The sequence below is a fragment of the Dendrobates tinctorius genome, unplaced genomic scaffold, assembly GCF_039654945.1.
Source record: "Dendrobates tinctorius isolate UK_male_01 unplaced genomic scaffold, ASM3965494v1 ptg000064l, whole genome shotgun sequence".
NCBI lineage: Eukaryota > Metazoa > Chordata > Amphibia > Anura > Dendrobatidae > Dendrobates > Dendrobates tinctorius.
The window spans coordinates 28,747,144-28,819,232 of record NW_027361732.1 but is presented as its reverse complement, the minus strand read 5'-3'; positions in this window follow the sequence as shown (position 1 = coordinate 28,819,232).

The following is a 72,089-nucleotide window of genomic DNA, read 5'->3' as shown; positions in this document are numbered from 1 at the left end:
GAGCCCTGCCATGTACCCAAACAGTGGTTTATGACCACATATGAGGTATCGGTGTGCTCAGGAGAAATTGCCCAACAAATTTTAGGATCCATTTTATCCTGTTGCCCATGTGAAAATGAAAAAATTGATGCTAAACGAAAATTTTTGTTGGAAATTTTTGTTTTCTTTCCACATTGCTTTAGTTCCTGTGAAACACCTGAAGGGTTAATAATCTTCTTGAATGTAGTTTTGAGTTGCTTGATGGTTGCAGTTTTTAGAATGGTTTCACGTTTGGGTATTTTCTGCCATATAGACCCCTCAAAGTGACTTCAAATGTGAGGTGGTCCCTAAAAAAAATGATTTTGTAAATTTTGTTGTAAAAATTAGAAATCACTGGTCAACTTTTAACCCTTATAACTTCCTAACAAAAAAAAAATTTGTTTCCAAAATTGTGCTGATGTAAAGTAGACATGTGGGAAATGTTATTTAGTAACCACTTTGTGTCACATAACTCTCTGGTTTAACAGAATAAAAATTCAAAATTTGAAAATTGCGAAATTTTCTAAATTTTTGCCAAATTTCTGATTTTTTTCACAAATAAACGCAAAAATTATCGTCCTAAATTTACCACTAAGATGAAGCCCAATATGTCACGAAAAAACAGTCTCAGAATCGCTAGGATCTGTTGAATCGTTCCTGAGTTATTACCTCATAAAGGGACACTGGTCAGAATTGCAAAAAATGGCCTGGTCATTAAGGTCAAAATAGGCTTGGTCATGAAGGGGTTAAAATGTGCTAGGGCATGGCTGCCAAAGAAATATACTGTCGAAGCACTGAACACTTGTAAAGTTTTCAATTTGGCGGCCAAAACTGAATCTTTGTCTCAGGTGAAGAAAATCCATATGACTGTCTAACGGGAGCTTCGTAGCTCTTTTATCTGTCTTTTTCTGAGCTCCTGTCAGCTGATTTATGACAACAGACCACATAAAGTTAAAGCAAAAAGCCTGCTAAAGTGTGAATTTTTTTTAATTAAACCCAATTGCAAAAATGATTTTTAGCCCAAAATAAAGAAATTTAAGTTAAAAAAGTCCTCTAAGATGGACAACCCCTTTACGTCTGAACATATAATTGAAATTCTGTCAGTGAATTATCTTTCTCAAACCTTATTTTCCATGGTTGCATTTACTATGTGCTTTTAAACTTTTTTATTTACAACACCCATCCATTTTCAAGATGTTATTATGACATATATCGGTAGTAACAATGGCAATGTGGAATTGCTCACCATGGATTTCATATATGCAATGTGTATTTTGACTATACGATAGCATTATAATGGACTGCACCTGGGAAACAGCATATGGATCATTAACCATCTACAAAAGGATTTGCAGAAAATTTTCTGCATAGCAATATTAGCTCTAAAATAAAATGTAGGAAAATACCAGTTTAATTCACACATTACCACACATCCTATACTGGTAATGGACATGTAAAAACTATAGATGGCACCTTTTTTTTAATTGAGCAGTTGTATGGTTATTATATTCTGTATTATATTGCTTTGTGTAGAAGTCTGAAATTGAAGAAATTAAGTTCTAAAATATAATGGCGTAATTATAGTGCCTGCAAGCTAATTCTGGTGTTACACATATTAAATTGTTTTGCCTTTTTATGGCTATCTCTCCATAATAGCACTCACTTTTTATCAAGGGATTCATTTGAGAATTAAAAAGAAGTGGATATGTTAGCCTAAAGTTAAAGCTAGTCAAATTATGTTATAAATTGGAACATCACTTTATTTCCATATAGCCAATGTATACCAAAGAAGGATTTCCACATGATTATCCATAGTATTCAAGTAAAAATAATTGCTTATGTTCATGGCTGTTTTTGGCTTGTTTGCCAGTCTGGCTTCACATTGTATAAAGTTCATCAGGCAGAATAATATCAAATTATAACTATGGTTTTTATGTTAAATCATTCATCCAGTGGCCCGTAAACAGCGCTCACTAAAAGTTTTGTGTTATAATGGAGCTGGCAGGAGTCTGGCGCCTGACATCTCAGCCTATGAGGATTTTCTGTAAAACTGTTTTACATATGAAGATGAGGTGTAGAGATCGGAAGCCACATGATGGCACAAGCACAGGAATCATAAAAATGCACAGCTTGTTGTTTGTTCTTTGAACACTGCCGCACTTCACATGCATATGAAGATTGGAGCTGGGCAAAATTTAAGGCAGCCATCCAGTTGATTCCACAGTAAACAAAAAATAAATTGCACATTACTGTATCAATGGCCTTTGTGGTCTGTCAGAAGAATATCGCCATGTACAGTAGATGGCAATTGCACCCTACTGGGCAGTCAGATCTTTATCCTTCCAAATCTTTGGAATGAGCAACTTCAAAACAAAATCTGAACATATGGCATTCCAGGCAGATACATTTATCCAAAAATACATAAAAGCCTTTTCAATACACTCACATACATCTATTTCAATAAATGCTCAGAAAACACTAAAAACAAGGCACTCCCAACCTACCTTGGTTGTCCCCTGAAGGCGTCTTCCTGGCTCAATTTTGTAACATTTATTGAAATAAATTTATGTAAATGTAATAAAAAGTCTTTTCTAGCATATCTGGGATGTAGTAAAAGAAGCATAGAGTCTAGATCACGTGATCTAGATCTAGTATAGCCCCCAACTCCTCCTTGGTCAGACCTTATCTGCAATATTGTGTCCAGTTCTGGAGACCACATTTCAAAAAAGACAGAAGAACTAGAGCAAGTTCAGCCGACTGCAAACTATGTCCTACGAGGAACGGTTAAAGGATCTGGGAATGTTTAGCTTACAAAAAAGACTAAGAGAAGGCTTAATAGCTGTCTACAAATATCTGAACAGATGTCACAGTGTAGAGGGATCATTATTTTCTTGTACACATAGAAATACGAGTAGCAATGGAATTAAACTGAAAGGGAGAAGATACAGATTAGATATTAGAAAAACTTTTTGACAGTGAGGGTGATCAATGTGTGAAACAGGCTGCCACGAGAGGTGGTGAGTTCTCCATCAATGGAAGCCTTCAAACAGAGGCTGGACAGACACCTGTCTGAGATGGTTTAGTTAATCCTGAACTGCATTGAACATGGGTTGGACATGATGACTCTGAAGGTTCCTTCCAACTCTAACATTCTATGATTCTGAAATAATTTTGGAGATGGGAAACGAAGATATCAAAACTAACATAATGTGGTTGAATAAGTGTGAATTTCACTTTATTTTTCAAATATGCTATACCGATTATGGGTGACATTAAGGGCTTGTGCACACAATGCAGATTTGTCGCTTTGTCTGGCACACCTCTCCCAGCCCTGATAATTGTTATGATTTTCCTTAATATTACTTCACCTTAATTCTTATCACTTTTTTTGTTATTTGAAGTAATACATATTCAGAACCATCATGCTCTATAGGGTATCTGGCCACTTTCTATCTACCACTGTTAATGCTACCTATATGGATCACCTATTGTCCACGAATGCTTCAAGTATTAATTATCTTTTTACCTTGCACATTCTGTGAAGATATATATATATATATATATATATATATATATATATATATATATATATATTCTCACAATTTATCAATTGCTGTGATTGTTGCCTTTTTATTTTTTGGTCCGTTTGTATTCATATATATTTTTTTAAAATTATCAAATAAAGATTTATATGTAACATGGCATTACATAAGGGGCAGTTGGCCGGTCCCGTGTGCACTACCGGGGTGGACAAAAAATGACTGGGGCTGATGGAGTCAGCGGACTTGGGGATAACCCAGAATGAATGTGTGGCAGAACAGAAGAGGAGTTGTGCTAAGGGTGTGTGCACACGTTGTGGATTCTGCTGCGGATCCGCAGCGGAATTGGCCCTACGGATCCGCAGCAGTTTCTGCTGCGTTGTACAGTACCCTTTTAGTCTATGGGAAATTAAATCCACAGTGCACGCGGTGCGGAATTTTCTGCACAGATTTGCTGCGGATTTAAATCCGCAGCATGTCAACTCTTTGTGCGGATTCCGCAGCGGTTTGGCACCTGCTCCATTTCAGGTGTCAAACCGCAAGGAAAACCCGCAGGCTAATCGGCAGAAAATCCGCAGATAAACCGCAGGTCTTTTGACCTGCGGATTTAGACAAATCCGCGCGGAAAATTCCGCAGCAGAATCCGCAGCGTGTGCACACACCCTAAAGAGAAGGAAGTGTGATTCGCTGGGCCCTATCACTCCCTGAACTCACCTGATCAATTTGGACTGTTTAGTAAAAGTTTGGCTGTTGCAAAGAACCTGGTGTCCCATGCATTGTGTGCAGAGGCTCCTGAGGACGCAAGCCTGGAGGCAGGGGAGACATGCATCCTTCTAGTGAGTGTGATATACCCCGCACCCTACAGCACACTGGGACTGGAACACCCCTTGTCTGTTCCCATGTGCAACTGGACAGCAGCTTGGTCGCAACCAACTACCGCTCTGCAGCACTTTACACATCTTCTGTAATAACCCCTTCATGACTAGGCCAATTTAATTTTTGCATTTTTGTTTTATCTTCCCCTTCTTCCTAGAGCCATAACTTTCTTGGTTTTCTGTTCAAATAGACATATGAAGGCTTGTTTTTTGTAGGACAATTTGTACCTTTTAATGTCACCATATGATGTACTGGAAAATTGGAAAAAAAAATCCAAGTTGGGAGGAATTGTGAAAAAAATGCAATTCTGACATAGTTTTTGGGAATTGTTTTTATAGTGTACATTTTGTGGTTGAAATGACCTTGTAGAATGATTCTGCTCATCGGTATGATTATGGTGATACCAAACATGTCCAGAAGTTTTAAAAATAAAATTTGGGGATTTGTGTAGCCATTGAATAACTCACCTCATGCCGGTGAGTGCTAAATGCCATTGTCAGAGGTAAACAGAGGCATTTAACAGGTTAACAATTGCGAGCGGAGCACCGCTCTGCTCCATCCACGATTGTCAGAAGGGAAGTCCTGGCTTTAACACAGAGCCAAGATTTGCCAGTTATGGGGCAAGTCTTGGTTGTATGGATTGCTGGGTATGGGGCAAATCTTGGCTGTATGGCTTGCTGGGTATGGGGGCATGTCACACCTGCTTCCAACTTGTGTCATAAATGTACGGCGGATGTCATGAAGGAGTTAATAAAACTTTTTTTGCAGTGTTGAACTTTTTATTTTTTTATCTCATATACTGGCAATGTCTGAGATCATGGGAAGGGAGGAGAATGCTATTTCTCTAATTGAGGAACTGTGGCTACTACAAGCCTCTCTGACTTCCACTTATTGTCATTATTATTATTCATTGTAATGAGCTAAACCTGCTGGGGATGAAATTTCAGACTCTATAAAGGAGCCCTCTGTCCTCTCAGAGACTAGAAATAGAAAAATAACAAATTAGTTATTTTCTACTAGTATCCTCACTGATGAATGCTCTCTTCACTGCACATTAGCCTGAACATAACAGCTAGCTCCAGTCCTTGGCTCTGATAGCTGATCCTCATATGCAGGGAATGCCATACTTAGGTATCTGAAGTAGCTTCATGAAGCTGCGATATAATCAATAAGTATAGGACATTCATTCACTAAGTACTATTAGTATCTCTGGAATTTGTTAAGAGCATGTCTGAGTTTCTTAGGCTGTTTATTCTTGATTATTGAGCTCGAAAAACCTTAGGAACTTATAAAAGGCATGTAAACGCTCAGTGAGTTCAATCTATTGTCCTACAAGATGAATCCACCATCCCAACATGCTGTGGCTGAAAGTCTCATTCATCGAACACTGGGAAATAAGCTATTCTTGACTGATCTTTTCTTCATTCATTATTTTTCTATCTCACCATATAAAGCACATTTGAGATAGATAATAAAAATCAAACAATTTGTACTTGTTCTCCTAATTAAATATTCTGATTTTTGCAATAAACTTTAAGCACTTTACTATGTGACCAAAAGTTTGGTGGCATCCCCTAATCGTGTTTCACCTATAAGCATTGCGAATAGATAAACATAGGTAGCATTAGCTGGACTTACATAAAGTATGCCACCACTGGAGTAATGGAAATGTGTTCTCTGGCATCATGGATCATGCTTTACTATGTGAGAGCTTGGCGGAGAAATGCAGGTTTTGCCGATGCCCACTGCTTATCAGAATTCCCAAAGCCCAGGGACATTGGGTCAGAAAAGATCAGATGCCTAAGCCTGGAGGCAAACATGTTGCTACCACCCCTGTACCTCCTCCAAAACAAGCAAAGAAACAGATAACTTCTGAATACAGACAATGTAGATACAACCTGCATTCCACTGTGTGTCTAAAGACGCTGTTGTACTGTGCAGTATTGGTTCATTTCTTCTATACAAGTTTCTATATGGAGCATCAAAGAAACGTAGGAAAAAAACTTGCTGTTCCATTTGCAAGTGTAGAATGAAAACCAAATATTAATCAAATAAGGGGGAAAATGCATAAAAAAAGTAGTAAAAACTCAATAATTAGAAAAGTTTGTTGTTGCGTCATGTGGCAAAGAAACGTGCAGAGAACAAGCAGTAGAAATAATTTTATATGAAGAAAATAATCATATTTTTATTTGTACTGTGATACAAGTACATAGAAATACACTGCTATATACAGATGTATCTAAATTTTTCAGTCTAATTTGCCTGTGAGTTCAGAGCCTACAAAGCAGCTTTAGGTATACAAAATTCTCCCATACTTATCAGTGCAAGTTACGGCTCACAGCTTTAGCTGCTGCTTGCAATGATACAGGTTGTCAGTTCAATTCCCATAGAGACCAGAGCCAAAGAAAAGAAGATAATTTTCTTTAATTAATTGTAAGTGAGAGCAGTCATGCTGGCTCACCCCTATCCCCAAGTCCATACCTCCCAACTTTTGAAGAAGGGAAAGAGGGACAAAGGCTGCAGTGCATGCAGTGCATTGAGAATGCCATGGAAAATTTTAGGCCACACCTGACCACACCCATTTTACAACTATTCACACCCATGTCTGCACCCCAGCCGCACCCATTTAGCACTGATGATCACGCTGTCTGGTACTGAGGGCACAGTGGCTGGCATTATGGGCACACTGACTGGTACTGAGGAAATTAAAGAAAGAACAGAGAGAGAGAAAAAAGAAAACACCAGAGAGAAAGAAAAAAAGAAAGGAGGGTGAAAAATAAGGAACAGAGAGAGAAAGAAAGAACAGACAGAGAGAAAAGAGAAAGAATTAACAAAGAGAAAAAAGAGCAAGGAGAGAAAGGAAGGACAGAGAGAGAAAGAAAGAGAATGAACAGAGAGAGAAAGAAAGAACGAACAGAGAGACAAAGAAAGAACAGAGAAAGAAAGAACAGAGATAGAGAAAGAAAGAGGGGAGGGGAAGGAAAGAAAGAAAGAAAGAACAGAGAAAGAAAGAAGGGAAAGAAAGCAAGAACAGTGAGACAGAAAGAAACAGAGAAAGAAAGAGGGGAAAGAAATAGAGAACAGAGAGATAGAAAGAAAGAATAGAGAGAGAAAGAAAGAGGGGAAAGAAAGAACAGAGAGAAAGAGAAAAGAGTGAGAAATAAAGAGGGGAAAGAAAGAACAGAGCAAGAGAAAGAAAGAACAGAGAGAAAGAAAGAAAGAACAGAGAGAAAGGAAGAACAAAGAGAGAAAGAAAGAGGGGAAAGAAAGAACAGAGAGAGAGAAAAAAGAGGGGAAAGAAAGAACAGAGAGAGAAAGAACAGAAATAAAGAACAGAGAGAAAAAGAGGGGACAGAAGAAAGAGGGGAAAGAAAGAACGAACAGAGAGAGAGAAAAATAAAGAAATAACAGAGAGTGTGAAAAAGACTTGGGTATACTAATAGATCACAGACTGAATATGAGTCAACAGTGTGATGCAGCAGCAAAAAAGGCAAATGCAATTCTAGGATGTATTAACAGAAGCATACAGTCTAGATCACGTGAAGTCATTATTTCCCTCTACTCCTCTTTGGTCAGACCTCATCTGGAATATTGTGTCCAGTTTTGGGCACCACATTTTAAAAAAGACATCAACAAACTGGAGCAAGTTCAGAAAAGAGCGACCAGAATGGTGACCGGTCTGCAAACCCTGTCTTATGAGGAAAGGTTGCAGGATTTGGGAATGTTTAGTTTGCAAAAGAGAAGACTGAGAGGAGACTTAATAGCTGTCTACAAATATCTAAAGGGCTGTCACATTGTAGAAGGATCAACTTTATTCTCATTTGCACAAGGAAAGACTAGAAGCAATGGGATGAAACTGAATGGGAGGAGACACAGATTAGATATTAGAAAAAACTTTTTGACAGTTAGTGATCAATGAGTGGAACAGGCTGCCACGAGAAGTGGTGAGTTCTCCTTCAATGGAAGTCTTCAAACAGAGGCTGGACAGACATCTGACTGGGATGATTTAGCGAATCCTGCTTTGAGCAGGGGGTTGGACCAGATGGCCCAGGAGGTCCCTTCCAACTCTACGATTCTATGATTCTATGAGTGAGAGAGAAAGAAAGAACAGCGAGGGATGGAGAGCAAGAAAGAACAGAGAGAGAAAGAAAGAGGAGAAAGAAAGAACAGAGCGAGAAAGAAAGAGGGTAAAGAACAGAGAGAGAGAAATAAAGAGAAAGAAAGAACAGAGAGGGAGAGAGAAAGAACAGAGAGAAAAAGAGCAGAGAGAGAATGAAAGCAGGCAAAGAAAGAAAGAACAGAGAGCGAATGAAAACAGAGAGAGAGAATGAAAGTGGGGAAGAGAACAGAGAGATAAAGAAAGAACAGAGAGAGAAAGAAAGAGGGGAAAGAAACAAAAGAGGGAGAGAGCAAGAAAGAAAGAACACAGAAAAAGAGAACAGAGAGAGAGAATGGAAGAACAGAGAAAAAGAAAGAGGGGAAAGAAAGAACAAAGAGAGAAAGAAAGAGAACAGAGAGAGAAAGAAAGGAGAAAGAACAGAGAGAAAAAAGAAAGAGGAAAGAAAGAACAGAGAAAAAAGAAAAAGAGAGGAAAGAAAGAACAGAGAGAGATAGAAAGAGGAGAAAGAAAGAACAGAGAGAGAGGGAAAGAAAGAGCAGAGAGAGAGAGAAAAAGAACAGAGAGGGAGCAAGAAAGAAAGGGGAAAGAAACAACAGAGAGAGGGAATGAAAGAAAGAAAAAAAAGAGGGGAAAGAAAAAAGAACAGAGAGATAGAGAGAAAAAAAGAGAGAAAGAACAGAGAGAAATAAAGAGGGGATAGAAATAGAATAGAGAGAGAAAGAAAGAAAAAGGGGGAAGAGAACAGAGAGAGAAAGAAAGAACAGAGAGAAAAAGGGGAAAGAAAGAACAGAGAGCGAAAAAGAAAGAACAGAGATAGAGAGAAAGAACAGAGAGAGAAAGAAAAAACAGAAAGAGAAAGAAAGAGATTAGAGAGGGAAAGAAAGAACAGAGAGAGAGAAAGAAACAGAGAGAGAAAGAAAGAAAAAATCTTTAAAGACACTATAGCAGCCTGGCTCCCATTGTAGTGTCCACTTGGGCCTCCCGGTGCAGGACAAAACATGATCCGCTCACATGACCGGCATCCCCGATTCCAAGGCGATCCCCTGTCCGCACTGTCGGAGGAGGACACGGTGATGGATCTGAAGCATTCCCTGAAGTGCCTCCATGGTTCCATCACAATCTCCTCCCAAAATTACCTCATTTCTGGTCTGCTTCCAGCACATCACTTCAGGTGTAACGTCACATGCGAGTTTTAAAGTGCTCCTCGGGGCTCCGCCGTGTATTCAGGAAAAGTAAGCTCCCGGCCGGGTTGTGCATCAGCACAACCCCCATCTGTGGATGTTGAGTCCTCAGACCATCCTCATGGAGACGGTTTCTAACCATTTGTGCAGACACATGCACATTTGTGGCCTGCTGGAGGTCATTTTGCAGGGCTCTAGCAGTGCTCCTCCTGTTCCTCCTTGCACAAAGGCTGAGGTTGCCCTCCTACAGCCCTCTCCACATCTCCTGGTGTACTGGCCTGTCTCCTGGGAGTGCCTCCAGCCTCTGGACACTACGCTGATAGACACAGCAAACCTTCTTGCCACAGCTCGCATTGATATGCCATCCTGGATGAGCTGCACTACCTGACCAACTTGTGTGGGTTGTAGATTCCGTCTCATGATACCACAAGTGTGAAAGCACAACCAACATTCAAAAGTGATCAAAACATCAGCCAGAAAGCTTTGGTACTGAGATGTGGTCTGTGGTCCCCACCTGCAGAACCACTCATTTATTGAGGGTGTCTTGATAATTGCCAATAATTTCCATCCATTGTCTATTCCATTTGCACAACAGCATGTGAAATTGATTGTCAATCAGTGTTGCTTCCTAAGTGGACAGTTTGATTTCACAGAAGTTTGATTTACTTGGAGTTATATTCTGTTGTTTAAGTGTTCCCTTTATTTTTTGAGCAGTGTATGTATTCTATGTGTATATATCTGTTCTATCTATTCTATTCTAACCTGGCACTCTGTGATTATACTGTGCGAGGTGGATCATTTGCCGGCTTTTCTTCTATCTATCTAGCAGAGGGAATCACCCCCCCTATATTTAGCTATACAAAAAAAACCTGACAAGCACTTTCCAAGTGTGAATAGGTGCAAGCTGCAGTGACTGCAAAACATATATAAAAAAAAGGCACAGCAGCACCCTGTGAATGCCAAGACATATGATGTCAATGGAAATAAAAACTTCCAAGCGCTCTGTCCCAAAGCAAGATGTACTTACAAAAGCGAAGGTTCTTAGCGCATGATTTGGCCAATTCATGTGTGCCCGTCAACCGCGGCAAGGTGACACTTCTTTGACGGGTCCTGTCTGAACCCTACCATATCCTACTATATATGCCACTTTCAGGTTAAAAAAAACCTACTATAAAGGACAAACATGTCTCTCCTGGGCTGCAAGCCTACAAGTGAATGGGCTAGTAGAACTGGTTGAGAACACCTGCAGGTTAACGGGAGGCGTGCAAGGGTCAAGCAGAGGGAGTCACACCCCTCTATATTTAGCTATACAAAAAAACCTGACCAGCACTTTCCAAGTGTGAATAGGTGCAAGCTGCAGTGACTGCAAAACATATATAAAAAAGCACAGCAGCACCCTGTGAATGCCAAGACATATGATGTCAATGGAAATAAAATCTTCCAAACGCTCTGTCCCTCAGCAAGATGTACTTACAAAAGCGAATGTTCTTAGCGCATGATTTGGCCAGTTCATGTGTGCCCGTCAACCGCGGCAAGGTGACACTTCTCTGACGGGTCCTGTCTGAACCCTACCATATCCTACTATATATGCCACTTTCAGGTTAAAAAAACCTACTATAAAGGACAAACATGTCTCTCCTGGGCTGCAAGCCTACAAGTGAATGGGCTAGTAGAACTGGTTGAGAACACCTGCAGATTAACGGGAGGAGTGCAAGGGTCAAGCAGAGGGAGTCACACCCCCCTATATTTAGCTATACAAAAAAAACCTGACCAGCACTTTCCAAGTGTGAATAGGTGCAAGCTGCAGTGCCTGCAAAACATATATAAAAAAAGCACAGCAGCACCCTGTGAATGCCAAGACATATGATGTCAATGGAAATAAAAAACTTCCAAACGCTCTGTCCCTCAGCAAGATGTACTTACAAAAGCGAAGGTTCTTAGCGCATGATTTGGCCATTTCATGTGTGCCCATCAACCGCGGCAAGGTGACACTTCTCTGACGGGTCCTGTCTGAACCCTACCATATCCTACTATATATGCCACTTTCAGGTTAAAAAAACCTACTATAAAGGACAAACATGTCTCTCCTGGGCTGCAAGCCTACAAGTGAATGGGCAAGTAGAACTGGTTGAGAACACCTGCAGGTTAATGGGAGGAGTGCTAAGGTCAAGCAGAGGGAGTCACACCCCCCTATATTTAGCTATACAAAAAACCTGACCAGCACTTTCCAAGTGTGAATAGGTGCAATACTATTTGGAAGCCTATGGGGAATGGATTATACTATATATATGCCTATGAGAAGTGCATTATACTATATGGAGGCCTATGGGGAGTGCACTATACAAAATGGAGGCTTATTGGAAGTGCATTATACTATATGGAGGTGTATGGTGAGTGCATTATACTATATATAGGCCTATGGGAGTGCATTATTTAACATCCCTGCTGGCATCACTGCATGACTCCCATCTTACTCACCACTCTGGGCCATTCTGTGAGTTCTTGCTGCATACTTCCTGGCTGTATGCTTAGGGCGGCAGTCCCGGCACTTCCTGAGTCTTATAGAGACAGTGTGGACACTCATAATTTGTCCCCAGCCTATTGCCAATAGGTATAGGGTCCTTAAGGCATCTCCACCCATTGGGCGATGCCTGAGCAACAAACTCTCTAAGTCTGCTTCCTGCTAATGAGTTGCCAGGTCCTGAACTGTTTTCTTTCACCCTGGGGGCTGTATTCCCAGGCCCATATCTGTATTCTTTGTGTCTCATTTCTGCCTTCCTGGGGGCTGCATACTTGGGCCCATACCTGTATTTTATGTGTCTTTCTTATGTCACCCTGGGGGCTGTATACCCAGGCCTGAATCCTTTGCCCTACTCTTGTTCCCTTGTCTGTCCTTGTCTGTGCCAAGTCTGTTTCCTATACCTGTTGTATCCTTGTCTGTTGCTTTCCCAACTCTGCTGTGTTTATCCTTGTTTGCTCATTCTCCACTCTGCACCCTGTGGCTCTGCTTTGCTTCCGCTCTGTGCCCTGTGGCTCTGCTCTGCTTCCACTCCGTACCCTGTGGCTTTGCTCTGCTCCTGCTCCACACCCTGTGGCTCTGCTCCCGCTCTGCACCCTGCGCCTCTGCTCTGCTTCTGCTCCGCTCTCTGCAGCTCTGCTCTTGCTTCACACCCTGCAGCTCTGCTCTGGCTTTGCATCCTGCGGTTCTGTTCTGCTTCCTCTCCTCACCCTGCGGTTCTTTGTCCCTATAGTCTGCACTGGTTGTTAGCGGTTCATTTATCCCTCTAGTCTGAACTGGTTCCTACTTGTTCCTATATCCCACTTGCATCTGCCCATGTTCCTGTCCTTCCCAAAACAGTTCCTATTCCTCCAGGCTGAACTAGTTTCTACCTGTTCCCATATCCTACTCATCCCTGCCTGTGTTCCTGCCCCACCTGAAGTGGACCTGGTTCCTCCAAGTCTGAGCCATGCCCGCCTGTCTGCCAGAGTGCCAGCCATGCCCGCCTGCGTTCCAGAGTGCCAGCCGTGCCCACCTGCCTGCCAGAGTGCCAGCTATGCCTGCCTGCCAGAGTGCCAGCCATGCCCGACAGAGGACCAATCATGCACATCAGAACAAGTCTCTACCTGTCATTAGTGTTCTGTCCCCCTGTGGGATCAGCTGCTACTGCCAGACACAGCCCTGGTGGTGCCTGGCAAATACCTGCCGCACAGGCCTGATCTCACCACTAGAGGCTCCAGTGAACATCAAGGTAGCTGCTTAGTCACGCCCCTCCAGGGTAGTCTGATTTGTGGCACAGTGTTCCATAATCCTCAATCGCGCCATCTAGTTTGGGCGCAAGCGTTACACATTATGCTATAAAGAGGCCTATGAGGAGTGCATTATACTATATGTAGGCCTATGCGGAGTGCATTACACAATATAGAGGCATATGGGGAGTGCAATATAATATATATAGGCCTATGGTGAGTGCATTATAGAATATGGAGGCTTATGGGGACTGCAGTATACTATATAGAGGCCTATGGGGCGTGCATAGTACATTATGGGGGACTATGGGGAATGCATTATACCATATATAGGCCTATGAGGAGTGCAATATTCTACATAGAGGTCTATGGGGGGTGCATTATACAGGGTGGGACATTTATATGGATACACCTAAATAAAATGTGAATGCTTGGTGATATCAACTTCCTGTTTGGTGGCACATTAGTATATGGGAGGTGAGAAACTTTTCAAGATGGGTGGTGACCATGGCAGCCATTTTGAAGTCAGTCATTTTGGATCCACTTTATTTTTTTCAATGGGAAGAGGGTCATGTGACACATCAAACTTAATGAGAATTTCATTATAAAAACAATGGTTGCTTTGTTTTAACGTAACTTTATTCTTTCATGAGTTATTTACAAGCTTATGACCACTTATAAAATGTGTTCAAAGTGCTTCCCAGTGTGTTGGATTGTCAATGCAACCCTCTTCTCCCACTCTTGACACACTGATAACAACACCACCACAACATCACTCCTATGGGGAGTGCATTATACTATATGGAGGCCTATAGGGAGTGCATTATACTATATATAGGGCTATGGGGAGTGCATTATACTATATTGAGGCTTATAGGGAGTGCATTATACTACATATAGGCCTTTTGGGAGTGCATTATACAGTACTATACATAGGCCTTTGAAGAGTGCATTATACTATATAGTGACCTATGGGGAGTACATTATACTGTATAGAGACCAATGGGAAGTACATTATACTGTATAGAAGCTTACGGGGAGTGCATTATACTACATTTAGGCCTATGTAGTGCATTATACTATATGGAGGCCTTTGGTGACAACATTATACTATCTAGAGGTCTATGGGGAATGCATTATATTATATAGAGTCTGTCTATGGGGAGTGCATTATACTCTACAGAGGCCTATGGAGGGTGCATTATACTATATGGAGGCCTATGGGTAGTGTATTATACAATATGGAGGCCTATGGGGAGTGCATTATACTATATATAGGCCTATTGGAAGTGCATTATACTATTTAAAAGCTTATGAGTGGATTATACTGTATCTAATATATAAAGCTCAAAGTGTGTATGTATGTGTAAAAAATTGTTCCTTCACTGTCTAAATCTATTGCTGCATTTGCGAGAAATCATCCTTTATACAAATCTAATATATAAAGCTCAAAGTGTGTACGTATGTGTGTATGTATGTGTGTATGTGTGTGTGTGTGTATGTCCGGGATAGGCATCCGCACCGTCGCAGCTACAGCCACAAAATTTGGCACAGTCACACGTCTGGACCCTGAGAGCGTCCTAAGCTATGTTGTGAGGCAAAATTTTAACCCTGCGCCTTCCAATTCACAAACAATTTTACCCCTATCTACGTACTGGGGGAAAAAGTGTGTGTGTGTCAAGCCCCTCCCCTCATTGTGATGTCATAATGCCCCTATTTGCATACTGGGGAAGCAGTGTGTGCGTATCAAGCCCCGCCCCTCATTATGATGTCACAACGGTTGCCATGGCGACGCTGATGTCATCATAAGTCGCAAGCCCCGCCGCCGCTCATTATGATGTCATAATGGTTGACTATGGGATGGAGGATGTGTGATGGGTATACTGTATGGGCACTGGACTATGGGATGGAGGATATGTTTGACGGGTACATGGGCACGGGACTATGGGATGGCGGATATGTATATGGGCACGGGACTATGGGATGGAGGATATGTATGATGGGTATATGGGCATGGGCCTATGGGATCGTGGATACGTATAATGGGTATATGGGCATGGGAGTATGGGATGGAGGATGTGTGATGGGTATATGGGCATTCGACTATGGGATGGAGGATATGTATGATGGGTATATGGGCACGGGACTATGGGATGGAGGATGTGATGGGCATATGGGCACTGGACTATGGGATGGCAAATATGTATGATGGGTATATGGGTATGGGATTATGGGATGGAGAATATGTATGATAGGTTTATGGGCACGGGACTATGGGATGGAGGATATGTATGATGGGTATATGGGCACGGGACTATGGGATGGAGGATGTGATGGGCATATGGGCACTGGACTATGGGATGGAGGATATGTATGATGGGTATATGGGCACAGGACTATGGGATGAAGGATGTGTATGATGGTTATATGGGCATGGGACTATGGGATGGAGGATATGTATGATGGGTATATGGGCACTCGACTATGGGATGGAGGATATGTATGATGGGTATGTGGGCACGGGACTATGGGATGGAGGATGTGATAGGCATATGGGCACTGGACTATGGGATGGAGGATATGTATGATGGGTATATGGGCACTGGACTATGGGATGGAGGATATGTATGACGGGTATATGGGCACGGGACTATGGGATGGCGGATATGTATGATGGGTATATAGGCACGGGACTATGGGATGGAGGATATGTATGATGGGTATATGGGAATGGGACTATGAGATGAAGGATGTATGATGGGTATATGGATACTCGACTATGGGATGGAGGATATGTATGATGGGTATATGGGAATGGTCCTATGAGATGGTGGATATGTATGATGGGTATATGGGCATGGGACTATGGGATGGAGGATGTGTAATGGGTATATGGGCACGAGACTATGGGATGGAGGATGTGTGATGGGTATATGGGCACTGGACTATGGGATGGAGGATATGTATGATGGGTATATGGGCATGGGACTATGGGATGGTGGATATGTATGATGGGTATATGGGCATGGGACTATGGGATGGAGGATGTGTGATGGGTATATGGGCACTCGACTATGGGATGGAGGATATGTATGATGGGTATATGGGCACTGGACTATGGGATGGAGGATATGTATGATGGGTATATGGGCATGGGCCTATGGGATGGTGGATATGTATGATGGGTATATGGGCATGGGACTATAGGATGGAGGATGTGTAATGGGTATATGGGCACGAGACTATGGGATGGAGGATGTGTGATGGGTATATGGGCACTGGACTATGGGATGGAGGATATGTATGATGGGTATATGGGCATGGGACTATGCGATCAAGGATGTGTGATGGGTATATGGGCATGGGACTATGGGATGGAGGATGTGTGATGGGTATATGGGCACTTGACTATGGGATGGAGGATATGTATGATGGGTATATGGGCACTGGACTATGGGATGGAAGATATGTATGATGGGTATATGGGCATGGGCCTATGGGATGGTGGATATGTATGATGGGTATATGGGCATGGGACTATGGGATGGAGGATGTGTAATGGGTATATGGGCACGAGACTATGGGATGGAGGATGTGTGATGGGTATATGGGCACTGGACTATGGGATGGAGGATATGTATGATGGGTGCATGGGACTATGCGATCAAGGATGTGTGATGGGTATATGGGCATGGGACTATGGGATGGAGGATGTGTAATGGGTATATGGGCACTCGACTATGGGATGGAGGATATGTATGATGGGTATATGGGCACTGGACTATGGGATGGAGGATATGTATGATGGGTATATGGGCATGGGACTATGGGATGGAGGATGTGTAATGGGTATATGGGCACGGGACTATGGGATGGAGGATATGTATTATGGGTATATGGGCACGGGACTATTGGATGGAGGATAATTATAATTTGTTATAACTAACCACAGTTAGTTACTATGCCCGGGCAGCGCCGGGCTCTTCAGCTAGTACTGTATAAAAGCCTATGGGGAGTGCATTACACTATATGCAGGCCTACGGAGAAGTGCATTATACTTTTTAGAGGCCTATGGGGAGTGCAATATACTATATAGAGACTTATGGGGAGTGCGTCCTACTATATGAGGCCTATTGGAGTGCATTATACTATATGGAGGCCTATGGAGAGTGCTTCATACTATATGAAGTACTGTAGGCTGTATTATAGTATATGGAGTTTTTATTATTTTTAGTAGCAGTGCGGTCATCTGCTCAGGTTCTCCTACATCCATTATTGGGGTGCACCTGGTTAGGGGCCCACTCAGAAGTTTAACGATCCCTGAATCAAAACCCTAGTTATGCTTCTGGTGACATTACTCAATTCACTTCCATGGGAGCAGTGGTGTAATGTTTAACCCTGCTCCATCCACTATATTACTACTCCCATAGAAGTGGACGAAGCAGGGTCACGCATTACACTACTGATCAAATAGAGCCTTTCCAGCCTGATAATACAAAGCCTCCATCTGTCTGCTTTACCTTGCCTGGTTATCAAAAATAGGGATGGGACCCCACATAGTTTTTCTCATTTATTTATTAGGGTAAACACCCTTTATTGCCACATGAAAGGCACTAAAGGATGCAAGTTTATTATATGTAGGGCGCTTGTGGAATTATATATCTACAGGATGTTTGTTCTATTTATCTATTCTATTAGACCCCTGCCCCCATAGAAGTGGACAGATCAGAGTTACACATTTCTAAGGGAGCATTGGTGTAATGTGTGACACCACTCTGTCCACTTGTATGAGAGCAGTGGTGTAATATGTGACTCTGTTCTGTCCATTTCTATGGGAGCAGTATGGTGGAATGAGGGTTACTGCAGGTTGTACACTTGTTGGAAGAGGTAGGTCTTCAGGTTCCTTTTGAAGGTTTGCACGGTAGGCGAGAGTCTGATATGTTGGGGTAGAGAGTTTCAGAGTAGGGGGATGCATGGGAGAAATCTTGTATGCGATTGATTGAAGAAGAGATAAGAGGGGAGTAGACAAAGAGATCTTGTAGGGCCATAGGAGCATTATATGGGGCCATTATACTGTTTGGCACTCTATGAGGCCATTATACTGTGGAGCAATATGGGGGCACATTATAGCTTGGTGCACTGTATGGGACCACTACACTGTGGTGCACTATATGGGACCATACTGCTGTATGACCAGCTCTCCGCTCACCTACTGTATCCTCATCCTTCCCTTGTAGACTGTGAGCCCTTGCGGGCAGGGTCCTCTCTCCTCTTGTACCACTCGGTGACTCGTTTTGTTCAAGATTACCATCCCTACGCTCTCACGCAGCACTGCGTCCTGATTAGTGTGTTCAGGGCATAGCAGTGTGGTGCTGTGCTCTAACATGATGGCAGTGAGCAATGATCATAGCCTGTACTGTAATACAGATGACAAACTGTGATCCCTGCTTGCTGCTGCAGATACTCAGGTCACCCGAGGCAACTCCTCCCCGCCACTTGCTCTCCCCCACAATTTAGCAGTGTGTGGGAAAACAGGGGGAAAATCGAGCTTGATCCATACACTGCGGCTACAATAAAATGTCCGTGATCTGTGATTTCTGTGATTTTGTCTGTCCACCCACTTTTTGAGAATTGACCACATGTTATCACTGGACTTTAGATTTGGAGAGTTTCCAGGCCATGGATCAAAAATGTCTTCACTAATCCACTTAGTTATTACATTTACTTTTTGACATAGTGCGCTATCATGCTTAAAAAAGCATTATTCACCACCAAAATGAGCCTGGATGGTTCATTCTTAGTTATAGAGCATGGGGACCATGCCATAGAGCAGGGAAGGCTGAGTAGATTGATCTATAGTTTTATAACAAAAAATCCAGGATAACCTGTGTTTTAATAATTGAAAACTATAAGCTTTTTTTTTTTAATTTTCGACCCAGTGTGCATTCTTATCAGGGTCTGACAGCTAGCTCTGTGTGCACTCATACAAAGAAAGCTGTCAGTTACTGATAGTACCACCCATCAGACCAAAATCCAAAAAAGAAGTTTAAATGATTAAAGCGCAAGTTATATCTTTTCTCGCAAAACTATATATCCATCTACCCAGCTCTCCCTGATCTGTAGCATTGTACTTGCAGATTGGACTGCATTTTTATGGTGACAGGTTCCCTTTAACCTCAGAGTGTAGTTACTGGATATCACAATGGAGCTTTTCAAAAGACTACTCTTTTGATGATTCTGGAAGAAATTTTGGTAACCATCAACATTGATTAATAGAGCAGATAGATTCATCAGGAGACTATCCGGTTTTTATAAGGCTGCTGAAATGCATATAAAATATAAAGTACTGTAATGTCATTAGCAGGACACCACTGAGCGGGGGTTCACTTTAAACTCATGACATTATCTAAAAGCACATTACACTTTGGGATGTATTACAAAAAATAAGTCCCTGATTGGTTGGTGTGTTAACTTTTTACCCCAGCTTTGATTAATTTCCTCAAATGATAAAAAAGGAACAGTTTTACATGTTGCACTTTAATGGGTCTCCATGACAGTTTTAATTTCATGTGCTATAGCCCTGAAGCACAATAAAAAAACCTTTATTTTGTCTATTTTTAGCATATTAACCAGCCAAAGAAATAAAATATGGCTACATTGCATAAAAACTGAGAGACTGGTATCTCTATAGCGGATACTTTATTCAACAAGCATTTGCAATGAAATTTATGTTTTTCAAAAAGAGCAGCTTTAAAAGTCTGCAAAAATCCAGCTGTTTCCCTGAGATAATCACTGCTCATAACTCATCCCGTTTATATTTGGAAATGAATGAGCAATCTGTTAATTTGTCTCTGAAAATATGATAAAATTACAGTACTTGCTCTTCCATATTCATATTCTTTCTTCTTCAAATATAGATATATCCTGACTTTAGGCCCGATTCTGTAAAATCTCTAAATTTGGAGCCTATTATAATACAACTTTGTACAGCCTTTCTTTTTATTTTTTTATCATATATGGTACAAAACTGCATATTTAGCTTTAAAGGTAATTTTAGTTTTATTAAATAAATGTATGCATGTGGTAGACAAATATTGTACTGAATGTGAAAACTGGAATAATTCATTATGTGGTCACATCAGCAATAAAATATTAAAAACAAAAACAATAAAATTAACAATGTTTTAGTAGAAATTCCTGAGCTATCCCCCTAAGGACTTAGGAATTTTCAATTTTATCCTCTTCCTGCCAGAGCCATAACTTTTTTATTTTTTGAATGACATATTGTAGCCATATGAGCGTTTATTTTTTTGTTGTAGTATGTTCAGTTGCATTAATTTTTGTGTTTTGACTTGTTTTGGACAAAACGATACTAAATTTGTTATTTTTAAATAATTTTGAGGGGGGTAAAAAAGTATGATTTAAACTTTTATATTTGATTTATTTTTTATCTTCATTTGAATGCTTATACTAAATATTTCAACACAACAGTATTGCAATATATGGTGAAATCACATTTCTCCTGTAAAGTTCAGTCAGTGGCTGAGCTTCAAAGGAAGACCAATGCAAAATTTTGAGCACCCTTGGAGATTTGTGTGCTCAGATAACTTTAACCTTAATTACCTTGTTAGGGATATGGCTTGCTCACTGTCATCGTTAGGAAAGGCCAAGTGATGCAAATTTCCCAGCTTTAAAACCTAGCCTCCTGCAACCTTGTGCCAAAAAAGCAGATATGGGTTCTTCTAAGCAGCTGACTAGCACTCTGAAGATGACATGGTGGAGGCCTACAAAGCAGGAGAAGGCTATAAGAAGATAGCAAAGTGTTTTCAAGTTGCCCTTTCCTCAGTTCAAAATGTAATTAAGACATGACAGTTAAAAGGAATGTTAGCATGGCTGGTCTGGAGCCGGAATCTCCAGGAGTAGACCCTCTGGGCTGTGGCACCAAGGGGCCCTGGGCGAGCTGCCAGGTGGAACCGACCCCTATACAGGGACCATTAGGAGCAGGCTCAGGGGTTCGAGTACCACGATAGCTGGTACCAAGAGGGGCGGCTCAGGATGGACTGGAGTAGGACTGTGGAATTGAAGTGTAGATGACAGAACAGAGCTGGAACACAGGAGACAGGAGTGGAGTAAGACTGTAGATTGGAACGTGGAGGGACTGAAGTGTAGATGACAGGACAGAGCTGGAACACAGGAGACAGGAATGGAGTAAGACAGTAGACTGGAACATGGAGGGATGGCTGGAGCAGGAACACAGGAGACAGGATTAGAAGAGGGCAGAAGGACTGGAGCAGGATAGAACAGGAACATCGGAGGCAGGACTGGAGTAGGACGGAAGGACTGGAGCAGGATGGAACAGGAACACCGGAGGCAGGACTGGAGTAGGACGGCAGGACTGGAGCAGGATGGAACAGGAACACCGGAGGCAGGACTGGAGTGGGATGGCAGGACTGGAGTACAGCAGGGGACACGGATAGCCGGACTGTGAGGCTGCTGCAGGGAGCACACGAGAACGGGACTGTGAGACTGCAGAGAGCACACGAAGAAGCGAGGCCCAGTGTGCTATGAAGCACAACGATCAGGCGCCTCCCTCAGGGGGAAGCAGCCTGATATGCCCCTGTCTGGTCTGCCCTTGGTCAGGGGGTGCTTCCGGGTCAGGGCATAGCCGGAGCACAAGAAGCAGAAGGGAGGCGCGGCCTATGGCTCACGCGCATTGCATGTAAAAACGCCGTCGGCCGCACGCCTGTCAGAGGTGACCGCCATGGCTGTCGGGTGGCGAGGGGCTGCGGTGTGGGAGCGATGGCCGGGTGATTATGCAGAGACGGCATGACAAGGAACAATGTAGGTCAAGATAAGGTCTGAAAGACCAAGCAAAATTTCAGCTAAAGCTGCTCGCAGGATTTCTATAGAGACAAATCAGAACCCCCACTTGACTACAAAAGACATTCAGAGAGATTTAGCAGACTCTGGAATTGTATTACATTGTTCAACTGTGCAGAGACACCTGCACAAATATGGCCTTCATGGAAGAGTCAACAAAAGAAAACTTCTCCTGCATCCTCACCATAAAATCCAGCATCGGAAGTATGCGAAAGGACATCTAAACAAGCCTGATGCATTTTGGAAACAAGTTCTGTGGACCAATGAGGTTAAAGTAGAGCTCTTTGGCCACAATGATCAAAGATTTGTGCGGAGAAAAAAGGGCACACAATTTCAGGGAAAGAACATCTCACCAACCATTAAGCATGAGGGTTGATCAATCATGCATTGGAGTTGTGTTGCACAGGGATCATTTCATGGATAGAGGGAAACTTAATATGCACATTGTCTCTTCAGAGAAGAAGAGGACTTGAACTCTATAGCATTACCTGTTGGAAGAAGCAATCTTGAAAGTTACTATTGACCCTTTGACAAGCCTTGAAATGTAACTCAGGATAAGGGATAAAGATACCAAATGTAAATTTTTGGTGAAGAATCAACAACAAGTGTGACCCAATTGTGGAATTGAATGAAATTTATTGGTTATTTTAAATTTTTGTTAAAATTCTAAAACTGAAAATTGGGGCATGCAATATTATTTGGCCCCTTTACTTTCAGTGCAGCAAACTCATTACAGAAGTTCATTTCAGCTTCTCTACATGTCTGAAAGCCATTCCATTCCAGTGTCAGTTGAATTCCAAACAGAGTACACCTCATTCTACTTAATGTGCTTCTGATTAGGTGATCACCTGAACCAAATCTTATTTAACGAAGGAAAGTATAAAAAACCCTGCTGTGGTGTTCACAATCCTCTTGCAATAGGACAAGCTGGATGGTAAAACAAGTGCTAGTAATATCCCAAAAGTAATAGGAATAAAAAAATAACTCTTAGCCAAGCCAAAGGAGTTGAAAAGAAAAGTCTTGAGTGAGGAAAGAAAGTGCTCAATTTTGGCTTTACTTGCAGGGGATACAATGAGCATCATGTTGCCTCCATTCTTAAAATTTCTAAGATATCAGTCCATTACAACAAGGTCAAGCAGCACACATTGGGGACAACAAAGCTACAGACAGGTAGAGGGCAAAAATGACTCTCCACTGACCGGGATGACCGTCTTCTTATTCGAATGTCACTCAGCAACAGCAGGATGACATCAAGTAACCTACAAAAAGAATAGCAAATGGCAGCTGGGGTGAAGTGCATGGCAAGAACAGTTTGTAACAGGCTTCTAGAAGCAGGGCTCAAGTCATGAAAAGCTAGAAAAAAGCCTATCAATGAGAAGCAATGGAGAGCCAGGCTGAAGTTTGCCAAAGACCATAAGGATTGGACCATAGAGGACTGGTGTAAGGTTATCTTCTCTGATGAGTCTAATTTTCAGCTTTGCTCAAAACCTGGTCATCTAATAGTTAAACGGAAACCTGGAGAGGTGTACAAGCCACAGTGTCTTGCACTTACTGTGAAATTTGGTGGAATATCGGTGATGATCTGGGGATGCTTCAGCAAGGCTGGAATTGGGAAGGTTAAACTTTGCAAAGGACGTGTGAATCAAGGCGCATACAAGGTTATCCCGGAAAAAAAGTTAATTCCTTCTGCTCAGGCAATTTTCCCCAACTCTGAGGACTGTTTTGTCCAGCAGGACAATGCATCATGCCACACAGCTAGGTCAATCAATGTGTGGATGAAGGACCACCACATCAATTCACTGTCATGGACAGCCCAATCTCCAGACCTGAACCCCATTGAAAACCTCTGAAATGTAATCAAGAGGAAGATGGATAGTCACAAGCCATCAAACAGAGAACTGCTTACATTTTTGTACCAGGAATGGCATAAAGTCACCCAAAAGCAGTGTGAAAGACTGGTGGAAAGCATGCCAAGACGCATGAAAGCTGTGATTAAAATTCATGGTTATTCCACAAAATATTGATTTCTGAACACTTCCCGAGTTAAAACATTAGTATTGTTGTTTCTAAAAGATTATGAACTTGTTTTCTTAGCATCATTTGGGGTCTGCAAGCACTGCATTTTTTGTTATTTTGATCATTTCACATTTTCTGAAAATAAATACAAAATTTAGTGCTTGGAAATTCGAAGACATATTGTCAGTATTTCATAGAATAAAAGAGCAATTTACATTTTACTCAATATACTTATATAATATATATATATATTTGCCTAAAATACAAACGAAAGGTGTCAGTCAGTGAGCTATAATGCCCTTGGCCATGTATACTCATCCTAGTGTCTGTGGTGAAATGCACCCTGGCAGACATAGATTTAGTCAAAGAAAGGGTGATGTTGTCTGCGTCATTATGGTGTAGCGCAGGCACAGCTTGCTTAGAAAAGTAATGGCGACTGGGCAGATGGTACTGGGGGACTGCGAAGGCCATCAGCTTTCAGAAACATTTGTATCTACCATGCAGAAAGGCTGCATTGCTGAGAGAGGGTGGAGTACGGTGAACTGGACAAACTGCTGTACCATGAGAGAGGTGCAGGCAGAGATGTTACAGTGGATTGAGAAACTAGTGGTTTGCTCATTCTCTGAGATCGATTATAAACAGCAGACATATCTGCTTCCATTACAGCTGAAGGCGGGCTCTCAGTCAGCGTGACTGGAAAGGGTAAAGAACCCGAAGTTCTGCGGTCAAAGACCTGCATCTCAATAGTTGGTACGGTAACAGAGGAGGAAGAAGCAGCTGATGCGATTCATGGGGTGGCTGATAGTTGTTGAGGTCCACTGGTCCACATTTTTATGCAATGGGATTCCCACAGTAAAGCATGTTGATTGCGCATGTGAAGGGTCATACATGTAGTAGTCAAATTGTTGCACTTTTTACCTCGACTCAGTTTTTGTTGCAAAGTTGGCAGATTATCTGAGTTGTCTCATCCTTTGCAGTATCATAAAAGCCCAGGCTAGGCAACCCTTGCCACCCCTGCGAGCTGCAGACCCATGGACACTGCTGGTCACAGCCACAGTTGTGGCTGAAGATGCATTGCTCGTCGTGATTGCATCAGTACGTGTCTGCGATGTACGTTGCAATGTAACCTTAGAATCGTAGAGTTGGAAGGGACCTCCTGGGCCATCTGGTCCAACCCCCTGCTCAAAGCAGGATTCGCTAAATCATCCCAGTCAGATGTCTGTCCAGCCTCTGTTTGAAGACTTCTATTGAAGGAGAACTCACCACTTCTCGTGGCAGCCTGTTCCACTCATTGATCACTCTAACTGTCAAAAAGTTTTTTCTAATATCTAATCTCTGTCTCCTCCCATTCAGTTTCATCCCATTGCTTCTAGTCTTTCCTTGTGCAAATGAGAATAAAGTTGATCCTTCTACAATGTGACAGCCCTTTAGATATTTGTAGACAGCTATTAAATCTCCTCTCAGTCTTCTCTTTTGCAAACTAAACATTCCCAAATCCTGCAACCTTTCCTCATAAGACAGGGTTTGCAGACCGGTCACCATTCTGGTCGCTCTTTTCTGAACTTGCTCCAGTTTGTTGATGTCTTTTTTAAAATGTGGTGCCCAAAACTGGACACAATATTCCAGATGAGGTCTGACCAAAGAGGAGTAGAGGGAAATAATAACTTCACGTAATCTAGACTGTATGCTTCTGTTAATACATCCTAGAATTGCATTTGCCTTTTTTGCTGCTGCATCACACTGTTGACTCATATTCAGTCTGTGATCTATTAGTATACCCAAGTCTTTTTCACATGTGCTGTCACTTAGCCCTATTCCTCCCATTCTGTATAAGCTTTTTTCATTTTTATTGCCCAGATGTAGTACTTTGCATTTCTCCCTGTTAAAAACCATTCTGTTAGTTGCTGCCCACTTCTCCAGTTTATTTATATCTTTTTGAATCCTCTCTCTCTCTCTTCTCTAGTATTAGCTATCCCTCCTAGCTTTGTGTCATCAGCAAATTTAATCAGTTTACCCTCAAATCCTTCATCTAAATCGTTGATAAAGATGTTGAACAATACAGGGCCCAGGACAGAGCCCTGTGGTACCCCACTTGAGACATTCTTCCAACTGGATGTGCAGCCATTTACGACCACTCTTTGGGTCCGATCACTAAGCCAGTTATGAATCCACCTAACAGTTGCCCCTGTTCTCCAAGAATTTTCAAAGATTATGGAGAGGGGTTCAAAAATTTCTTCTGCTATCTCCTTCAGATTTCTGAATCTCATCGGGATCACCTTCCCCCAGAGGTTAATGTCTGATGACAAGGGTCAGGATGCTGTTCGGACCCTACTTCAACCTGCCCCTGATCCAAGCTAAGAAAAACTTGGGGCGTCGGTGCAGATTTCCTTCTCTTGACTCTGTAAAGCTTTTGAGTACACTTCTGATGATCATGGCATAGAATGTTTTAACAGCTCTTCAGACTCACCCATCTGTGGTTCTGTACAGTCAGTTGTATGGTTGGAGAGGAAGTGGGGAGAAGCAAGGGGAATTTGGGTACCTCCTCTGTGGACTGTATTGGGAGTGATGTTGAGGTGGAGGAAGAGGAGGAGCGGCCACTTGAAGCTGTGCTTGCCATCCACTTGAGCACATGCTCTTTCTGGACCTCATCAACAAGATATACCACTGTGCATCTGCCACAGAAAGGCAGTGGAGTTAGCCCGTCCAGTAACAGAAGTTGTCAGTTGTCTTAGCATAGGACATGACGTTGGTTCACTAGTGCTTTCACAAACACCACCTACACTGCATACACATTGAACAGCAAGCCAACAATGGGTACGGAAACTATTCAGACCCATTTAAATTTTTCACTCTTTGTTTCAGTGCAGCCATTTGGTAAATTCAAAAAAGTTCATTTTTTCTCATTAATGTACTCTGCACCCAATCTTGACTGAAAAAAAGAAATGTAAAGAAATGTAGAAATTTTTGCAAATGTATTAAAAAAAGGAAAAACTGAAATATCACATGGTCATAAATATTCAGACCCTTTGCTCAGTATTGAGTAGAAGCACCCTTTTGAGCTAGTACAGCCATGAGTCGTCTTGGGAATGATGCAACAAGTTTTTCACACCTGGATTTGGGGATCTTCTGCCATTCTTCCTTGCAGATCCTCTCCAGTTCCATCAGATTGGATGCTGAACGTTGCTGGACAGCCATTTTCAGGTCTCTCCAGAGATGCTCAATTCGGTTGGTCAGCACTCTGACTGGGACAGTCAAGAATGGTCACAGAGTTGTTCTGAAGCCACTCCTTTGTTGTTTTATCTGTGTGCTTAGGGTCATTGTCTTGTTGGAAGGTGAACCTTTGGCCAAGTCTGAGGTCCAGAGCACTCTGGAAGAGGGTTTTTATCCAGGACATCTCTGTACTTGGCCGCATTCATGTTTCCTTCAATTGCAACCAGTCATCCTGTCCTTGCAGCTGAAAAAACACTCCCATAGCATGATGATGCTGTAGGCAGGTTGCAAGATGCAGTGATAGAGAGAAATCAGAGCAAGGGTTAACCAATTTAACAGTTTTAATTTAACAGGGGGTTAACGCCTCACAGGGAGATTTAGGGTTAAATGAGGCTAAACAGTTCAATGGCAAGCAATAAGCAAAGTTAATGAGCAATAAACAAGATAACGGCAGTTCTTTAAATCACTTATAGTGTTAGAGGCTTCCCAGTCCACAACTGAAGCTTTGAAGGCAGTGGTGCAAACAACTCCTGGCGCAGTGCTATTCCAGTGGGGTCCTGCAAGCAACGGTCTGTCTTCTGGCAGCAGCGGTAGGTCTCCGGCACCTTTCACTAAACCCCTAGTCCATAAGTTGGTGCGTCCAAAGCAAACAGGGTCGCAGCACTGACAGAGTCCAATGTGGACTGGCAAGTGTCAACTGGCAAGGTAGGCCTCAAATGTCTGTTCAGTACTCGGCTTTCTCTATGTGGCACATGCTCTGTACTCACAGTCATGGAGCGCACGTGTCTCTCTCTGAGCAGCTGCCGTCACTTGAATGGCTGCTATGAACGGCTCTGCTCGGTTTGCGCTGCTCTACGCATCCACCGAAACCAGTAAATCTCTCACACAGTAAGCCTCTCACACAGCTGTCCCAGATCTGTGCACTGTGGCCAGGAACTTTTCCCAACCAACTCTCGCTCGGAGTACTCTGACCTACACGGGTGCTGCTGCACCTCTATCAGTCTTGGGGAACACACCTCAGGATCCTGCACCCGGCCCCCGTTCCTCCGCGCGAGCACCATACTCTGTACAGTCGGGCACATGGCGCTCTGCACACACACTGTCTCACCGGAGTGCCCGCTGAAGTTCTGCTGGAGCATGGCTCCACGTGTCACACACCTGCCTCCGCTCTCACTGCTGGCGGGGAACTGACCCATGACTAAGCCGCACCCCCCCTTCCTGAGTGATGGGGCCTTTCCTGTCCCCTATTCTTTCCCCCAGGCAACATGGGATGCAGCCTCAGCTGTTCTGGACCCAGCATGACGCAGGCACCTGCAGCCTAGTCTTCCTCCTTACACTGCCACCACCATGTTTTACTGTTGGGATTGTATTGGGCAGGTGATGAGCAGTGCCTGGTTTTCTCCGCACATACCGCTTAGAATTATCACCAAAAAGTTCTATCATCATCTCATCAGGCCAGAGAATCTTATTTTTCATAGTCTGGTAGTCCTTCATGTGTATTTTTAGAAAACTCTATGTGGGCTTTCATATGTCTTGCAGTGAGTAGAGGCTTCCATCTGGCCACTCTGCCAAAAAGGCCCAACTAGTGGAGGGTTGCAGTGATAGTTGACTTTGTGGAACTTTCTCCCATCTCCCTACTGCATCTGAGGAGCTCAGCCATAGTCATCTTGGGGATCTTCTTTACCTCTCTCACCAAGGCTCTTCTTCCATGATTGCTCAGATTGGATGGATGGCCAGGTCTAGGAAGACTTCTTGTGGTCCCAAACTTCTTCCATTTAAGGATTATAGAGGCAACTGTGCTCTTAGAAACCTTGAGTACTGCAGATTTTTTTTGTAACCTTGGCCAGATCTGTGCCTTGCCACAATTCTGTCTCTGAGCTCCTTGGCCAGTTTCCTTGACCTCATGATTCCCATTTGGTCTAAGATGCACAGTGAGCTGTGAGGTCTTATACAGTCAGGTGTTAGCCTTTACAAATCAAGTCCTATCAGTTTAATTAAACACACCTGGACTCCAATGAAGGAGTAGAGCCAGGATCACTAGGAAATGAACAGCATGTGACTTAAATATGAGTGTCTGAGCAAAGGGTCTGCATACTTATGCCCATGTGATATTTCAGTTTTTCTTTTTTAATGAATTTGTAAAAATTTCTACATTTGTTTTTTTTCAGTCAAGATGGGGTGCAGAGTGTAAATCAATGAAAAAAATGAACATTTTTGAATTTACAAAATGGCTGCAGTGAAACAAAGAGTGAAAAACTTAAAGGGGTCTGAATACTTTCCGCACCCACTGTAATTCCCCTTCCACCATGGCCTCAATTTTTCCCAGTCATGTTGCTCTGATAGTGTGGTAGGAGCACAGTATTTGCAACAAAAAATTAGATTTTAAACTCCACTACCACCTCTACAAATAGCTAAATTTTAGCGACAGTAAATTCCAAGGTGAAATATGGTGTGCTGTATCGTGTTAGTCACAGAATAATGAATTATTTGAGTGTGGATGAGGCCTGTATGACAAAGAAGATATGCTACAAAGAATTTGAAAGTCAGATGTCCCCTACTGTATGACGTTAGTAACAGAAGAATTTTTTGTGGCCTCTGGATCAGGCCTCTATAACACACTAGATGCTACAAACTATTTTAAAGTCAGGTCCCCTACTGTATGACGTTAGGAACACAAGAATTTTTTGTGGCCTCTTTATCAGGCCACTACAGCTTAATTTCAACCCAACAAGATGACAAAGTGTGATACAGCGGGTTGTCTAACTTTTTGCAATTGAAAAAGTTAAATGTTTTTTAATGTACAAACACCAGCGAAAAACCGACAAAAAGTCCAAAATATCAGAATTGTAAAATTTATTATATTTATTAGTATACCAGGTTAAAAAAATGATATGAAGTCACAATAAATCCATCAAATAATACATATTAAAATTACAATGGATATTTGTATGCTACGAAAAAATGGAGTACACTTATCCAGTTTATAAAAATTAATGTGGATGTATTACAGTGTAAATAATACATATATATAGGAAAGTTTATTAAAACCAGTGCCACTAGTATATATGTGATATAGATAGTGTATAAAAAAATTGCATAGGAAACAAATAAAGTGCAATGAAGTGCAAAAAATACAAAAATTGTGCACAAAATATTAAATACCCTAAGTAATATAAAAAGTGTAATAATACAGTGTAAATACAAAAATACACCACCGGGTGTCAGTATATCAAGACCACGGAATACATTGGATGACTTTTATTAATGCTGAATAAAGTGATAGTGCATATATAGATTATACCACCGAGTGTCAGTATAATAATCCTGAATAAAGTGATAGGGTGCATATATAAATGACACCACCAGGTGTCAGTATAATAATCCTGAATAAAGTGAAAGAGTGCATATGCAAAGTTTCACCACCGGGTGTCAATATAACCACATCAGACGTTCCATGACCAGGAATATATCCAGGAACAGGTAGACCATATGAAATCTTAGTGATAAATAGGTAACTTAAAAATTAATGTGGTGTACTCCTGGTGTCCTGGAAAGGCACCCTCCCCAATGCGCATTTCGGCACACTGCCTTTGTCATGTTTTTAACCCCTTCCCGACCTTTGACAACACGTATGCATCATGAAAAGTCGTGCCAATTCGACCCATGATGCCTATGTGCCGTAATGAATTGATAGACCCCCTTGCTGGTCAGGTGACCGGGGTCACTGAAAGGTCACCCGACCCGCACACACAGGACCCTTTCTACTTCACCCCAGAGGGGGTGGCTTATCCCCAACGTGGCTACGATCACTCAGATTGGCTGTTAAATGTCAAACAGCCAATCAGAGCGATTGTAATATTTCACCAATGAAATTTGGTGAAATATTACAATCCAGCCATGGCCAATGCTGCAATAGCATCTGCCATGGCTGGAGACACCGATCAAACCCTCCCCCACCAATGACAGCACCGATTGGCTGCCGCCACCGACTGATGGTGCCAATTGTCCGCCGCCATCATAATCTGCTCCCCCTCCTCTTCCCTCCACTCCCCCCACCTTCTGATCACCCCCCTCACCCTCCTCGGTGCCTCCGATGTCCCTCTGGCTGTCCCAGTGTTCCACCGTTCAGGATCATGGGCGCCACCATCTTGGAAAATGGTAGGCGCATGCACAGTGCGCCCGCTGGAATCTGCCGGCTGCAGATTAAATAATTTATTTTGATCACTGTGATAAACTGTCACAGTGATCAAAATAAAAAAGTAAATAAACCCCACGTTTATCACCCCCATAGGTAGGGACAAATAATAAAATAAAGAAAATATTTTTATTTTTCCATTAGGGTTAGAATTAGGGTTATGGTTGGAATTAGGGTTAGGGATAGAAATAGGGTTCTGGTTGGATTAGGGTTAGGGTTGAAATTAGGGTTAGGTTTGGAATTAGGATTAGGGTTGGAATTAGGGTTATGATTAGGGTTAGGGGTGGGTTGGGATTAGTTTTAGGCTTGTGGTTAGGGTCAGAGTTGGGATTAGGGTTAGGGGTGTGTTGTGGTTAGGGTTATGATTAAGGTTGGGATTAGGGTTAGAATTTGGGGGGTTTCCACTGTTTAGGCACATCATGGGGTGTCCAAATGCGACATGGCGCCACCATTTATTGCAGCCAATTTTCCGTTCAAAAAGTCAAACAGTGCTCCCTCCATTCTGAGCCCCGACGTGTGCCCAAACAGTGGTTTACCCCCACATATGTGGTATCAATGTACTCAGGGAAAATTGCACAGCAACTTTTGGTGGTCTATTGTCTCCTGTTACCCTTATGAAAATAAATAATTGGGGGCTAAAAAAATTATTTTTGTGGAAAAAAATGATTTTTTATTTTCATGTCGCTGCGTTATAAACTTCTGTGAAGCACTTGGGGGTTCAAAGTGCTCACCACACTAATAAATTAATAAGTTCCTTGGGGGGTCTAGCTTCCAAAATGGGGTCACTTGTTGGGGGTTTCCACTGTTTAGGCACATGAGGGGCTCTGCAAACGTAACATGACGCCTGGAGACCATTCCATCAAGTCGGCATTTCAAAACATCACTACTTCCCTTCCAAGCCCTGACGTGTGCCCAAACAGTGGTCCCCCCACATATGGGGTACCAGCATACTCAGGACAAACTGGACAACAACTTTTGTGGTCCAATTTCTCCTGTTAGCCTTGTGAAAATAAAAAATAGCGGGCTAAAAAAAAAATCATTTTTGAGGAAAAAAATGATTTTTTATTTTCATTGCTCTGCGTTATAAACTTCTGTGAAGCACTTGTGGGTTCAAAGTGCTCACCACACATCTAGATAAGTTCTTTCGGGGGTCTAGTTTCCAAAATGGGGTCTTTTGTGGGGGTGCTCCAATGTTTAGGCTCACAGGGGCTCTCCAAACGTGACATGATGTCCGCTAACGATTGGAGCTAATTTTCCATTCAAAAAGTCAAATGGAGCTCCTTCCCTTCCGGGCCCTGCCGTGCGCCCAAACAATAGTTTATGACCACATAGGAGGTATTGGTGTACTCAGGAGAAATTGCCCAACAAATTTTAGGATCCATTTTATCCTGTTGCCCATGTGAAAATGAAAAAAACTGAGGCTAAAAAATTTTTTCGTGAAAAAAAGTACTTTTTTTACAGATCAATTTGTGAAGCACCTGGGGGTTCAAAGTGCTCGTTATGCATCTAGATAAGTTCCTTGGGAGGTCTAGTTTCCAAAATGGGGTCACTTGTGGGGGAGCTCCAATGCTTAGGGACACAGGGACTCTCCAAATGCGACATGGCAACCGCTAAATATTCCAGTATATTTTCCATTCAAAAAGTCAAATGTCGCTCCTTCCCTTCTGAGCCCTGCTGTGCGCACAAACAGAGGTTTATGACCATATATGAGGTATCGTTGTACTCAGGAGAAATTGCCCAACAAATTTTAGGATCCATTTTATCCTGTTACCCATGTGAAAATGAAAAAATTGATGCTAAAAGAAATTTTTAGTGGAGAAAATAAAATGTCCAATTTTTCCTTTCACGGTCCTTTGGTTCCTGTGAAACAGCTGAAGGGTTAATAATCTTCTTGAATGTAGTTTTGAGTAGCTTGACGGGTGCCGTTTTTAGAATGGTGTCACTTTTGGGTATTTTCTGACATATAGACCCCTCAAAGTGACTTCAAATGTGAGGTGGTCCCTAAAAAAATGGTTTTGTAAATTTTGTTGCAAAAATGAGAAATCGCTGGTCAACTTTTAACCCTTATAACTTCCTAACAAAAAAAAAATTTGTTTCCAAAATTGTGCTGATGTAAAGTAGATATGTGGGAAATGTTATTTATTAACTATTTTGTGTCAGATAACTCTCTGGTTTAACAGAATAAAAATTCAAAATTTGAAAATTGCAAAATTTTAAAAATTTTCTCCAAATTTCCATTTTTTTCACAAACGCAAAAATTATCGACCTAAATTTAGCACTATCATGAAGCCCAATATGTCATGAAAAAACAATCTCAGAATCGCTAGGATGCCTTGAAGTGTTCCTGAGTTATTACCTCATAAAGGGACACTGGTCAGAATTGAAAAAAATGGCCTGGTCGTTAAGGTCAAAATAGGCTGGGTCATGAAGGGGTTAATGTGCATGAGGTCTGCAGATAGTTTCATATCACCACAGCACTAAATGACAAGGTGAGATACAGCAGACTGTCTTACATTTATCTAGTGAAAAAATACTATTTAGAATGCTATACTTGTGCATGGAGCACAATAGAAGCAGTGCACAACACACTTGTAGGAAACGTGCCCTGCTGGCTTTGTCTGTGGACATCAGTAATGACCCCAAAAAATGCTGGAAGGTAAATTTAACAGCCACACTGGACACTAGCTAGCTACACTATCTGACTGATATATAACCACCTAGCTAACAGCTAAAATCTTGCTGCTAACAGTGCCAGTATCAGGAGCAGCCTCTCTGCACTGTTACAGTGTCAATATGGCACTAAAACAAGATTTCCGCTATTTATATGGAGAGGGACATGTGAATTCAGCAGCCAATGACACAAACTTATTGTCAGGACATTGTGGGTGTTTCCTGTGCCACAATATGCACACATAAAGATAGGAAAAGCAAAATTGCTATTTACAAGAACGCCACGCCTCTGAGCTCTGCAAACCCCCTCCCCTCATCAAACACATGTGAAACACTCATGATGCACCACCATTATCATTGCTAAAGTGCTAAAAATACTTTTGTGGCAATGCAAATATTTTCCCGCACTTTTTACTGAATGTTACCGATTTTTACCAATTTCATAAAATTTTGCTTGTTTTTCCGATCATGAAACCGAATGAGCCATATTCATGCCGAATTTATGTTTGGTGATCAGTTTCCGAACAAATTCGCTCATCACTAGTTATTAGCAGTATGAGACATGTGAATTAGGAGAGCAGACTGTCACTCATTACATGTCTCACACTGTGAACACCCTCTTTTATATAAAATAAGCTCTGGAGGCAGATTCTCAGTTGAAGAGCTAGGTCTGGCCAATAGATCTTAACCCCTTACTGCCATTGGACGCAATAGTACTGTACATCCAATGGCAGTACCCCCGCTTTGATGAGGGCTCCAGCAGTGAGCCCGCATCAAAGCCAGGACATGTCAGCTGTTTTCAACAGCTGACATGTGCCCACAATAGGCGCAAGTGGAATTGCGATCCACCTGCGCCTATTAACTAGTTAAATCCCGCTGTCAAACGCTGACAGTGGGCTTTAATTAGACCTTTCGGCCGCGCGGTCGGAAATACGCGCATCGCTGACCCTGTCACATGATTGGGGTCAGTGATGCGTTGCCATAACAACCTGAGGTGTCCTAGAGACCTCTATGGTTGTTGATGAGGCATTGCTGTGAGTGCCACCCCGTGGTTGGCGCTCATAGCAATGATGTAATTCTGCTACATATAGGCGATCTGCTCATCACCTATATGTAGCAGAGCCGATCAAGTAATGGATGTTTCTAGTCTCCCATGGAGGCTATCGAAGCATGCCAAAATTATTTAAAAAAGTTTTAAAAAATATGAAAAAAATAAAAAAAAGTTTAAATCACCCCGCTTTCGCTCCATTCAAAATAAAACAATAAAAAAAATCACAGATGTCCATATTGGGTATCGCCGCGTTCAGAATCGCCCGATCTATCAATAAAAAAGTATTAACCCCATCACAAAACAGCGTAGGGGGAAAAAAATCAAAACACTAGAATTACTTTTTTTGATTGCCGCGACATTGCAATAAAATGCAATAACGGGCGATCAAAACATCGTTTCTGCACAAAAATGGTATCCTTAAAAAGTCAGCTCAGCATGCAAAAAATAAGTCCTCACCCAACCCCAGATCACGAAAAATGGAGACACTATGGGTATCATAAAATGGCGCAAATGTTTTTTTTTAAAGCAAACATTGGATTTTTTTTTCACCAATTAGATAACAAAGGACCGAGACATATTTGGTGTCTATGAACTCATTATGAAATGGAGAATCATAATGGCAGGTCACTTTTAGCATTTAGTGAAACTAGCAAAAAAGCTAAACAAAAAAGTGTGGGATTGCACTTTTTTGCAATTCCACCGCACTTGGAATTTTTTCCCATTTTCGAGTACTCGACATGCTAAAACCAATAAAGTTGTTCAAAAGTACAACTCGTCCCGCAAAAAATAAGCCCATACATGGCCATATTGATGGAAAAATGAAAAAAGTTATGGCTCTTCGAAGAAGGGGAGCGAAAAATGAAAACGTAAAAACGAAAATACCTCCGGGGCTTAAGGGGTTAACAGCTCATTTACATATTAAAAAATGTGTATTACTGTGGAATAAAACATTGGATTGCAGCTATAAAGGTATCACTTGACTCAGCTTTCTATGACCCGCATGCCAATATAGACAGTTTAGGAGGGTTGACCCTACTGACAGAATTCCATAAAATGCCAATATTGCTATTGAAAGTGCCATTGAGGGGTTGAACTTTCTGAATTGAAACCAATCCCAAATAATTTCAGCAAGAGTAAGATATAGAAAATCTAGATGACAAATCATGAGCAATACTGGCTATTTGAAAACATATATAGCTAAGATATGACTTAGGATAATTGTTAAGAACTTGACAGAAAAGGACTGCTCTTTATGTTAGTGGTAAATGCTCTTGAACATTAAAAAAATGGTTATCATATTGCATGTGGAAAATACAGAAGGGAATAAATCTACAGGTAGAATGGAATTTTTATCATAACTTCAAGATTTCAATGCTTTATAAATATGCACTTCAGTCGTGAATAATACAAAGACTGCAATGTTATGTTTCATTGTGACTATTATAAGAAAATATGGATTCATTGAATGAATTTCCTTTTATCTCTCTAAAGAAGGTAGAAAGCTTTAATTTCATATATAATCCCTTTCCTCCTTAAATATATAAAATATTTAATTGAATTAATTTAGACTATATTCTGAGGATACAGTATGTGAATTAGGCTGATATGTACTAAAATCTGCAAAGTAAGAATGCTTTCTAAAATAAAAAAAACATTAATAGTTCTTTTTTATCAATTAACAAAAAAGAAATCTAAATCAAGTCAGTATTTGCTGTGACCACCCTTTGCTTTCAAATCAGCATCAAAGCATCAATTCTTCTAGGCACACTTTTTTGAAGTAACTCAGCAGGTAGGTTGTTCCAAACATCTTAGAGAACTAATCACATATCTTCTATGGATATAAGCATGCCCAATGCTTTCTGTTTCTGCATTCAGCCACACACAGACTCGTTGTTAAGATCAATTATCTGTGATCAGTGATCTGGGCCATATCATAACTTACAGGCCTCCTTGTTCTTCTTTATGACAAACATACTATGGGTACAGAAAGTATTCAGACCCCTTTACATTTTTCACTCTTTGTTTCATTGCAGCCATTTGGCAAATTCAAAAAAGTTCATTTTTTTCCATTAATGTACACTCTGCACCCCATCTTGACTGAAAAAAACAGAAATGTAGAAATTTTTGCAAAATTATTAGAAAAGAAAAACTGAAATATCACATAGTCATAAGTATTCTTTGCGCAGACACTCATATTTATGTCACATGCTGTTCATTTCCTTGTGATCCTCCTTGAGATGGTTCTACTCTTTCATTGGAGTCCAACTGTGTTTATTTAAACTGATAGGACTTGATTGGTAAAGGCGCACATCTGTCTGTATAAGACATCAAAGCTCACAGTGCATGTCAGACCAAATGAGAATCATGAGGTCAAAGGAACTGGCCAAGGAGCTCAGAGACAAAATTGTGGCAAGGCACAGATCTGGCCAAGGTTACAAAAGAATTTCTGCAGTACCCAAGGTTCCTAAGAGCACAGTGGCCTCCATAATCTTTAAATGGAAGAAGTTTGGGACCACCAGAAGTCTTCCTAGACCTGGCGGTCCAGCCAAACTGAGCAATTGTGGGATAAGTGCCTTGGTGAGAGAGGTAAAGAAGAACCCCAAGATCACCACTCCACAGATGCAGTAGGGATATGGGAGAAAGTTCCACAAAGTCAACTCTCACTGCAGCCCTCCACCTGTCGGGCCTTTATGGCAGAGTGGCCCAACGGAAGCCTCTCATCAGTGCAATACATATGAAATCCCACATAAAGTTTGCTAAAAAACACATGAAGGACTCCCAGACTATGAGAAATTAGAATCTCTGGTCTGATGAGACGATGATAGAACTTTTTGGTGATAATTCTAAGCGGTATGTGTGGAGAAAAGCAGGCACTGCTCATCACCTTCCCAATACAATCCCAACAATGAAACATGGTGGTGGCAGCATCATGCTATGGGGGTCTATTTCAGCTGCAGGGACAGGACGACTGGTTGCAAATGAAGGAAACATGAATGCGGCCAAGTACAGAGATATCCTGGATGAAAACCTCTTCCAGAATGGTCTGGACCTCAGACTTGGCCAAAGATTCACCTTCCAACAAGACAATGACCCTAAACACACTGCTAAAATAACAAAGGAGTGGCTTCAGAACTTTTCTGTGACCATTCTTGACTGGTCCAGCAAGAGTCCTGACCTAAACCCAATTGAGCATCTCTGGAGAGACCTGAAAATGGCTGTCAAGCAACGTTCACCATCCAACCTGACAGAACTGGGGAGGATCTGCAAGGAAGAATATCAGAAGATCCCCAAATTCAGGTGTGAAAAACTTGTTGCATCTTTCCCAAGAAGACTCATGGCTGTACTAGCTCAAAAGGGTGATTCTACTCAATACTGAGCAAAGAGTCTGAATATTGATGACCATGTGATATTTCAGTTTTTCTTTTTTAATAAATTTGTAAAAATGTCTCCATTTCTGTTTTTTTCATTCAAGATGAGGTGCAAAGTGTACAGTAATGAGTAAAAAATAAACTTTTTTTAATTCACTAACACTAGAACTACCGGAGGGGTCATTTTGACCCTTTTGCTATTTCTTTTTCTTATAATTTCTAAAATTTTAACAAATGAGTTCTGACTTTTTGTGACTTTTATTTATTCATGGTAGTGTATATTTTAGGACACAAAAATGAATTGTAACTTTTTCAGGGGCCTGGATTTTACAATTCATACCTATAAGTACTGAAGGGGTCAATTTGACCCCATACATAAAAGTAGTAGTAGGCAAGTCACCTAATATTACAGAGTACAGAAAATCACAGTGCTTCTCTCTAGTTGTAGAGTGTAATTGTATCTTTGCATATCAGGGATGATTCAGCATTATGTTTTGTCTAAACTTGTCTGAACATGTTTGATCCATGTCTCTTGTAGCGATTCCTGTCTGCACTTCAGTAGCAAACATTACAGTTGAAGCTACAACTCTGCATGTTTGTACAGTGTCGTTTTATTACTTCTGCGATCTTACAAGTCCCTTCTTGCATCGTATATTTGAAGCATGAGTAAGCAGAGGGGTCTGACAAGTGATGAAATTTTGAAATGTCTTCAGAATTTATCTGAAAATGAGTCAGAAGAAGTGGCCCATCATCTGCAATGTCTGAACCACAAACAAAAGGACAAGAAATCCGCAAGCGTCGAAAATGTGGAGTTGGAAGATGCAATGAAAACAAAACATCTAAAACTTGCGCAAGCTGTAACAAACCAGTTTGTGGAAAATGCACTGGGAAAGTGGAAGAAAGTACTATTTGTGTTAACTGTTGGACACCGCATGCTATGACCATGTAAAAGGAAAATGCCTGCTGTACTTGATCTTAAGGCCGGAGTCACACTGGTGAGGAATACGGACGAGTGAGAGGCATTAAAAGCACGCATTACACATGGACAAATTATTCTCTATGGGGCAGCTCCCAACAGCCGTATATTTCTCGTCCGTATTCTACGGTCCCTGCCAATCGCAGCATGCTGCGATTGTCAGCGTACTACGCCCGTAATACGCCAATGCAAGTCTATGGGTGCGCTAAAAATACGCATTACACACGGACCACACATGTGACTTGCGAGAAATACGCACCCGGTGTCTTTTAGAAAAGCCGGCAATTCAGTGCGCGATACAGTAAACTCACACTGACAGGTTTAATAAAGAAACGAAAGAATAGATATATACACATAGAATACATATATATATATATACTGTACATACATGTCATTGTGACAAACATATATATATTTATATTTCACAGAGTTCTTCATAGCAGAATAGCCGCTAATTAAATTGCCGGCTTCTATCAAATCATTCCCCAACCCGATATGAAATGACACATGGTTTACATTCAGTAAAGCATTTCATTTCATGTTTTTTAATATGTCCCTGATTAACCCCTTCATGACCCAGCCTATTTTGACCTTAATGACCTGGCCATTTTTTGCAATTCTGACCAATGTCCCTTTATGAGGTAATAACTCACGAACGCTTCAACGCATCCTAGCGATTCCGAGATTGTTTTTTCGTGACATATTGGGCTTCATGATAGTGGTATATTTAGGTCGATAATTTTTGCGTTTATTTGTGAAAAAAATGGAAATTTGGCGAAAATTTTGAAAATTTTGCAATTTTCAAATTTTGAATTTTTATTCTGTTAAACCAGAGAGTTATGTGACACAAAATAGTTAATAAATAACATTTCCCACATGTCTACTTTACATCAGCACAATTTTGGAAACAACATTTTTTTCGTTAGGAAGTTATAAGGGTTAAAAGTTGACCAGCAATTTCTCATTTTTACAACAAAATTTACAAAACCATTTTTTTTATGGACCACCTCACATTTGAAGTCACTTTAAGGGGTCTATATGGCAGAAAATACCCAAAAGTGTCACCATTCTAAAAACTGCACCCCTCAAGCTACTCAAAACTACATTCAAGAAGATTATTAACCCTTCAGGTGCTTCACAGGAACTAAAGCAACATGGAATGAAAAAATGGACATTTTAATTTTTCCAACCAAAATTTTATTTTAGCATCAGTTTTTTCATTTTCACATGGGTAACAGGATAAAATGTATCCTAAAATTTGTTGGGCAATTTCTCCTGAGTACACTGATACCTCATATGTGGTCATAAACCACTATTTGTGCGCACGGCAGGGCTCAGAAGGCAAGGAGCGCCATTTTACTTTTTGAATGTAAAATATGCTTGAATGTTTAGCGGTTGCCATGTCTTGTTTTAAGAGTACCTGTGTGCCTAAACATTGGAGCTCCCCCACAAGTGAGCCCATTTTGGAAACTAGACCCTCCAAGGAACTTATCTAGATGCATAGTATGCACTTTGAACCCCCAGGTGCTTCACAAATTGATCTTTAAAAAAAAGTACTTTTTTTTTCACAAAAATTTTATTTGGCCTCAGTTTTTGCATTTTCACATGGGCAACAGGATAAAATGGATCCTAAAATTTGTTGGGCAATTTCTCCTGAGTACATCAATATCTCATATGTGGTCATAAACCACTGTTTGGGCGCACCGCAAGGCCCGGAAGGGAAGGAGCGCCATGTGACTTTTTGATTGGAAAATTAGCTCCAATCGTTAGCGGACACCATGTCGCATTTGGAGAGCCCCTGTGTGCCTAAACATTGGAGCTCTCCCACAAGTGACCCCATTTTGGAAACTAGACCCCCGAAGGAACTTATCTAGATGTGTGGTGAGCACTTTGAACCCCCAAGTGCTTCACAGAAGTTTATAACGCAGAGCAGTGAAAATAAAAAAATATTTTTTTTTCCTCAAAAATGATTTTTTAGCCCGCTATTTTTTATTTTCCCAAGGGTAACAGGATAAATTGGACCCCAAAAGTTGTTGTCCACTTTGTCCTGAGTACACTGGTACCCCATATGTGGGGGAAAACCACTGTTTGAGCGCACGGCATGACTCAGAAGGGAAGGAGCGTCATATGACTTTTTGAATGGAAAATTAGCTCCAATCGTTAGCGAACACCATGTTGTGTTTGCAGAGCCCCTGTGTGCGTAAACTTTGGAGCTCCCCCACAAATGACCCCATTTTGGAAACTTGACCCCCTAAGGAACTTATCTAGATGCATAGTGAGCACTTTGAACCCCCAGGTGCTACACAGAAGTTTATAACGCAGAGCCGTTAAAATAAAAATATTTTTTTTCCCTCAAAAAATAAATTTTTAGCCTGCTATTTTTTATTTTCACAAAGGTAACAGGATAAATTGGACCCCAAAAGTTGTTGTCCAGCTTGTCCTGAGTACGCTGGTACCACATATGTGGGGGGGACCACTGTTTGGGCACACATTGGGGCTCAGAAGGGAAGTAGTGATGTTTTGAAATGCCGACTTGATGGAATGGTCTGTGGGCGTCATGTTATGTTTGCAGAGCCCCTGATGTACCTAAACAGTGGAAACCCCCCACAAATGACCCCATTTTGGAAACTAGATCACCCAAGAAACTAATATAGATGTGTGGTGAGCACTTTGAACCCCCAAGTGCTTCACAGAAGTTTATAACGCAGAGCAGTGAAAATAAAAAAATATTTTTTTTCCTCAAAAAATTATTTTTAGTCCACTATTTTTTATTTTCACAAGGGTAACAGGATAAATTGGACCCCAAAAGTTGTTGTCCAGTGTGTCCTGAGTACGCTGGTACCCCATAAGTGGGGGGGACCACTGTTTGGGCACACGTTGGGGCTCGGAAGGGAAGTAGTGACGCTTTGAAATGAAGACTTGATGGAATGGTCTGTGGGCGTCATGCTACATTTGCAGAGCCCCTGATGTACCTAAACAGTGGAAACCCCCCACAAGTGACCCCATTTTGGAAACTATATCACCTAAGGAACTAATCTAGATGTGAGGTCAGCACTTTGAACCCCCAAGTGCTTCACAGAAGTTTATAACGCAGAGCTGTGAAAATAAAAAAATATTTTTTTTTCCTCAAAAAGTGATTTTTAGCCCACTATTTTTTATTTTCACAAGGGTAACAGGATAAATTGGACCCCAAAAGTTGTTGTCCAGTTTGTCCTGAGTACGCTGGTACCCCATATATGGGGGGGACCACTGTTTGGGCACACGTTGGGGCTCGGAAGGGAAGTAGTGATGCTTTGAAATGCCGACTTGATGGAATGGTCTGTGGGCGTCATGTTACGTTTGCAGAGCCCCTGATGTACCTAAACAGTGGAAACCCCCCACAAGTGACCCCATTTTGGAAACTAGACCCCCCAAGGAACTTATCTAGATGTGTGGTGAGCACGTTGAACCCCCAAGTGCTTCACAGAAGTTTATAACGCAGAACCGTGAAAATAAAAAATCTTTTTTTTCCACAAAAATAATTATTTTAGCCCCCATTTTTTTATTTTCCCAAGGGTAACAGGAGAAATTAGACCCCAAAGTTGTTGTGCAATTTTTCCTGAGTACCCTGATACCCCATAAGTGGGGGTACACCACTGTTTGGGCACACGTCGGGGCTCGAAATGGAGGGAGCACCGTTTGACTTTTTGAACGCAAAATTGGCTGGAATAAATGGTGGCTCCATGTCGCGTTTGGAGAGCCCCTGATGTGCCTAAACAGTGGAAACCCCTCAATTCTATCTCCAACCCTAACGCCAACACACCCCTAACCCTAATCCCAACCCTAATCATAACCCTAACCACAACCCTAATCCCAACACAGCCCTAACGAAATCCCAACTCTAACCCTAACCACAAGCCTAACCGTAATCCCAACCCCAACCCTAATCCCAATTCCAACCCTAACCCTAAATTCAACCCTAACCCTAAATTCAACCCTAACCCTTAGTCCAACCCTAACCCCTAGTCCAACCCTAACCCCTAGTCCAACCCTAACCCCTAGTCCAACCCTAACCCCTAGTCCAACCCTAACCCTTTGTCCAACCCTAACCCTAACCCTAGCCCTAACCCTAGCCCTGGACCTAACCCTAATGGAAAAAAAAAAAAAAATTTTTATTATTTGTCCCTACCTATGGGGGTGATAAGGGGGGCGGTGATTTACTTTTTATTTATTTTGATCACTATGAAAGTTTATCATAGTGATCAAAATAAATGAATGAATCTGCAGCGTTGCAGATTCGATTCGGCGCACTGCGCATGCGCCCGCCATAGTACAAGATGGCGGCGCTCATGACGCTGGACGGCAGGACACTGGGACGGATAGCGGGAGATCGGAGGCACAAAGGAGGGTGAGGGGGTGATCGGAGGGTGAGAGGGGATGATCGGAGGGCTGGGGGGGCGGAGGGAAGGCGGGGGGGCAGATCATGACGGCGGCTGCCGATCGGTGCCGTCAGAAGGTGGCGGCAGCCGATCGGTGCCGTCAGTCGGTGTGGGGGGGGTCGGGTCTCGGTGTCCAGCCATGTCCGATGCTATTTCAGCATCGGCCATGGCTGGATTGTAATATTTCACCAATTTTCATTGGTGAAATATTACAATCGCTCTGATTGGCAGTTTCACTTTTAACAGCCAATCAGAGCGATCGTAGGCACGTGGGGGCTAAGCCACACCCCCAGGTGTTAACTCTGAAGGGTCCTTTGTGTGCGGGTCGGGTGACCTTTCAGTGACCCTGGTCACCCGACCCGCAGGGGGGCTATTTATAGCATGACGCCGACGTAGGCGTCATAGGTCGTTTGGGCACTGCTTTTCATGACGCCTACGTAGGCGTCATAGGTCGTGAAGGGGTTAATAATTAGATGAGGGTTCGTATGCAAAATTTGGGAGTTGTAGTTGTTATTTTAAGTGGTTAATTCGTTGTTAAAAAATGCGTGGGCTTCCCATTGCCCTATAGTGGTGGCGAGTGGGTTAATCTAACAAAGGGTTAATGTCACCATTCGATTGTAAGGTGAAATGAAATGTTTACTGAATGTAAACCATGTGTCATTTCATGTCGGGTTGGGGAATGATTTGATGGAAGCCGGCAATTGAATTAGCGGCTATTCTGCTATGAAGAACTCTGTGAAATATATATATATATGTTTGTCTCAATGACTTGTGTGTGTATATATATATATATATTCTATGTGTCTATATCTATTATTTCGTTTCTGTTAGAAACCCTGTCATAGGGCTCCATTATATGTCCATTTTGCAAGGCGGCGAGAAAATCTCGCCATACGGATTGCATACGGATTACATATGGATGCAGACATGCGCAAAATACGCAACCACAGCTTGCTTACGGATGACATACGGAGCACTATTTAGGGGTCATTCATCCGTATTACGCCTGTAAACTACGGACCGTATTTTGCGTCAATTAGTGTGACCCCGGCCTAACACTGTTCCTACTAAGTTAAAATAAATGTTCTTTAATTTGTTGGCAACAAAAAAGTTATTTTTACTCCAGAGTCAGTACTTTTGAATGGGGGTCAAAATGACCCCTAATGGTAGTTATAGGTATTATGAAACATGCGGTAGTTCTAGTGCTAAATGGCTGCAATAACGTGCTATCCATCCATGTGACCTGGGACCTAAGTCCCAAGGACGGAATAGTACGTCTAGCGTGATCAGCTGCGCTCACGGGGGGAGCGCAGCTGATCGCGGCCGGGTGTCAGCTGATTTTCACAGCTGACACCCGGCACTATGTGTCAGGGGCGGTCACGGACCGCCCCTGACACGTTAACCCCTGGCACACTGCGATCAAACACAATCGCAGTGAACTGGGGGTTTAGGAAAGCATCAGCAGGGAGGTGGCTCCCTCCGTGCTTCCCCACAGCAGCGCAATGTGCAGCACAATGTGCAGCGCTATTGTGAGGGCCTCCTTCCCTGCAGGTCCCCCGGATCCAATATGGTGGTGGGGACCTTCGGGGGCCTGCAGGGAGCCGGCTTCCTCATGCCTGCAAAGCGCCGGCATGAGGAAGCCTCCAGCACTGTCTGTAACAGATTGCTGATCTGTCACAGTGATCTGTGATGCGACAGATCAGCGATCTGTCACATGACAGTGATGTCCCCCCTGGGACAATGTAATAAAGTAAAAAAAAAGTGTAAAAATAATTTATAAAAAAATCGCTAAATAAATTTAAAAAAAAAAAAATATTCCCTAATAAATTCATTTTTTGAAAATAAAAAAAACAATAAAAGTACACATATTTGGTATCGCCGTGTCCATAATGACCCGCCCTATAAAACTGTCCCACTAGTTAACCCCTTTAGCGAACCCCTTAAAAAATAAAAATAATAAACGAAGCAAAAAATAAAAATAAATCTTTATCATCATACTGCTGAACAAAAGTGCAATAACGCGTGATCAAAAAGACGGATATAAATAATCAAGGTACCGCTGAAACCGACATCTTGTCCTGCAAAAAACAAGCTGCCTCACAGCATCATCAGCGAAAAAATAAAAAAGTTACAGCTCGCAGAATAAAGCGATGCAAAAATAATTATTTTTTATAAAAAATTGTTTTCATTGCATAAAAGCACCAAAACATAAAAAACCGACATAATCGAGGGATCGCTGTAACCATACTGACCCGAAAAATAAAACCGCTTTATCAATTTTACCACACGTGGAACGGTGCAAACGCACCCCCCAAAAGAAATTCTGCATCCCAAAAATCGGAATAAAAAGCGATCAAAAAATGTCATTTGCCCGATAATGGTACCAATAAAAACGTCAACTCATCCCGCAAAAAATAAGACCTCACATGACTCAGTGGGTCAAAATATGGAAAAATTATAACTCTGATGATATGATATGGTGATGCATAAACTATTTTTACAATAAATGGCTTCTTTTAGCGTGCGACAGCTGCCAAAAATAAAAACCAGCTATAAATAGTAAATCAAACACCCCTTTATCACCCCCTTAGTTAGGGAAAAATAATAAAATAAAAAAAATGTATTTACCGTATTTTCATTTTCCCATTAGGACTAGGGTTAGGGCTAGGGATAGGGCTAGGGTTAGAGCAAGGGTTAGGGGTGTGTTGGGGTTAGGGTTGGAGTTAGAATTGGGGGGTTTCTATTGTTTTTGGCACATCGGGGCTTTCCAAATGCGACATGGCGTCCGATCTCAATTCCAGCCAAAAAAGTCAAATGGCACTGCTTCCCTTCTGAGCTCTGCCATGCGCCCAAATAGTGGTTTACCCTCACATATGGGGTATCAGCGTACTCAGGACACATTCCACAATAACTTTTGGGGTCCTGTTACTCTTGGGAAAATAAAAATTAGGGGTGAAAAGATCATTTTTGTGGAAAAAATATGATTTTTTAATTGTACGGCTGTACGTTATAAACTTCTGTGAAGCCCTTGGGGGTTCAAAGTACTCACCACATATCTAGATAAGTTCCTTGGGGGGTCTAGTTTCCAAAATGGGGTCACTTGTGGGGAGTTTCCACTGTTTAGGCACATCAGGAGCTCTTCAAACTTGACATGGCATCCGATCTGAATTCCAGCCAATTTTGAAGTGAAAAAGTCAAACGGCGCTCCTTCCCTTCCGAGCTCTGCCATGCGCCCAAACAGTGGTTCCCCCCCACATATCAGGTATCGGCGTACTCAGGACAAATTGCACAATAACTTTTCCAGTCCAATTTCTCCTGTTACCCTTGGTAAAATAAAAAAAATTGAACCTTAAGTAATTTTTTTGTGAAAAAAGTTAAATGTTCATTTTTTTTTTAAACATTCAAAAAATTCCTGTGGAGCATCTAAAGGGTTAATAAACTTCTTGAATGTGGTTTTTAGCACCTTGAGGGGTGCAGTTTTTAGAATAGTGTCACTTTTGGGTATTTTCTATTATATAGACCCCACAAAGTGACTTCAAGTGTGATGTGGTCCCTAAAAATAAAATGGTTTTGTAAAAATGAGAAATCGCTGGTCAATTTTTAACCCTTATAACTGCCTAACAAAAAAAAATTTTGTTCCCAAATTGTGCTGATGTAAAGTAAACATGTGGTAAATGTTACTTATTAAGTTTTTTGAGTGCCATATCTCTGTGATTTAAGAGCATAAAAATTCAAAGTTGGAAAATTGCGAAATTTTCAAAATTTTCTCCAAATTTCCATTTTTTTCACAAATAAACACAAGTTATATGAATGAAATTTTACCACTACCATGAAGTACAATATGTCACGAGAAAACTTTGTCAGAATCACTGGGATCCATGGAAGCATTCCAGAGTTATTACCTCATAAAGGGACAGTGGTCAGAATTGTAAAATTGGCCCGGGCATTAATATGCAAACCACCCTTGGGAGTAAAGGGGTTAAAGGGGTTTGAATACTTTCCGTACCCACTGTAATTCTTAATGACATTGGATATATGTTTGGGGTTGTTTTTCTGATGGAGAATAAATTTGGAGCCAATCAGACACCTCCCTGATGGTATTGTGTAATGGATAAATATCTGCCTGTGTTTCTCAGCATTGAGGGCACCATTAATCTTGACTAAATCTCCAACTCCATTTGCTGAAATATAGTCTCAAATTCGCAAAGAATCTCCCCCATGGCTTCACAGTTTCCTACATACATTCAGTATTGTAATACTCTCTCCAGCCCTTCACAAACAGACTTCTGGTACAGTCAAATATTTCAAACTTTGACTTATCAGTCCAAAACACCAGCTGACATTTTTCTGCACTCCAGATTCTATGTTTTTGTGTGTTGAAGTTATTTTATTAGGGATGCAGTTCCTCCTTGAAGACCACTTTTGGCCAGACTTCTCTGTACAGTAAATAATTATTGTGTATAGCGTGGTCCCTTGGACTGGTTTCTGACAGTTCTGAGCAGATGGCATTGCTGGATATCTTCCAATTTCAAAGGGAAATAAGCATGGTATGTTTTTAGTTTGCAGGAGTAAGTTTTCTTGACCAACCACTGTGTCTATGATCATCAATGTTGCCATATTTTGATGTCACAATGCTGAGAAAAAAAACCCAGAAAAATACATCCAATGTCATAAATAAGGAAATAACCTTCTTCAGCTTAAAAAGCCCTGATCTCATCATCACCAACTCTGCCTTGGGAAAGGATAGAAAGATTTGTACAAGTCTACATCCACAAAAGATCTGCAGTTCTCCAAGATGTTTGGAACAACCTCCCTGCTGAGTTCCTTCAAAACTATGTACGTAGAAGAATTGATGCTTTGATGCTGTTCTGAAGGCAAAGGGAGGTCACATCCAAGGTGAGGTGGCATATTTTTCTCTTTTTGTTCCATTCACTTTGCATTTTGTTAGATGCTAAAAATAAGCAATTAAAAATAAACAATCTTACTTTGCAGCAATTTTTTCATACCTGCCTAAAACTTTACAGCACTGCATGTTAAAGGGATGTTTAAGTGGCAATTCTCCAACATAATAATGGTAGAATAGCTTCCATTTCCAGAGAAAGCATCAAATACATAATTTAGTCTGGAACGGTCAAAGATCCCACATGTGCTGTTCTCACCCTATTATCCACCAGTACACATCATAAAATAGACCTCTGTTTAAAGCAGCCTAAAGCTTGTACAGGAGAAGAAACTGTCAAAAAATAAGCAGCATCTTCCATTGGGATGACTTGAAGACCTCAGGGATGTTACAGTCCCCTGGCTGCCATGCTGTATAATTGGAACCCTTCCTAGCCTATAGACAGCGAGTCTGGTAATAGTAAAATAGTTAGGAATTTCTGTTAAACAATACCCTGGTGCATTCTTAAAGGTTCATGAATATTAATACCAATGAGAAATATTATTCAATGGCTCATCTTGATTTTCTTTAGTATAGAAGCAAAAATATTTAAGAAAATTCGAAGGAAAGTAGGAGCGGATTTAAAGAAAAACTTGAAGAAAGTGGATGAAGTATACAATAAAGTAAAGAAGCACAGTGGTTCTAGTCTGCAATTTTATTGATAGTGATGAAAGGATCAGCTGGAGGAAAGAATAAGTAATAAAGCAGAGAGGATGGTGGAGGCGTTAGTGAGTCCAGTGAAGTGTAACATAGGTTGTTGGATAGATACTGATGGATGGGTTATTGGGCTGATTTTGTTGTCTGCTTGCTGCTCTGCTGGGTAACTGCTGTTACTTCTGATGTTCTAAAGCTTCTTACACTGCAAGCATAGGAATGGATGCTTATGATGAATGCAAAGATTTATCTGTGATTGTAAGCCTTATTTATTTACCGAGCAGAGATAAGGAATAATAACCGGTAACACATTGATTTTTCTATCGTAGCATAAAAGGCATGTGCTAGTCTGCTGTAAATTGCTTTGTTGTGTGAGTGATGGAATAATCAACCTCTGCAACAGAATTAAATCTTGAACCTCACATAGTTTTATTAATGTTTAGCTTAAAGGGAACTTGTCAAGAGCTTTCGGATCTTCAAACTAATTAGATTGCTGGATAGAACAGAAAAATGCAAACTCAAAAATATTGTCTTGGATATTCCATCACTGAGCTTAGTCAACTTTGAATCTTTCTATTACTGAGGCTACAAAAGCATTGACAGAGAGTCGACTGCACTAGGCGGGAATCAGGGCACACTCGGTGCACTTGCTCTCTCATTTATATAAGGGTTCAAAGTTTATTTGCTCATTAAAGGAATATCAATTTGCAGTCGGGAAGGTATGATTGAGCTTGCCTCTTATTATCCTACCATATTATGGGCCATATTTGAGTGCTCTAACTGGTGGAGATACGCGAGGTGCCAGTGGACGGGGGGACGTTCCACAGTAAACTTGTGAGGAATTTTCACTGCACACTCAAAAGTCTTGCAGAATAGTGAAGTTTCTCACAACAGTTGTTACAAGTGGTAGAATTACATCAATGCATCTTGAATGCGATTACAGATGTGGTTATAACATTTTGACTCAACCAAAGTTGTTTTTTTTAAATTGTAGCACTGGTAGATATATGTGGGTCTGCTGATACATACAAGTCAACTATTACAGGATTTTTTTTTAAAAAGACTCAAGTTGAGTCAAAACTCTTATTATCCTATCAGGAGTGTAATAATTCTGGCTGTGCCTAAAGTTTCCTACAGGATCCCTTTAAGACTGAAAATATATATATTATGTAAAAGTGTAACTTTTGCTACAAAGCAAAAATCACAATCACTTCTGAAACTATGTATTAGATTTAGTGCTGATAGGAATATTCTTAATATTTTGGGTCCTTCCATTTTCTTGCTCTATAACACAAGTATTGATGATGAAGGGGTAGACTGGGAAATTGGTAAGTTCTTCTGCCTTAGCCCTGGCACAGGGCATCTGGGGAATACGCCTTTGATATTGTGCTCTAGATTCCCAGGGAATAGTTACTTTAAGCTGTATCTGTATTCTGAGAATGCAAATACAGTTAAAACCAATGGCATATTAAGAAATAATATGGAGTACAAAAAGTAGTACCATTACTTTGTAATGAGCAAATTACCATCTGAGGAACCATATTAAATACTCTCTGCTTGGAACTATTAGGTTTGGAAGCATTAGCTATTTGGCAAAAACTATTTCACTGATGTGATAGTACATTTGTTTTATGTACCAATACAATCATTATTCACATTTTGCTCCCTCTCATTTGATATCCTTTAAGACTCTGTCCTTTGACCACTACTGTTCTTTATTTACATCTTTGGCATTGGAGAGCTTGTGAAATCTCAAAGCTTTGTGCACCACTTTTACACTGATGACACTTAAATCTATCTTTCTGGCCCAGATTTCACCTCTCTACTGTCTGAAATTCCAGTGTGTTTATTAACAATATCCACCATCCTCTCTTTGTTTTCTAAAGAGTTTGTCCACTACTTTATCATTGATGACCAGCTGCTCTTATTTCAGGTGGCTGTAACTGGCGTCCTGAACTGCTCAAGTGCAGAACTTCTCTGTCTACTGATAGTGGCTGCAGCAGGGACTGCACATCCACCTCCTACTGATTTGAATAGAAGGCAGGTGTGCAGTGCTCTGCTGTGGCCACTATCAGAAGATGGAACAACTCCACAATTGAGATGTATCGGCCGGCGGATGCCGCTGACGCAGAGAACAGCTGATGGGAAGGGGTGGTGGGTGGCGGCTGACCGATCAGACGTTGATGGACTATCCTAAGGATGGGGCATCATTGATAAAGTAGTGGACAACCTCTTTAATACATGTCCTCACAAAATCTCTTTTTCTCTACTACTGTCTGATCCTCACACAATCATCTCCAGGTTTTCTCCTGTGCTTTGCCCATACTCTGGAAATCACTCCCCCAACTGATCAGAGTCTATCCTACCTTTGAAACCTTTAAACACAGCCTAAAAATCTTCCTTTTCAAGAAAACTTACCCCCCCTACAAAAACCCTGCTGCCACCACACTGCCATTTCAGCAGATTTTACCGTCTCCTACTGTCTTCTCTCCCTCTCCCAGTTGATTGTAAGTCCCACAAGCAGGGCCCTCACTCCTGTTGTACGTGTCTGTCATGTATTGGTAATCAATTTTTGTATGCATTGCAAACCCTGTTTTCCCAATGAATTAAGGGTGCTATAAAATAATAATGATTAATAATATACCGTATATTCTCGAGGATAAGCCGACCCGAGTATAAGCAGAGGCACCTAATTTAGCCATGGAAAACTGGGTAAGCTTATTGACTCGAGTATAAGCCGGGTATGCATTATCCCCTCATCCCTGTCCTGGTATGCATGGCTTCCCCCATCCTGTCCTGGTATGCGTGGCTCCCCCGTCCCTGTCCTTTTATGCGAGGCTTCCCCATCGCTGTCCTGGTATGTGTGGCTCCCCCCTCCTATCTTTGCATGTATGCTTCCTATTACAAAAAAACAAACATCCTACTCACTGTCCAGCGTGCCCTTGCAGCACCTCTTTCTGGCTTAAGCAGCTCTTCCTGTGCTGAGCGATCACATGGCACCGCTCATTAAGGTAATGAATATTCCCTCCAAACCTATGGGAGTGGAGACACGTGCATATTCATTACCTTAGTGAGCGGTGACACGTGATCGCTCAGCACAGAAAGAGCTGCCAGAAGCCGGCAGCAATGGGATGCTGCGAGGGCGCCAGGACCAATGAGATGCAGGGCACGCTGGAGGGTGAGTATAATGTCGTCTGGAAGCCGGTGGCTGTGGCTACAGCTGTCACTGTGCGCACTACTGTATAAGAGAAATGAATATTAATTTCTCTTTAGCAGCGGCACAGGCTGTAACCACAGATGCCAACTCCTGCCTCTGTCATCCGCTGCTCCGCCACTCCCCCTCCTCCGCTGGCTTTCTGGGACAAGTGACTTGTGTACAAGCCGAGGGGGGCATTTTCAGCACAAAAAAAATGTGCTGAAAAACTCAGCTTATACACAAGTATATACAGTACATGCAGAAGCTTAGCGACAGTAATACAGTCCTCCTCGCTCACTGCGATAATCACATAGATACTGATAGGCATGTCTAGTAATTATTTATCTTCATCTTCCTAAGACAATAAATATCTACTACTGTACTAAATCTTAATTTTGAACACTTCCAGCTCTATTTTAAAAAAGCACGATCTCATACCATTGAAAAGTCTTTTTGCCAGCATAGCACAATGAAGACGACTATGATGTTGTACAGAAATTAGCTATTTTGGTGCTAAGAAAGATAGATTTCAACCAATACTTTTATGAAAGCTATTATTTGCAATTCTCCAAACCAATATAGTTGACCCTGTGCCTACCCACCTCTGATTTTCTTTAGTTCATGTTATTATTATTTAACTCTTTCTTCACATATGAGACACTCCTCTGTGCTCTGCCTCTTTCCACACCTTTTCAGGAGGCAGTGCTCAAAACAAGATGAATTGCAAGCGCACTGAGGTATCAGAATACATTTACCTATGGAAGCCCATGGAGAAGGGAGTGGAGCATGGGAGACATCTCCACCTATTAGCACAGAGAGGACTGAAAATTTGAGAGAGAGTCAGCAGATGGAAAATTTGGTGAAAAATGCCGTTATAATGGCCAGAAATATTGTTATTCCTCATGGCAGCTTATTCTGAATAGTGGCCTGAAATTACAGGTATGCTTTAAAGATCAGCAGCCATTTAATGTGACAAATATGAAATAACAGGGACGATCTGCTCTGTATATGTTCATGAAACTTGTCAATTGTTATTCATTTCAGTTACCTTATCATTCTCAGCTCATTATATATATTACGAATCAGTGCTAATTGCTGCCTATGAGCTCTGATTTATGGTTAGGAAATAAAAATGTAAATATCATGGCCCGCGACGTGATCCTCAGATTTGGATGCATTCCATAGAGTAAATGACATGTTCTAACAGTCTTTCATTGTGTAAGCATTCCCCTTATAATCTTGCTGCAGGCATAAAGTTATTTTTGTTTTTACCTTGTCTTGCAGTGGTCTGTTGACCTCCAAGCACAATTTAATTGGCATGGCATGTTCCCTGTATTTGTTAAGCCTCCATACTTCGGTTTAATATTTTCTCTGAATATACAGATTAAAGTTTTATGTATAGCTTGATAGAACAACGTTTGTTAAATGAGTGGGCATTAGGCCACCCAACAAAAGCTATCTGACATCAATCATCACACTTCACAGCCTTTACTCCAGATGGGCTCTGGACTTTATTCAGGAAACAGACCAAATTGCCTGGCAAGATGACACAGAGAAAATGATATATCCATAGCTGAGTTGTCAATAGGCAAAGGCCTTCTGCTACAAGTGCTGTATCTTTTCATCCATCACAAGCTTATATCTCCAAACTAATTATGAAGTCAGCCAAGTTTGCCATTTTATGCTATTTGCTCTATTTTCTCTCTGTAAATCATATTACTACTGCTATTTGCTTTAAGCAAAGTGAACGTTTTCGTAGTGAAAAGACAACTCCCGCAGGCGTGGTAGCGCTCTGGCAATCACATCTATTAATGACAATGCCAATTGCTGTTCTCTAGAGTGTAAAAAGTATATACTGTAATTTTTGCATAAAATATGTCAGTGTGGAGGAAGCTATTCTCGTTTAGATGAGTTATTGAAGTGTTAGCGCCATTGTCTCCCCCTTTCATCTCCCATGGGTTCCTATTATGCAATATCACAGTATTATATTTGATCGGATTTCGACAGCTCAATAGGATATGAATTGAAGTGCTTTAAGTAACGCCAGTTATGTTTTAGCATAATCCTGATTAAACACTTTCTTAATAGGTAAGCAAATGTTGTGAGCTATAAAAAGGGTGTTTAATGGATATTGCACATAGTAAATGGTTTGGATTGGTTGGCAGTAGTATCTAGTAGCAGATAAGTTCACATTTAAGTTCAGTTGCAAATCTAATTTAAGTTCAATATAGTTAATTACATTTCAGGTGCCATAAAGCATTTGGCTTGTGTCTATTAAGCTACAGTTTGCACAGAATGTTAACTTCATAAATGACCACAAACTAAACTGAAAATGTTGATGGTGTGTTTCTGAAATGCTTAGACATGCTCATTATATCCTAATACAACCTAAACAACAAAATGGCAAATTTAAAGGTAATCTGTCACCTCATTTTCTGTTGTAGATAAGCCCCGATGTAACCTGAAAGATAAGAAAAACAAGTTAGATTATACTCACCTGGGGGGCGGTCCGAGGAGAGTCGCGGTCCAGGTCTGGCGCCTCCCATCTTCTAGAGATGACGTCCTCCTTCTCACTTCTGCCGCGGATCCTGCACATGAGTACTTTCACTGCCCTGTTGAGGGCAGAGTAAAGTACTGCAGTGCGCAGGCGCCGGACCTCTCTGACCTTTCCCGGCGCCTGCGCACTGCAGTACTTTACTCTGCCCTCAACGGGGCAGATAAAGTACGCCTGCGCAGGAGCCACGGCAGAAGTAAGAAGGAGGACGTCATCGCATGGAGATGGGAGGCGGTGGACCGGACTGCGATACCTACCGCCCCCCGGTGAGTATATAACTTGTTTTTCTTATCTTTCAGGTTCCATCTGGGGCTTATCTACAGCATTACAGAATGCTGTAGATAATCCCCTGATGGTGGTGGCCGCAGCTCATAGGCCGAAAATGGTGTGACAGATTCCCTTTAAAGAGTAAACTATAAAATAGCCTCATGAAAGGCTAATCAAGAAGATTAAATTTTCTATAGAATTAAAGCTAAGTACACATTGGACCCAATTCATCAAAGCTTTTACTTCAGAAAACTGGGTCATAAAAAGCTTTGAAAAGTTGCAACATTTTTGCGCAATGCTAGTCTGCACAGAAATTTGGCGACTTTTGGTGTTTTCTCACCATTTTGCACAGCTATGCCAGCATGAGGGAGCTGGAGAGAGACGGGACTGTGTGATGTTGCTTGGTGACTCCTGTTTGTCAAATTCATGGCAAACGGTGGCATACCTTATGCCACAAATCTTACTCCAGTTCTTGATTGGAGTAAGGTTTATGATGAGGTACACAAGGAGACACACGCCTTTTCTTGCCTGATTCATTAGGAGGCAAATGTCTGAGCCTACATAACGTATATATCCAAAAGTTGCCACAAAATTAATCCATCTACCATAAGGACTCTACATAAACTTTTCCAAGAAATGTGATTCACATTTGGAGAGACCTCAGAGCATAATAATTGAGGCATAACAAAAATAATATTTGCATGTTTGTACATCTGCATGCCTGGTCCTCATAATTCTGTACAGTTTTCAGTCACAGCAGGTCAATTGTTTTTAACAGGCCCCATCTGGTCTTCTAGTACTGACTAGGCCTCACAATGTTATGAAATGAGTAATAGTCAAGGACCACAGTGCATCTGCAAGGCCGGTTTTAGGCAAAGTGGGGCACTAGGCAAAAGTTTAAAATGGGGCCCCAAATGCTAACATATTGCACATCACACAGAAGAAATTCTGTTGTAGTTACAGTGGCATGCAAAAGTTTAGGCACCCCTGGTCAAAATTACTGTTATTGTGAACAGTTAAGCAAGTTGAAGATAAAATGATCTCTAAAAGGCCTAAAGTTAAAGATGACACATTTGTTTTATATTTTAGGCTAAAAAGTAATACACATTGTAATTTTTTCACATTTTAAAAATTACAAAAGGAAAAATGGTCCGATGCTAAAGTTTGGGCACCTTTGGAGATTTGTGTGCTCAGATAACTTTGACCAAGGTTTCAGACCTTAATTAGCCTGTAAGGGATATGGCTTGTTCACCCTCAATATTAGGAAAGGCCAGCTGATGCAGATTCCACAGGTTGAGAAACACATAGCCTCCTCTAACCTTGTGCGAAAAAACAGCCACCATGGGTTCTTTTAAGCAGCTGCCTGGCACTCTGAAAATGAAAATGGTGGAGGCCCACAAAGCAGGAGAAGGCTATAAGAAGATAGCAAAGCGGTGTCAAGTTGTCCTTTCCTCAGTTCAATATGTAATTCAGAAATAGCAGTTTACAGGAACAGTGGAGGTCAAGATAAGATCTGGAAGGCCAAGCAAAATTTCAGAGAGAGCTGCTTTTAGGATTGCTAGAAAGGCATATCAGAACCCCCACTTGACTGCAAAAGACCTTCAGAAAGATTTAGCAGATTCTGGAGTTGTGGTAATTTTTCTACTGTTCAGAGACACCTTATCAAATATGGCCTTCATGGAAGAGTCATCAGAAGAAAACCTCTCCTGCACCCTCACCATAAAATTTAGCATCAGAGGTATGCAAAAGAACATCTAAACAAGCCCAATGCATTTTAGAAACAAGTCCTGTGAATCATTGAAGTTAAAATAAAACTCTTTGGTCGCAATGATCAAAGGTATGTGCAGAGAAAAAATTGCATAGAATTTCAGGAAAAGAACATCTCTCCAACCATTAAGCATGGGGATGGATCAATCATGCTTTGGAGTTGTGTTGCAGACAATGGCACAGGAAACATTTCACAGGTAGAGGGAAGAATGGATTCAATGAAATTTCAACAAATTCTTGATGCAAACATAACACCTTGTGTAAAAAAGCTGAATTTGAAAATAGGATGGCTTCTACAAATGGATAATGATCACACACATCAAAATCCACAATAGACTACCTCAAAAGGCGATAGCTAAAGGTTTTTCAATGGCCGTCACAGTCCCCTGATTCGATCATCATTGAAAATCTGTGGCTAGTCCTCAAAATAGCAGTGCATGCAAGACGACCCAGGAATCTCACAGAAATGGAAGAATTTTCCAAGGAAGAATGGATGAAAATCCATCAAACAAGAACTGAAAGACTCTTGGCTGGCTACTAAAAGCGTTTACAAGCGTGATATTTTAAAAGGGAGTGCTACTAGGTACTAACTATGCAGGATGCCCAAACTTTTTCATTGGCCTATTTTCCTTATTGTAATTTTTAAAATGTAAAAAATGACAATATGTATTTTTTTTGGCCTAAAATACAGAGAAAATGTGTCATCTTTAACTTTAGCCCTTTTAGAGATCATTCCATCTTCAACTTGCTTAACTAGTCACAATAACAGTAATTTTGACCAGGGGTGCCCAAACTTTTAAATGCCACTGTACATGCGCTGAGTTCAGGCCACTAAAAGAGTGTGATTGACAATATTGAAGGCGTTCACTTATTTCCCGGCCTCTTTACATCAACTGAGAAAGAATGATGGGAACAGAATGATCACTATTAGATCAATCTGTCCCCATACCGTATCATGTTATCAGCAGCATATCTACAGTTTATACCAGCAATGTGCTGCTGAGAACAATGATTTGTGTTCCCGCGTAAACAATCCAATCACTCGATGAATATGCAGCATTTTGCTTGTTTATATATCACAAAGGTCATGTCACTCTTAAGTGACACAATAAACCAAGAGTGTCACTCATTTTATAAGATAAGAAGAATATTTAATTTCACAAATTTAGACAAACATAAAAACCGTTGCCTCTGACCAATTAATGCATAGGCAGGGAGAACAGCTTTGACAGGAAGAATACAATGATTTTTATACAATAACTCAATATTCTGATTAAATATAAAAAATATCCACAATATTATGTCCACTCACAGGCTTATTCACCATATTGGCAATAATCATAAGCTACAAGGCTAACAGAATTTAAAAAAAAAAATCAATTAGACGAGAGTAAAAATTAGGCAATCCTCCTTATTTCTAGACAGTTATAAATGATTTTGTTCAATAAATATAAAGGGTACCAAAAAAACCACAACTACATATGGGTACTAACTGTCAATAAAGTGCTAAGTGCAAAAATTCGCATATACACATATATATGTATGTTATCACATATTGCTCAAAGATTCATACCTACGCAAGTAACTCCTTAATAGAGTGACGCCAAAAAATCCTTAATGGTAACCCAGATAAAGATATTTTGTCCACCATGGTTCATCTAAATAGTTAATGGAGATCCAAGTATAACCATCATAGACATGGCAGCCATTTTGAAGTCAGCCATTTTGGATACAACTTTATAAATGGCCTACCAAGGTGTATCCATGTAAATGGCCCATCCTGTAGAATACATATATATATATATATATTACTCAAAAAAATAAAGGGAACACTAGACACTCTTGCTGAGCAGACACATGGATGTTAGTGACCTTCCTATAATTTCTACCTGTTGTTTATTCCATTGGCACAACAGCAGGAGAAATTGAATCACAATCAGGGTTGATTTCACAGAAGTGTGACTGACTTGGAGTTACATTTTGATGTTTAAGTGTTCCCTTTACTTTTTTGAGCAGTAATATATATATATATATATATATATATAATCAGTGACACACATATACACTGCTCAAAAAAATAAAGGGAACACTTAAACAACAGAATATAATTCCAAGTAAATCAAACTTCTGTGACACACTAGCGAGAAATACGGATGAGAGCTATGCGAAAAAAAATCGCATTGCCCTCGTCCCAATGTTAATCTATGGGGCAGCTCCCATCATCCGATTTTTCTCACCCATTTTATATGCTGCATGGAGTCCCCAGCTGACTGGAGGTGAACTGACAGCGTGGGAAAACGTTCAGAAACTTTCCCACGCTTATTAGTCCATCCCTGGCCAACCAGGGCACCTGCACAGAGATCCATTTTATGGGGGCGTAATCTATGGAGCATCTTATGGGGGCATAGAATCATAGAATCATAGAATCGTAGAGTTTGAAGGGACCTCCTGGGCCATCTGGTCCAACCCCCTGCTCAAAGCAGGATTCACTAAATCATCCCAGTCAGATGTCTGTCCAGCCTCTGTTTGAAGACTTCCATTGAAGGAGAACTCGCCACTTCTCGTGGCAGCCTGTTCCACTCATTGATCACTCTAACTGTCAAAAAATTTTTTCTAATATCTAATCTGTGTCTCCTCCCATTCAGTTTCATCCCATTGCTTCTAGTCTTTCCTTGTGCAAATGAGAATAAAGTTGATCCTTCTACAATGTGACAGCCCTTTAGATATTTGTAGACAGCTATTAAGTCTCCTCTCAGTCTTCTCTTTTGCAAACTAAACATTCCCAAATCCTGCAACCTTTCCTCATAAGACAGGGTTTGCAGACCGGTCACCATTCTGGTCGCTCTTTTCTGAACTTGCTCCAGTTTGTTGATGTCTTTTTTAAAATGTGGTGCCCAAAACTGGACACAATATTCCAGATGAGGTCTGACCAAAGAGGAGTAGAGGGAAATAATGACTTCACGTGATCTAGACTGTATGCTTCTGTTAATACATCCTAGAATTGCATTTGCCTTTTTTGCTGCTGCATCACACTGTTGACTCATATTCAGTCTGTGATCTATTAGTATACCTAAGTCTTTTTCACATAATCTATGGAGCTTCTTATAGGGGCATAATCTATGGAGCATCTAATGTGGGCATAATCTATGGAGCATCTTATGGAGCATCTTATGGGGGCATAAACTATGGAGCATCTTATGGGGGCATAATCTATGGAGCATCTTATGGAGAATTTTATGGGACATAATCTATGGAGCATCTTATGGGGCATATTCTATGGAGAATCTTATGGGGGCATAATCTATGGAGCATCTTATGGGGACATAATGTATGGAGCATCTTATGGGGCCATACCCTTTATGGAGCAGCATATGGGGCATATATATCTATGGGGCCTGTTGTGAGTTCATTTTCCCCTTCACCATTGAGGTCTGATGAACTCCCTCTTCTGGTGAAGGAAGGTAGTGAGGCTGATTACCAAGCACCTGAGCAGGATGATGATGACTGGGTGACTGGAATTGCTGACTGGATATAAGGCAGCCGACGCCCTTCTGCCTTGCTGGTGATTTTTCAGAGGGATTCTAGGAGACCAGTCTGATTCCTGCTCCTCAAAAGCTAAGTTTTCTGCTCTGCTTTTTGCATTTGTGTTTTGGTTTTGTTTTGCCTTGTTTTTCTGGATTTCTGCCATTCCCTGCTGGGGTGAGCTGAATTCCTTTTTGCTCTGTCTTCAGAAAATACCTTAGTACTGATATAGTCGTTTTGAAGCCTAGCGTCTTCAGGGCTTTTTTCCCTATCAGTCTGTTGGCTCATGTTTTGATAGGGTTTTGGTGGATTGCAGACAGCAGCTTTTCTATCCTGTCCTATTTAGTTAGCTTGGGGCCCATCATTTGCTCAGCCTATCTTTCTATCTGTGTGAGTGCTTTTCATCTTGCTTCACCATCATTATATGTTGGGGGCTGCCTTTTGCTTTGGGGTCTGCTCTGGGGCAGTTTAGATTTCCCTTTCTGTCTTTAGGCTATTTAGTTCTCCGGCTGTGATCGAGGGGTCTAGGGCACCGTAGGAACCCCCCACGGCTACTGCTAGTTGTTGTTGATAGGTTCAGGGGTCTGCAATCCGATAGCTGCCAACTTCTCTGATTTTCTGGACTTAGCTAGTATTTCTGTTTTTGCCTCCTACGGTGACTCATTCATAACAGAATCACCAGCCATACCGCAGATCCTAGGGTACTCAATAGCAGGAAAGAATTGTAAAAAAAAAAAAAAAAAAAGTGTGTATATTTTTTCCTCTATATCTCTGAGGCCGTAGGGGGAATTTTTTTTCTCTCAATGGAGATAAAGCAATTGTCTGATCGTGTGGAGCAGCTCGCTGCGGAAGTGCGGGGAATTTCCGCCTACCTTGCTCATTCACATGCTGCTGAACCAAAGATTCCTACTCCTGATGTGTTTTTTTGGGATCGGTCTAAATTTTTGAATTTCAAAAATAATTGTAAATTATTTTTTGCCTTAAAGCCTAACTCGTCAGGGAGCTCCGCGCAGCGGGTTAAAATTGTCATCTCTTTGCTGCATGGCGATCCCCAGGATTGGGCGTTTTCTTTGAAACCAGATGATCCTATTCTGACTAATGTGAACGCATTTTTTCAAGCCTTGGGGTTGTTGTATGACGAACCTAATGCTATTGATCAGGCTGAAAAGACCCTGTTGGCATTGAGCCAGGGTCGAGATTCTGCAGAATTGTACTGTCAAAAATTCCAAAAGTGGGCGGTCCTTACTACCTGGAATGATCATGCCTCGGCAGCTCTTTCGGAAGGGTTTGTCAGAAGCCGTAAAAGATACTATGGTGGGATTTCCTGTTCCCTCTGGTCTTGACGATTCTATGTCATTAGCCATTCAGGTTGATCGGCGTTTACGAGAACGCAGGACTGCATGAGAGGTGTTGCCACCTGTTGAACAAGTGTCTGAACCTATGCAATGTGATAGAGTTTTGTCCAGGGAGCAACGTCAGGAGTTCAGAAGGCGTAATAAGCTGTGTTTTTTTTGTGGAGATGCCTCGCATATTATTTCAGTCTGTCCTAAACGAGAGAAACGTTTTGCACACACATTTTCTGTGGGTGGTGTTCAACCTAAGTTTCTTCTGGCAATTACTCTGATCTGCTCCCTGTCCACATTTTCCACCAAGGCTTTTGTGGATTCGGGATCAGCCCTGAACCTAATGGACTTGGATTTTGCTAAGCGTTGTGGATTTCCGATGACACCTCTGTGGACGCTTATCCCTTTGAGGGGGATTGATGCTACTCCTTTGGTGAAAAATAAACCTCAGTTTTGGACCCAGGTGGTAATGCGGGTCGCCCCAGACCATCAAGAAAATTGCAGATTTTTGGTGTTGCATAATTTGCATGATACCATTGTTCTGGGGTTTCCCTGGTTGCAAATTCATAATCCAGTTTTGGATTGGAAATCTGTGTCTGTGGTGAGTTGGGGTTGTCGGTGTGCCCTTAGTGAGGCTCCGCTTTTTTCCACCTCTCCTCAGTCGCATGATGTTCCTGACTATTTGGCGGACTTTTATGATGTATTTAGTAAGAATGAGTCTGCGTCTTTGCCTCCTCATAGGAGTTATGACTGTGCAATTGAACTGAGCCCGGGGTGTAAATTTCCTAAGGGTCGGCTCTTCAATTTATCTGTACCCGAGCACGAGGCTATGCGATCCTATATTAAGGAGGTGTTGGAGAAGGGTCATATTAGACCATCCTCTTCACCCTTAGGTGCCGTTTTTTTTTTCGTGGCCAAAAAGGATGGTTCATTAAGGCCTTGTATTGATTATCGTGCCCTCAACAAAATTACTATTAAATATCAGTATCCGTTACCCCTGATTTCGGATCTATTCTCCAGAGTTAAAGGTGCTTGCTGGTTTACCCAGCTTGACCTCAGGGGGCGTATAATCTTATCCGCATTAAGCATGGGGATGAATGGAAGACTGCGTTTAATACTCCGGAGGGACATTTTGAGTACCTGGTGATGCCTTTTGGGCTCACTAATGCCCCTTCTGTCTTCCAGTGCTTCATGAATGACATTTTCCGGGACTTTGTGGATACTTTTTTGATTATCTATCTGGATGATATTTTCATCTTCTCCAAGGATTGGGATTCTCATGTGGAACATGTTCGGACTGTGTTCCGGATCTTGAGGGAGAATTCCCTGTATGTCAAAGGATCGAAATGCCTTTTTGGGGTACAGAGGATTTCATTTTTGGGATTTATTTTGTCTCCGTCAACTATTGAAATGGACCCGGCCAAGGTACAGGCCATTTATGATTGGGTTCAGCCCACTTCTTTGAAGGCCCTCCAGAAGTTTTTGGGTTTTGCTAATTTTTATCAGAAATTTATAGCAAAATTTTCTAGTATTGCCAAGCCAATGACTGATCTGACTAAGTAGGGTGCTGATGTGTTGAATTGGTCTCCGGAGGCTGTTTCTTCCTTTCAGGAGCTAAAGCGAAGATTCACTTCTGCCCCGGTTTTGCGGCAACCTGATGTCTCACTCCCGTACCAGGTAGAGGTGGACACTTCTGAGATTGGTGCAGGAGCTGTTTTGTCCCAAAAGGATCCTGTAACATCTAAAATGAATCCCTGTGCTTTCTTTTCCCGAAAGTTCTCTCCATCTGAACGTAACTATGATGTGGGGAATCGGGAACTGTTAGCCATGAAATGGGCATTTGAGGAGTGGAGACATTGGTTGGAGGGAGCTAAACATCAAGTCGTGGTCCTCACTGACCACAAGAATTTGATTTACCTGGAGTCGGCCAAACGCTTGAACCCTAGACAGGCTAGGTGGGCCTTGTTTTTTACACGTTTTGATTTTGTGGTCTCTTTTCTTCCTGGCACTAAGAATGTCAAGGCTGACGCTCTCTCTAGGAGCTTCTTTGCTGATTCTCCTGTGGTGACCAAGCCTGCTACCATCTTAGGCGAAGGGGTAGTTCTTTCTGCCATCTCGCCCGATTTGAGACGTGCTCTGGAAGAGTTCCAGGAGGACAAACCTGAGCAATGTCCCAGTGGAAAGTTGTATGTTCCTGACCAGTGGAAGAAGAGAGTGATGTCAGTTCATTGCTCTGCATTGGCTGGTCATCCAGGTATTTTTGGTACTAGAGATCTGGTGAGTCGGTCTTTTTGGTGGCCCGCCTTGTCTTGTGATGTCAGGAATTTTGTGCAGTCCTGTGGGACTTGCTCCCGGTCTAAACCTTGTTCTCGCTCTAGTGGGTTCTTGATGCCTTTGCCGGTCCCAAGGACGCCATGGACCCATATTTCAATGGATTTCATCTCTGATATGCCTGTCTCTCAAAGAATGACTGTTATTTGCGTGATTTGTGATAGGTTCTCTAAGATGGTTCATCTTGTACCACTCCCTAAGTTGCCATCTTCCTCTGAGTTGGTGCCCCTGTTTTTGCAACAGGTGGTTCGCTTGCACGGGATTCCTGAGAACATTGTATCTGACAGAGGAGTTCAGTTTGTGTCTAGATTTTGGAGAACTTTCTGTTCCAAGCTGGGAATTCAGTTGTCCTTCTTCTCTGCTTTTCACCCTCAGACCAATGGGCAGACGGAGAGAACAAACCAGACCTTGGAGTCGTATTTGAGATGTTTTATTTCCGCTGATCAGGATGATTGGGTTTCATTTTTGCCCTTGGCCGAATTTGCTTTAAATAATAGAGCTAGTTCTGCCACTTTGATGTCACCTTTTTTTTGTAACTTTGGGTTTCATCCTCGATCTTCTTCAGGGCAGGTGGAGCCTTTTGCCTGCCCAGGTGTTGACACTGTGGTGGAGAGAATGCACCAGATCTGGGACCAAGTGGTGGATTAGTTATCTCTCTCCCAGGAAAAGGCCCAGCGGTTTTCCAACCGACATAGGACCATTGGTCCACAGTTTAAGGTTGGTGATATGGTTTGGTTATCATCAAAAAATATCTCTATGAAGGTGGCTTCTCCTAAGTTTAAGCCTAGATTTATTGGACCTTACAAGATTTTGGAAATTATTAATCCGATCTCTTTTCGTTTGGCTCTTCCTGTCACATTTAAATTCCATAATGTGTTTCATAAGTCCTTGTTGAAGAGGTTTGTTGAACCAGTAGTTCCTGAGGTGGCACCTCCGGACCCTGTATTGGTTGAAGGTAACATGGAATATGAGGTAGAGAAGATACTGGATTCCTGTCTGGCTAGACGGAGACTCCAGTATTTGGTTAAGTGGAAGGGTTATGGTCAGGAGGATAATTCCTGGGTCTCTGCCTCTGATATTCATGCCAAAAGATTGGTGCGAGCCTTTCATTGGGCTCACCCTGATCGCCCTGGTGGCGTGGCTGAGGGTTCGGTGACCCCTCCTCAAGGGGGAGGTACTGTTGTGAGTTCATTTTCCCCTTTACCATTGAGGTCTGATGAACTCCCTCTTCTGGTGAAGGAAGGTAGTGAGGCTGATTACCAAGCACCTGAGCAGGATGATGGTGACTGGAATTGCTGACTGTATATAAGGCAGCCGACGCCCTTCTGCCTTGCTGGTGATTTCTCAGAGGGATTCTAGGAGACCAGTCTGATTCCTGCTCCTCAAAAGCTAAGTTTTCTGCTCTGCTTTTTGCATTTGTGTTTTGGTTTTGTTTTGCCTTGTTTTTCTGGATTTCTGCCATTCCCTGCTGGGGTGAGCTGAATTCCTTTTTGCTCTGTCTTCAGAAAATACCTTAGTACTGATATAGTCATTTTGAAGCCTAGCGTCTTCAGGGCTTTTTTCCCTATCAGTCTGTTGGCTCTTGTTTTGATAGGGTTTTGGCGGATTGCAGACAGCAGCTTTTCTATCCTGTCCTATTTAGTTAGCTTGGGCCCCATCATTTGCTCAGCCTATCTTTCTATCTGTGTGAGTGTTTTTCATCTTGCTTCACCGTCATTATATGTTGGGGGCTGCCTTTTGCTTTGGGGTCTGATCTGGGGCAGTTTAGATTTCCCTTTCTGTCTTTAGGCTATTTAGTTCTCCGGATGTGATCGAGGGGTCTAGGGCACCATAGGAACCCCCCACGGCTACTGCTAGTTATTGTTGATAGGTTCAGGGGTCTGCAATCCGATAGCTGCCAACTTCTCTGGTTTTCTCGACTTAGCTAGTATTTCTGTTTTTGCCTCCTACGGTGACTCATTCATAACAGGGGCCATTATTAACCTTTTTGCAGCATATGGGGTGTATTTTGTATGGAGCATCTTATGGGGCTATTATTAACCTTTGTGCAGCATTATATGGGGTGTAGTTTGTATGGAGCATCTTATGGGGCCATCATGAACTGTGTGGAGCATTATATGGGGATCCTGATTCAATATGGATATTCAAAAACATTAACATTTAACCTACTGATGTCTCAATTAATTATACTTTTATTGGTATCTATTTTTATTTTTGAAATTTACCAGTAGCTGATGCATTTGCCACCCTAGGCTTATACTCGAGTCAATAAGTTTTCGCAGTTTTTTGTGGTAATTGAATAATCCAAAAAGCTTCCCGAAGGAGCAATTTTTTTGGATATTTCCTTCGAAAATGTGAACCGCAAATTGATGGAATTTTTATTAAGATATTGCACAAAGAGTGGCACGGTCGCCACATCACCCCTACATATAAGTAGGAGATCGTCCACATAGCGGCCATACCACTCAATGTAGTTTGCAAAATGAGATCCAGTTTAGAACACCATTTTGCTCCTACAATCTGATTAAAGAGGTCAGGGATGAGAGGGAGCGGATACGGATCCTGGACTGTGATCTGATTGAGTTTACGGAAATCTAGGCAGCGGCGTTAACCCCATCTTTCTTCTTTACAAAGAAAACCCCACCGCAATGGGGAATGAGGATGATCTGATATGACCCTTTGCCAAACTTTCCGAGAACACATCTTCAAATCTGACAGGTATTTAGACACAGACTGGGTATTCACCCTTGCAAGCCAGGTGCCCAAGCAGTATCCTTGACATAACTCACTCCACTTTAACACCTCCTGAGTCTGCCAATCTACCATAGGGTTGTGCAGAATGAGCCAAGGAAGTCTAAAAACCACAGGAAAGGGTAGACCCTCTAGAACATATCAGTCAATACCTTATCAGTACATGGCCCCTACCTGTAGATGTAACCCCTGGACGGCTTGAGTAAAATACCCCTGTACCACATGTATCTTGCCTTAGCTCCTAAATCTGCCATCAGTCTGTTCCCTGCCCCCACCCAGGGAAGAGGGGAGTAGTAGTATACTGTAGTACACCAACCAGACTAACAAGGTAATACGAACAGAGGTAATGAAAAATACCAAACTTACTATTATACTCACACATATAACAGAGGAATGCACTGGAGAGTGGAGGTTAAACCAAAGTAGGAGAAGAAAAGGAATTATCACACACTCAAAACCTAACAACAGATACATCCACCCACCGTCTACTCCAACAGCCACCAACAACAACCTCCAGCCATGCAGCATAAACTAGCTCTGACAATGAGTGCGAGCCAAGGCCCAGATTATATAGGAGATGAGAGTGGCTAACAGTGCACAGCTGAGATCCTTAGCTTCAGGAGCGCTCAAAAGAGAAGATTAACCCTTGTACTGCCAAAAGAAATTTACACTGCTTGATAAGAAGGTGAAGTGCTTGTAATCAGTGCAGGAGTAGGAGAAATCAGACACTATGGGCTTCTGATTCCTCTTTGTCAAGGTAACCCTGTGACAGTATGTTGATCGCGCATGCATGTAGTAATCAAATTATTGCAATTTTTGCCTCTACTGAATCATTTTTTGCAAAGTTGGCAGATAACATGAGTTGGGTCTTCCTTTGCGGTCTCAAATAAGGCCCAGGCTAGGCAACCCTTGCCACCCCTGCGAACTGCACACCCACGACTGCTGCTGGCCACAACCAAAGTTGTGGCAGTGATTGTCATGGTTGCATCACTATGTGTCTGTGCGGCAAGCCGCAGCATAACCTTCACATCTACCTCCACCTCCACTGCTAAGCAACTCAGGTGTGTGCCTCTGGGCTCATACTACAACCTCATCATCATCCTCTCTGTTCTCCCATTCGTTGTCCTGAAAGTCACCTTCCTCCTCTTCCTGCTCTGACAGCACAGTAGAGTCCGCGTGTGCCTCAGGTATCTGACTCTCATCAGGATCACCTCCCATCCCAAGGGTAATGCCTGGTGATGTTGGTCTGAATTCTGCTCAGACCCTACTTCAACTGGCCCGGAATCCAGCTGAAAAATATTTTGGGCATTGGTGCAGATGCTTTCCTCCTCTTGATTCTGTGAAACTTTGGACCTCTGATACCCATGGAATAGAATTTGCAAACAGCTCTGCAGAGACGCCCATCTGTGGTTTCCCACTGTAAGTTGGGCAGTTGGAATGTTGTGACTCGGGGGAAACGAGTAATTGGGGTGCCACCTCTGAGGATTGTACTGTGTGAGGTTAAGGTGGAGGAAGAGGAGGAGAGGCCACTTTATGCAGTGCTTGCCATCCACTGGAGCACATTTCCTTTGGCCCTCATCTACAAGGCATACCGCTGTGTGACTGATAAAGAAAGGGAGTCAAGTAGCCCGTCCAGTATCAGACTTTGTTAGTTGTCATTGGATAGGACCAGACTGTGTTTGTTCAGTAGAGCTTTGAGTAACATTACCACCTAATCCACGTACACCTATTCCCCCTTCCACCACAACTTCGCTTTTTACCACTCATGTCAGATGTACCCTTCCCCTCTTTTAACTAGCTGTTTCACAGCCGTAGGCCCAGACCTGTCAGTCAACAGTCACTAAATTAACAATCAGTATTTATTTGCTGAGATCATGTGTCTAGACCACACTATTACCAGAAAGGTTTCAGATTCAGGAACGTGGCCTTGTGTGTGGCCTGCTCTATTAGCAGAAAGGATTTAGATTCTGAAATGTGGACTGGTGGCTTGACCACACAATTAGCAAAGCGATTTAGATTCTGAAATGTGACCTGGTCTCTGGCCCACAATATTATCACAACTATTTAGATTCTGAAATGTGGCCTGGTGTATGGTCCACACTCTTAGGCTGGTTTCAGATTAGCGTTTGGAGGCACAGCAGATGCTTGCCATGAAGCTCTGCCCCTGCCGCGCCTCCTCCGGTCAGCTCCGCCTATGGGCGCATGCTGCCGCATGCGGCCTGCGTACCCTATCTTTAGCATTGGATATGCAGGCCGTACGCAGGTATGCTTTTGCCGCCGCAAGTGTCCTTTGACGGTGCGCTGACCTACGCCAAACGCAACGTGTTGCATTTTGGTGCGGTCAGCGCACCGTCAAAAGGACGCATGTAGCGGTAAAAGCATACTTGCGCACGGCCTGCGTACCCAATGCTAAAGATAGGGTACGCAGGCCGCATGCAGCGGCATGCGCCCATAGGCGGAGCTGACCGGAGGAGGCGCGGCAGGGGGCAGAGTTTCACAGTGAGCGTCCGCTGCGCCTCCAAACACTAATGTGAAATTAGCCTTAGCAGAAAGGATTTAGATACTTATGACCATGTGATATTTCAGTTTTTCTTTTTTAATAAATTTGCAAAAATTTCTACATTTCTGTTTTTTGTAGTCAAGATGGGGTGCAAAGTGTACATTAACCCCTTCATTACCAAGGGTGGTTTGCACATTAACTCCCGGGCCAATTTTTACAATTCTGACCACTGTCCCTTTATGAGGTCATAACTCTGAAACGCTTCCATGGATCCCGGTGATTCTGACATTGTTTTCTCGTGACATATTGTACTTCATGTTAGTGGTAAAATTTCATTCAAATAACTTGCGTTTATTTGTAAAAAAAATGGAAATTTGGTGAAAATTTTGAAAATTTTGCAATTTTCCAACTTTGAATTTTTATGCCCTTAAATCACAGCGATACGGCACACAAAAAACTTAATACATAACATTTCCCACATGTTTACTTTACATCAGCACAATTTTGGAACCAACAATTTTTTTTGTTAGGAAGTTATAAGGGTTAAAAATTGACCAGCGATTTCTCATTTTTGCAACACCATTTTATTTTTAGGGACCACATCACATTTGAAGCCACTTTGAGGGGTCTATATGATAGAAAATACCCAAAATTGACACCATTCTAAAAACTGCACCCCTTAAGGTGCTTAAAACCACATTCAAGAAGTTTATTAACCCTTTAGGTGCGTCACAGGAATTTTTTGAATATTTAAAAAAAAAATGAACATTTAACTTTTTTTCACAAAAAAAATACTTCAGGTTCAATTTTCTTTATTTTACCAAGGGTAACAGGAGAAATTGGACTGCAAAAGTTAATGTGCAATTTGTCCTGAGTACGCTGATACCTGATATGTGGGGGGGAACCACTGTTTCGGCGCATGGGAGACCTCAGTAGGGAAGGAGCGCCGTTTGACTTTTTCAATGCAAAATTGGCTGGAATTCAGATCGGATGCCATGTCGCGTTTGGAGAGCCCCTGATGTACCTAAACAGTGGAAACTCCCCCCCAAGTGACCCCATTTTGGAAACTAGACTCCCCCAAGGAACTTATCTAGATATGTGGTGAGAACTTTGAACCCACAAGGGCTTCACCGAAGTTTATAACGTACAGCGGTACAATTAAAAAATCATATTTTTTCCACAAAAATGATCTTTTCACCCTCAATTCTTATTTTTCCAAGAGTAACAGGACCCTAAAAGATATTGTGCAATTTATCCTGAGTGCGCTGATACCCCATATGTGGGGATAAACCACTATTTGGGCGCATGGCAGAGCTCGGAAGGGAAGCAGCACCATTTGACGTTTTTGGCTGGAATTGAGATCGGACACCATGTCGCGTTTGGAAAGCCCCTGATGTACCAAAACAGTAGAAACACCCCACAAATGACACCATTTTGGAAACTAGACCCCCCAAGAAACTTATCTAGATGTGTGGTGAGCACTTTGAACCCCCCAGTGCTTCACAGAAGTTTATAACGCCCGGGCGTCAAAATAAAAAAATCGTATTTTTTCCACAAACATCATCTTTTAGTCCCCATTTTTTTATTTTCCCAAGGGTAACAGGAGAAATTGGACCCCAAAAGTTGTTGTCCAATTTGTCCTGAGTACGCTGACACCCCATATGTGGGAGAAAACTACTGTATGGGGACACGTCGGGGCTCGGAAGGGAAGTAGTGACGTTTTGGAATGCAGACTTTGATGGAATTGTCTGCGGGTGTCATGTTGCCTTTGGAGAGCCCCTAATGTACCTAAACAGTGGAAACCCCCCACAAATGACCCCATTTTGGAAACTAGACCCCTTGAGGAAGTTATCTAGATGTGTGGTGAGCACTTTGAACCCCCAAGGGCTTCACAGAAGTTTATAATGCCCAGGCATGAAAATAAAAATATCGTATTTTTTCCACAAACATCATCTTTTAGTCCCCATTTTTTTTATTTTCCCAAGGGTAACAGGAGAAAT